This window comes from Plectropomus leopardus, chromosome 11 (genome assembly GCF_026936395.1).
Source record: "Plectropomus leopardus strain MGB_pleo_1.0 chromosome 11, ASM2693639v1, whole genome shotgun sequence".
NCBI lineage: Eukaryota > Metazoa > Chordata > Actinopteri > Perciformes > Serranidae > Plectropomus > Plectropomus leopardus.
In genome coordinates this window covers 749,802-808,008 of record NC_142186.1, presented here as the reverse complement: position 1 = coordinate 808,008, position 58,207 = coordinate 749,802, and the positions used below count along the sequence as shown (strand labels likewise).

At 42.3% G+C, this 58,207-nt stretch overlaps 2 protein-coding genes across 5 annotated transcripts; one reads left to right on the top strand and one right to left on the bottom strand.

Moving 5' to 3' along the window:
- Positions 1–5,808: 5,808 nt before the first annotated feature.
- On the bottom strand, positions 5,809–36,660 carry cnot10 (CCR4-NOT transcription complex, subunit 10). 4 transcript variants are annotated; one of them, XM_088084932.1, is made up of 19 exons: positions 36,528–36,660; positions 31,061–31,152; positions 27,618–27,779; positions 27,325–27,475; positions 23,883–24,022; positions 22,523–22,606; positions 20,629–20,712; positions 19,283–19,400; positions 18,906–19,055; positions 17,393–17,595; positions 16,862–16,983; positions 11,152–11,331; positions 8,927–9,007; positions 8,706–8,819; positions 8,483–8,613; positions 8,367–8,399; positions 7,984–8,111; positions 6,925–7,000; positions 5,809–6,224 (listed from the first exon to the last, which is right to left on the bottom strand). In XM_088084932.1, exons 2-19 carry the CDS (start codon positions 31,088–31,090, stop codon positions 6,082–6,084), a joined length of 2,130 nt encoding a protein of 709 aa, XP_087941058.1. In that variant the 5' UTR covers positions 31,091–31,152; positions 36,528–36,660; the 3' UTR covers positions 5,809–6,081. The 4 variants fall into 4 exon arrangements, with proteins under 4 accessions (XP_087941058.1, XP_087941057.1, XP_087941055.1 ...); XM_088084931.1 differs by lacking the exon at positions 36,528–36,660 and adding an exon at positions 33,904–34,136 and having other exon boundaries at positions 7,984–8,108; XM_088084929.1 differs by lacking the exon at positions 36,528–36,660 and adding an exon at positions 33,904–34,135.
- Positions 36,458–49,449, top strand: calhm6 (calcium homeostasis modulator family member 6). The gene is made up of 2 exons (XM_042489884.2): positions 36,458–37,028; positions 47,972–49,449. Exons 1-2 carry the CDS (start codon positions 36,480–36,482, stop codon positions 48,404–48,406), a joined length of 984 nt encoding a protein of 327 aa, XP_042345818.1. The 5' UTR covers positions 36,458–36,479; the 3' UTR covers positions 48,407–49,449.
- The last annotated feature ends 8,758 nt before the right edge of the window (positions 49,450–58,207 follow it).

Sequence of the window (58,207 nt, the reverse complement as noted above, 5' to 3'; positions counted from 1 at the left end):
TTCAGACTAATCCCCCCTCCTCCTCCCATTTCACCTCCTCTGTCCTCTATCATCTCTGTCATCTCATTGTGCTGAAGAAACCAATGGTTGAAGTGGTGTTTTTGCTCTACTAGCTGAATATCTTTAGAATGGCTGTGTTAGTCTGGTCATTAACACTTTTTCCCGCACTTTTCATAACTTTCTTTATGTATCAAATTATGCAGTATAAACATTAAAATTTAAGACCAAAGCCACATAGCTGCAATGTCATAAAACAACCAGCACTGTGCATAGGCATTTACAGGGGCTGCTGCTCAAGCAAATAAAAGCACCCCTCTCATAGGTTTATTAATAATAAAAAAAACTAAAAAAAAACAACCAGTAGCACATCTTTAACAGGGAACAAAAACTGCAGACACCTCAGGAAGAGCATCTGAGGAGGGATCCCTCTTCCAGACAGATGTGCAATAGATATCATAAAGATATTCAAGCATCAAACACTGAATTTCTTGCATTCCGCTGACATTTTCTACATCAATGGGTTTTTATTTATGTAAAGGAAAAAACAAAATTCAGGCAGCAGGTGATCATTTTAACAAAAAAAAAAACATATTATAATGCAGTGAGCCTTTCTGGTATTCTGCATTGCTTTCAGGTCTTTATTGTCCTGTAGATCAACTTTTCTCTGTTAATGCTGTTTCTGCTGTGTCAACACACGTTTTACTGTGAATGAATGAGGTACTGTGTTCTGCAGGAAGGTTTACATGCTTCTGGATGTACAGAGGACATGTAGGCCTAGATGCTGTTTGGACACACCAACACACTCTGATGACGAGTTTAACCTCAAAGTTCTTCAGTTCGATACGATGTGTCTGATGACATGTCTTTTCAGGGAGAGTTTGTTCATTTATATTAAATTCACCTCATGACAAAACAGTTTCTTTTCCACATGCCTTTAATGCAGGACTTTTGTATTTTTGCTTGTTGTTACTTTTTCATCAGAACCCTTTGAATCATCTGTGATCCAGTAAAATGTTTATTTTCCTATTGGTTCATAAATTCAATTAAATTTCATGTTTTTTACATTTAGTCCATCACCTTTGAATTATACCCTAAAATGTTTGTATATGAGAGAAAACTGCTGTGATTTAACCAACAAATATTTCTTAGAATCTTCTGATTAGCTTTTAATATTCTTAAAGAATCCCAGAGAATAAATTTGTGCAGCGGCTGACATAATGTGTGGACATGCACACATACACACACACACATATGCTCACACACACCTCATACTTATACCACACAGTCATTGTTAAATAATTTTGTCTCAATTCTTGTTTTGGTCTCTCACTTAGTCTTTGCTCTTATTTTTTTGTCAGGGTTTGGAGGTAACTGAATGCAAGTAACTAAGTTATTTACTTAAAACACAAAATTTGAGTAATTCTATTCAGTTCCAGCTATAGTTAAAATAAGTGGTACTCTGAATACAGCTCTGTCTTTAAAAATAGACTATGTGAGGGGATTACTTTTTTGTTTTTGTTACACTTGCTTTAACACTGTGTCCTAACTGAATGTGATGTTAGCAAGCGTCAGTTTGATTATATTATTTTCTTTTGGAATTCATTTGGAATGTCGTAATTGGCCACAAGCTTTTTTTATTTTATTTTATTTTTTTGTTTTGTTTTTTGAATTATGTACGTTTTAACATTGAATCCTGGTCACCATTTGCTTCAATTGGTTGGGAGGTAAGTGCAATGTCTTTCCCCTGTGAAACTCCAGCAGTGTTTTGCAGACAATAAAACTTTACCCAACTTTCCAACCATGAGGGTGAGTAGATACTGACTGAATTTTCATTTATGGGTGAACTATCCCTTTAATCTCTCTGCTGTGTTCTCACAGTCTTCCTTTTTAAAATCTTACCTTATCTTACAAGATTCCCTCACCTCTTCAGTCTGGCCTGTATCATCAGTGGTCTGGAAGGAGCAGAAAAATCAAAATATGCTTGATGATGTCATATATTTGTTATGAGAGATGTCTGTTGTATCTGAAAACAGAATGTCACCTGATGGTAATATTGCAATTCACCGAGTTATGAGCAAAGGACATAACGTAACACTGACATAACGAAACACTGACATTACATAACGAACACTGGCATTAGGAAATGTGTTTCTACAGACTTCCCTGTCAATCACATACTTCATAAGCCTAATTACCATGGCAACAGACATGTAATTTGACCTTACTAACACCAAAATTACCTCCTGTAATTCTCTTGTCTTTCTTCTGAACATCATTTGTGGCCCTGCCCGTGGTCCCTCTTTCATCCTCGTGGTGTTTTGATTCCACAGTATGGGTCACAACCTGGCATGACTTGACTTCCTTTAAAACTAACATGTGCTAAAGGTGGAGATGGGTACGCCCACTCCCTGTGTACACACAGATGTACAAACTAATCCACTTTGAGACATTTCTCTAGAAGAGTATGAGCTGGCTATCATGTATATATCACATGGATGAGTGGATGATGGCCCTGCTGTCATAACTGCACAAACATATTTGCCACATCAGCCCAGACCTGCCCAGAAGAGGTGCTGTCACCGTGTCATGACCTGGCCTCTGAGCTATGACAGCGACAAAAAACACACCACTTCAATGTTTTGAGTGAAAGTGAATTATTTAACAAAAGCAAATTAACTTAATGTAAAACTGAAAAATAGTTAGGCTTGGAATGTGAGTATCACTCAGATCATAAGCGTGTGAATGACTGTCAGCTTCTTAGGGATTGAATGGCTCATCCAAATGTGGAGCAGGAAGGATCAGAACAGCACACAGAGCGAGTTTTCACATTAACAGAGGTGCTCTGAGAGGAACACAGAAATTCTGCCCTACCCTTCATCCAGTTTGTCCGGGATACAACTACATTTAAGAAGTTAATGTAAAATGCAGGGAAGTAACCAACAACTAGGGATAGGCCTGATTTCTCAATTCTTCTTTTTTTTGTGAGTACTTGAATATCTTTACAATAATTTCAAGTACTTGAATGCAGAAATTGCTTAAAATTCCCATCCCTACCACCACCCCCCAAAAATGCATAATGTTTCATGCAATGCAAACACCAGTCCTGCATGACATCCCTGACCTGACCTGGGACCCCTGTCCAACCACATATGCCACAGATCCCTCAGTAAACTTATACTAAACTGTGTATTTTGACCAAACTTGCTAATTTATAGGAAAAATGTATATCTCAGTCTCACAAGGCTGTTAGATAAATAGGTTAAATAGATAATAGATTAAAAATAGAAAAAAGTTCTGTTCATTTAACTTTTTTTTTCATTTATTCGTCAATTTTCATGTGTGTATTTGGGACCAGCTAGCTAAGCAAGGTATTCCAGACAACTCGCTCACCTGCAACACTTTCTAGCTCCTCCTGGGAGATCCTGAACCGTTCCCAGGCCAGATGAGATACATAGATATATATGTAAAATCCCTCCAGTGTGTTCTGGATCTATTCAGGGTTTCCTATCAGTTGAATGCACCTCTAATGTGAAGCAACTAGTTGCCTGAAGCACCTCAATTGGCCCCTTGCAGCAACAATTAAAGCATACCATCGAGTGGAACCACCATCCTGCTCTGCCAAGGTGGGACTTAAACAGTCTGTAACTCTTAAAATGCTTCATAAATTGTAATGATGAAACAAGTGACTGCTCTGACTCCTTCATACAAAATTAAACCCGTTTAAGTGACTTTGTTTTGATTTTGGTTGCTGTTTCAGCTGCTTCTTCTGTTGAAAGGGTGTGGACCTGGGACTGCTGTGTGCAGATGTTTATATTTCTATATATTCAAAGGGAAAAAAGTGGCTCGCACGCTGCAGGGCTCCTCTTAAAAGATGGCTCTGTGGAAGTGCAGGAAAGATGAGACTGAGACAAGTCGAGTCCTTCACTCTCACTTCCAGCAACTACAATCAGATTCAGGACCAGTTACCTATCGGCAAAGCTAACCTGCCTACCCACAATAATACCAAACTCTATAAACCAGAATCCCCCTCTCTCAGCTCTGCTTCTTAAAGGAGCTGCAGTCTCTGGTGAATGTTTCTACAATGTGGCTCACCTCAGCTCCTTTTGACTAATGACTTAACTTTAGTCAAGCGTGTGCTCCAAGTTTGGATAGGATGTGCATGAATACATTTGCTTTTTTATTTCTATACATTGTAATTTTATGAAGCCACATTATTGATACCTTGAATTGCTTCTCTCTCCTGTTCTGGGGGTGACAGTGGTGGGGAGGGAGAAAGAAGATTATTAATTGTATTTGTATGCTGCATTAGTTTGCGTTCATTGTTTACACACTGAAAAGGTCCTAAAAAAACAGAGAAAAGCACGAAATAAGGATTAATGTATATTCTGAAATTAACGTATCTCAGCCTCTACACGTGATCTGCTTAATCACAGATTACTGCTTGAGATTCTCTGGCAAAAAGGTTACTAATTCCACAGTCTTGAATGGGGAGAGCCTTTTCTCCGAGGCCTTTTTGGGACTCCAGAATCCTCTATTTGTCTTTTATTAAACTTGCTGAACTTATCGCAGATGTTTCCAGTCACCTCTCAGTTAGCTTCACTAAATTTCTGTTTGTGTCTTTTTTTTGCAAGTGTTGGTGGTACTCTTTGTTGTTGGTGTTTGGACTGTAGTGGCGAGCTAGTCCGTTTTTACACATTTCAATCACTCACACACTGGTGCAACAGCCATCACGAGCAATGTGGGGTTCAGTATCTTGCCCAAAGATACTTTGACATGCGTAATGAAGGAAGCCGGATCAGACCACAAACCTTATGATCAGTGACTGATCCCCTCTACTACCTGAGCTACAACAGCACACATAGGTTTGCAACAGGATACGAGGAACTGCAATATCCTTTGTTTCACCTAAACTTGGCTAAATCCTGGAATACCTGATAGCGTCATTAAACCAGGTGACTCTTTATCTACACGTGTAGAGGACTCTGGGAGAGAATGAGAGGCATGTGCTTTATTGTACTGGTTTGACAGCAGGAATGTGAGCTGCCGTCCTGTTCCTGCATGCCCCGTGCCACAAGCACAGCTGCATTAGGGAGGAGCAGCCATCTTGTTGAGATGGCTGCATGGTCAGTGGTGTCCAAACTTTTTTTTTTTTTTTTTGAATTGGGGCGACATGATTATTATAAAATAATCACAAACAAACTAGACAAATGCAACAGTTAAAACCTTCAATTGAAGAAGTATTCAACTTTCCACAGCTTCTGAGCAGCAGCCCTCCTTGCTGACTTAATGCTTCTTTGCTGTGGCCATGTCTGCTACCTGGAATTTTTGTTGTGAGAGATGGGGCCAATCAGAGCCTGAAGCACGTTCTGGGACACCACCACCAGTGTGACAGATGACATTAAGTAATTCCCTGAGTCTGGTGTAGATTCAAGCTGTTGACAACAAAAGTAACTGTATCCAAAACTACACTTAAATCATCCCACAAACACCTTTTCATGTGACAAATTAATGACTGATTGACTGAACTGATGGTATTGGTTTTAAATGTTTAAATCATTCTATCTTTCATTTTTTATCTTCAGGATTTTATTTACTTTCATGTGCTCTTAATGTAAAGCATTTTGTAACTTTGTGTTTTTAGGTGCTATAGAAAGACACTTATCCTTGTTAGAAAAGAGGCTCAGTACTTCCTGTTTGTCATTTAGATCAAGTAGTATTATGCTGACTGCTGTCAAAATGTCCTTGGAACAGTCACTTTGACTATGTGTCCACTGTGGCTATGTAGTATCACACATGTCATCACACATCTTACAGTAAATAAAATTTAATTTCATTGCTCAGACAACACACAGATTTCTCATTCAGATGGAAGTATCAAGTCAGCTACTGTCAGTCCACAGTAACCGCTGCAGCTCACTATGTTCTCTCCTCAGCAGTCACGCCCGCATTTCATACGGCTCCTGATGCGGAGGCTTTATAAATATCAAGGCTGCTCAGGGGTGCGTGTGTTGTGTGGAGTGGAGTGGGGTGAGGTGGGGTGGGGTGGGGTGGGGTTGGGGGGTCAGAGGTGGTTGAGGATGCTCATTTGCGCTGAACTTGTGTGAAGGATGAGGGCAGCTGGATGGGCTGGACAGGTTTCTTGCGGGTGTCTGGGGAGACCCTCTGGACCGCCACAGGCAGCAGCTGGTTCCGTTTGATGATCTGCAGGGCCAGCTGGGTGTTTCCTGAGGAAGCACCACACAAATCCAGGGGATTACCTCCTGAGATTAACCCCTCCCTCACATACCACTGATAAAGCATATCATGCAGGTGAGACCGCTGTCAGTGGCTACGGTTACATGGACACCAATATTTCCCGATTTGATATAGTCATAAAAACAGCATATTCCATTTAAATATTCCAAATATGGCCACTGTCGAATTTCGCATTTACATACGTATACACACACACACACACACACACACAAACATATACAGTACACACACACACACACACACACACAAACATATACAGTATACACACACACACACACACACAAACATATATACACATACATAAATACATACATATATAGTCTCAACTGGGGCTATTTGGTTCTGTGTAAAACCAGCAGCTCTGTAGTGCCACCTTTATGTATAAAAGGCTTTGAAGTGTTTTCAACAGTCGACGGAAAGTGTTGACCAAGGTGCATCAGGCTGACGATACTTTGACTTAATTGTCTCTGAGTGATCTAGGACATAATGACCTGATGTCTTATTATGCTGTCACTCTTTTACTGTCTAAAACTGTGCTTAATGTGCTGCTGCCTGTCTGGGCTGTGAAAGAGACTTTTAATCTCTGCAGTTTTTTTCCTGTTAAATACATTAATAAACAAGATCAAATCAATAGAAATGAAGTGTGCTGGTGTCTGGTGGAGGTCTGACCGTTCTGTAGCTCTAAGTAGACTCCCAGCAGGATGGCTTCGGGTGGAATTTCCTTGGTGTTCACCATAGATGCAGCCTGATGAAGACAACACAAATTTGAATTTATTACCTGACTGTAAAAGGATTTGAACAAGAGAGAGAGAGAGAACTACTTTTCTAAGGTCAAGAATAAACTGCCATGCTGAAGAGAAGCCTTAGTTTCATGGGTTTGAATGCAGCTTGGTGTATTAACACATCACACACTTAACTACCTTCAAAGATATGAATAAAAACCAAGTATAACAGCAGACATGTATCATGTCTATGTTCTGATCTGACCAAATTGGCTGCCTTTATGAAGAAGAAACATGAATACCATAACTACCTCTATCAGCTGCCACAGCCACTGCCGCAGCTGCTGACTGGGACCATCAGCAGACCGAACTTAACCAACATGCACCTGTCCCTTTCACCTTATGCAAACACCTCCACACTTCTCCTGTTTGTCCACCAAATATGATGTGACCTGTGTTCTGTAAGTCTTGGTGACACTTGATGTGTGTGTCCCCCCATAAGTGCTCTGATATTTTATTCTATTTTTTATACATTTTTTATTACATTTTATTTTTTATTTTCTAATTTGTATACTACCTTTTTTGACATCTTGTTTATTTGGTTTCTCTTCACAAAAGCTATTATACAGTCTTAGTAGTCAGTATTATACAGAGTAAACCATTTTTCAATTTTTTAAACATTTTTAAAGCAACAACATAAAAAAATAAAATAAAATAAAAAAATAAGGAGAAAACAAAACAAACCAAAACAAACAAACAAAATATGTATACAACCTTAATGAAATGTTCTTTGTAATGTCTTGGTTTTTTTTTACCCCCATGAAGGCCACAAGCTGAAACATGCTAGTGTTGCTGGAGTTTTGACCACTTTCAGACTGTTTCCTTATCTATGCACTTTGTTAGTGTGTGATGCTGTATAAATGCTGTACAAATGTTGGATCTAATGAAAATATAATGAAGACATTTCCAAAATCTGCTGATGTCATGCAGCTGTTGTCATGGTTACCTGATGCAGGCACTTCCGGGCCTTGTCATATTCGCTCCTCAAACAGTAGGCGCTGCCCAGGTTGAAGAGCATCATGGCCCGAGCTGATGTCACACTGCTGGGGTAACACAAAGGAGTCTGCTTCCCTGCTGCAAAGACAGACACAGACACGTGCACACACACACACACGCACACACATGAAACTATTACAGTAATATTCCTGACACTAATTTGTCTTTGTATGCTGATCTGATAATATTCATTAAACTGTTTTTACATCAGAAATTCATTTGTACTGTTTATTCTATTCTACTCAGGTGCATTATGGAATTTAAATTTCCATTATGCCTACAGATACAGATAAGTAAAAGTCATGCATTAAGGTTAAAACAAGGTGGACTCACAGGACTCGACAGGCTCGTCTCCTTTGTCAGACCCTGTATACAAAAACAAAGCCAAGCATTGAGGAGGAGACACTAATATAGTGTGCTTGCTCGAGTCAGGTGTAAAAGCCACACACCTTGGTCTTGCTCGCTGCTCAGCACTCCCATTGACACGTCGCTGACATTCTCTGGGTTGAGGTGAGCAATAGCATCAGAGATCCTATCCAATGAGATGAGGGCTTCAGCAGCATAGAGGTGTCCCAGGAATCTGAACATACACAGACGGATAATACAGCTCAGAGGAGGACACCGCATGGGAAATCGTCACTGATCAGGGGGTCATCTGGAGCCAGCACTTACTTGAGGGATCCAGACACCTTAGTTTGATGGAGCAGCTTCTGAGAGTGGTTTAGAGCCATCAGGTTGTCTCCCAGTGCAAGCGCCACATAAGCACTGCAGGCCAGGATGGAGCACCTACACATCCAACACTGATTACTGCACAGCTTCTGGGTTCTTTACATTCTTGAATCATGACTCATCATGGCTCGGAGGTGAGAAGAGAGGATGGGAAGTGCCCTTACCTTAGGTTTTCTACCTCCTGTTTTCTGAGAGGAGACGATGGAGCAGCAGACAGGAATTTATCAGCCTCCTGACCTTTCCCACTGCAACACATCATCACAACACTCAGAATGTTTCCATGCACAACTACAGTTATAAATGGTAAATGGGCTGTATTTCTATTGCACTTTTCTAGTCTTTTTGACCACTCGAAGCGCTTTTACACTACATGTCACATTCACACATTCACACACTGGTGGCCAAGGCTACGGTACAAGGTGCCACCTGCTACTCAGTAACCACACACTCCAATGACACAGCATCGGGAGCAATTTGGGGTTCATTATTTTGCCCAAGGATTCTTCAACATGTTGACTGGAGGAGCCGGAGATCGAACCACTGACCTTCTGATTAGAGGACGACGCACTCTATCACTTATACCATCATATACCGTATATCCTGTATACCCAGGTCAAATTACATATCCTTTATTTAACCAGGTAAAAGACTCATTGAGATTTAAAATCTCTTTTCCAAGAGAGACCTGGCCAGGAAGGCAGATTAAAACATTCATGAATGTATGAAGGTATGAAATATTATATAACACCTAAGGCTAATAAGTAACATAATACGCTTAAGTCTATGGGCCCTTTTAGTCTTTGAATTTACAAATGAGGGTCTGTAAACACAACAATCTCCATGTGATGCTCTCTGGTCAACAAACTCATGCGTGTAAGTCACTCCATGACTTACACTTGTATATAGTGTCATATATTACTCCCTAAAGGCCTTTACATGACGAATGAACAACACCAAAATGTGACTGCTATAGTGAAAGGTAAGAGCAGAAGGAGTGGATATGGTACGTGATACCTTTGTCAAGGCTGAATGGGAAAGATGTAAAAAAAAGTTTGTTGTCTGGGTTCAGACAGCAGAGTGTCCTTGATGTTGTTTTAGAATCCTCCTAATTGATTGGTTGATGCAAATTGTGAAAATTATGTCACTTTTTTTTTTAGATAATATTCTCATTCTGCGTGAAAGTAAAAAAATATACTGACATACAAATTAGTTTCACGAAATAAAAGCCCTTTGAGGTCTAACGTTCTTAAAGCAGAAATATCTTAAAAGCCTCAGTTAGGGGTGGGTGATATGGCAAAAATATATCACCATTTTTTTAGAGCAGGATCAACTGTGTTTTCATTTTCATCCATGACTTCCCACTTGTGAAATAAAAGGGGAGGGGGAAGAAAGCCGAGACCTGACGGTTTGCTATGATTGGTTTATCTGTGTATCGAAAGGGAAGACATGAAACGGACTAGCAAATAGTGAGCTGCAGCTGAGAAAAAACAAATCTAGGTTAATAAACATATTTTAGTACCCTGTTTACCTATAATAGCAATAGTTTGTGAACAGGATCCCTTCCCATCCTATCCTATCCCATCCTATCTCTTCCCATCCCATCCTCATCCCATCTCATACTATCCCTTCCCATCCTATCCCTTCCTATCCCTCCCCATCCCATCCCATCCCTCTCTCGTCTTATATATTTTCAGGGCCATGCTTCCCGTTTAACTGTAATACGTGATCCAGCTGGCCGCCCCTCTTTTACATGGACCAGTCCACATTATATTACCTTTTTGTTGGTGTGGTGTGGCACAGTGCATTCTGGTAGTTGTAGGTTTTCTACCTCTTGAGCAAAAGCATCCCTTTTCTCTGTTTTATCTGGTCATGTAGCACTAATTTCTACTTTTATTATTCCAAGTCTGCAATACTATGTAAAAAATTTATGGTAAAACTTTCTATGAAGACCACATCTACAATTCATTATGAGGGCATTCTAGGGTCTATGTGCATGTTTGTAGGTGTTACTTTCAGCTCCAAAGGTATTTTACCGAAAGCTTTTGGTGGACTATTGTCAACCCATAGTTGCTATCAGAGGATTACACTGGTTAGTAAGATTGCCTTTCTCTAATGAGTGCTCAGGTGACACCTTCACAATCCTAACAATTGCATTTAATTTTTTCATCGTACAAAAAGTAATATCTTACTGTTTCTCTGCTACAAAACAACCAGAACACAGAGGGGTTTCTCAGGTTAGTCTCTCTTTTGTTATCCAGCCACTGCTGGACATGTTGAGCTCTCTAATCAGAGAATATAACAAACATTTGCTAGCCTTTCCTCAGTACTACAGAGGATGCAATATCTACTTGTGTATTTGTGAGTGTTTGTGTATGTGTGTGTCTCTGACCTGCAGGCATCACTGTTCTCGCTGCCGCTCTCGGTGCTTCCTGACTGACTGGAGCTCTTCGAGCCATTCTCTGTCTTGGTGTCCTGCTGCTGGTGTTCAGGCAGTAGCAGCAGAGCGTTTCTCAGGCAGATGGCTGCAAACTCCATACTGGCTACTGGGATAGCTGCTGACTGGCCCTCGCTGTGTATACACACACACACACACGCGCACACACACACACACACACACGCAGACACAGACAGACAGACAGACAGACAGACAGACAGACAGACAGACACACACACACACACACACACACACACACACACACAGATCTATTCAGCTTAGGCTGATTCTAGTCAAGTTATGGATTAATTATCAGCAATTACGTGTTATCAGAAATAGAATATTGTGGTAAACATAGATTAGCATTTTCCTCCTGTTTCCAGTGGTTATGCTATGATAAAGTAATTGAAACCCAGCTCTGGTTTCATAATAAAAACCCCTCTTTCCTTTAATCACAGTGTTGAATAGTTGACAAGCAGCACTGCTGCCCTCTGCTGGACAGTGAAGTTAGCTGTCTCAGTCAGTAGATGAACTTGTGTAAAAATGAATAACAACTTATTTATTGCTTCTGATAAAGGTCTGGTCTCTGTTTTAATCCTATTAGATCTCAGTGCTGCATTTGACACTATTTACCATCAAATCTTATCGCAAAGACTGGAACACTTAATTGGCCTTGAAGGAATGGCACTAGCCTGGTTTAAGTCATGCTTATCAGAGCGTTCAACGATCAACCCTCCGCACATACTAAGGTCTGCTTCGGAGTGCCACAGGGTTCTATGCTTGGACCAATCCTTTTTACTTTCTATATGCTTCCTATAGGCAACATAAGTAGAAAACACTCGATAAACTTCCATTGTTATGCTGACGATACGCAATTATATCTATCTATGAAACCAGATGAAACTGATCAGCTATCTAGACTTCAAACATGGATTAAGGATGTAAAAGCCTGGATGAGCCGTAATTTCCTGATTCCTGAATTCAGACAGAACTGAAGTTATTGTTCTTGGCCCAAAACACCTCAGAAGCTCCTTTTCTAACGATGTAATATCTCTAGATGGCATTACCATGGCCTCTAGTACAACTGTAAGGAACCTCAGAGTTTTATTTGATCAAGATTTTTTTTTGCCTCCCATATAAAACAAACTTCAAGGACGGCTTTCTTTCACTTGCATAACATCGCAAAAATAGACATATCCTGTCCCAAACAGATGCTGAAAAATTAATACATGCATTTGTCACCTCTAGGCTGGATTACTGTAATTCCCTATAATTTGGTTGCCCCAACAAATCTCTTAGGTCTCTCCAACTGGTGCAGAACGCTGCTGCTCGTGTTCTAACGGGAAGCAAGAAAAGGGATCATATTTCTCTGTTTTAGCTTCTTTGCACTGGCTCCCTGTGAAATCCAGGATTGAATTTAAAATCCTCCTTACTTACAAAGCTCTAAATGGTCAGGCTCCATCCTATCTGTCACAGCTCATAGTTCCTTACCAACCCTCAAGATCACTGCGCTCTGAAAATGCAGGGTTACTTGTGGTTCCCAAAGTTTCCAAAAGTAGGATAGGAACCAGAGCCTTCAGCTACCATGCTCTTCTCCTATGGAACCATCTTCCATTTTCAGTCAGGGAGGCAGACACTGTTTCAACTTTTAAGGGTAGACTTAAGACCTTCCTCTTTGATAAAGCTTATAATTAGGGCCGGCTTAGGTTGCCTGGACCAGCCCATAGTTAGACTGACATAGGTTTAACCTGCCGGGGGACTTTCTGTGATACGCTGAGCTCCTTTTCCTTCTCTCAATGCCGCCATCTGAAAATCATGCATGTCTGTTAACTGCATTGCCATTTGCAAGCTTAGCTTAGCCTAAGTAGTTTAGCTTAGCCTTACATCTGTGATAGCCATGTGGTACTATCACTACCTGGGGCTTGCGATTATGGAGCCTGGGTTTGTTGAACTGCACTACACTAATCCCGTTGCCTCTCCAGAGCATTCATTCCTGCTCCCTCGTTTCCTAGTTTTCCCGGATCCTGGCCGTAACCTTGGCTGTGCCTGACCGTGGTGATAGCTGTGCTGATGCTGTGACTCTGGCTTTGGTTGTGCTCCTGCTGTGGCTGTACTGATACTGTACCCCCCGCTCACCCTGATCGTGGTCTGGTCCTGGTTGCGCCGATGCTGTGATCTTGCCTTTGGACACATCCCTATCAATATACGCATGAGACTCTTATCATCACCCTCAACATCATCATAGAGTGCAATTAATAATTTTACACCTATCGTTACTGTAATATGACATGCGTCTGTTTCTGTTGTTGCTGTGCCGCTCTCCCCTCTCTCTTTCTCCTGTCCTTTTTGCCATGATTGTATTTCATTTGTTATTTACGACATCTATTGCACATCTGTCCGTCCTGGAAGAGGGATCCCTCATCATCCTCTACCGCTCTTCCTGAGGTTTCTTCCTTTCTTTCCCCGTTACAGGGTTTTTTTTTCAGGAGTTTTTCCTTGGGTGATGTGAGGGTCTAAGGGCAGAGGGATGTCGTACACTGTAAAGCCCTCTGAGGCAAACCATGTTTTGCGATAATGGGCTCTAAAAATAAAATTGACTTGACTTGTTGTTTAGGACTTCAGGATAGACATGCACAAAATAATCCATTTTTGGATTCATTCTGAAAAAGACAATCTTACTATAAGCTGTTTACATGACTAATTATATCAACATATCCCACTTGGCCTGCGGCTTCGTGCCGATGACCGAATCACAGCTGTGCACAGCATCACTCCCTCTCGTGTGATATTGCTTTTATACAACAGTTCTACAAGCGTCTTTTATTTGTTGATAGTAACAAGCGACAACATATTATGATTTGTTTGTTTACTTAATGATTATTTGGCTCCACTGACACAAACAGTAGCGCAACCGCTGGACGTCACAGCTGTTGCCTAGTAACACAAAACCATTTTCCTCCACGCTGCTTGCTTACCTGTGTTAGCTTGGTCTTCAAGTTCTGCACAGAGCAGCTGCTTAGTATCATGAACATTTATCTCTGTGTTTTCAGTGAAATCAGAGTCTGTTTAGAAACGTTGTCTGCCTATGTGATTCAGATGAGTTAGTTTGATCAGACAGTTCGTCACTGCAGTGTGAGTCCGCTCACTGCCATGTCGCTCAGGCTGTGGATAGTGTCAGACGAGTGTGTCCTGTCTCACTGCACATCCTTGCAGTATCTGTTTAATAGCTGGTTTACTCCCAGTGAACAGCAGTTTACCAAAACCCGTCCGTCACAGTTGCCCCCTCCTGGGCTTCCTCATATCTTTTAGTAACTTCAATGCATGTACAGTCAGTTCAAGACACATAGTAAAATCCCCCTACTTTCTTGAATCTATGCTTACACCATACTCCTATCAACATATCCCACTTTCACTCTTACACTAATTAACAGATTTTGACCTCAACAGCTGTGTCCGAAACCATCCCCTTTCACGGATACACACTATATAGTGTGTTCGCCATTTTGTAGTGGTGTCCGAATTCTCTGCTGTTAATTTCATCCATTATATAGTGCACTATAAAATGCCCACAATACACAGAAAATTTGAGTGTACTTACGATGTACACTCCTCTGCTGCGGGCAGAGCTCTCCGCTGCTGCAGGCAGAGCTCTTCTCTGCTGCGGGCAGCACAGCGGGGCTACAGCACCAAGCTGACTCTACATTCCCATAGCTAGTATGCTAGGTGGCTATGTGTTAGCATTACTAACGTCACGTATTATGAATGAAATTATGAGATTTTAATATCTCTCTAAATTAAACATATCTGGCATTTGATTTTCAAATGAGTAAAAAGCCACATTAAGTTAAATCAATGCTCCGATATCCGCTCTGTGCCACCATTATGAAAATTATTTTTGAAGATCGCGGGCGCGCAAGGAATCTTGGGAAATGGAAGGCCGCGAAGGATAGTAGCGATGTGTCCACCAAAAAGAGGGAAAAGAAGGCTGCATTTGTGGGCTGCGTAAGGAGGAGCCTTCGAATTGTGACCAAATGGGACAGCCTTCGTGCAGCGCTGTGATGTAATCGGCCTTTGAATGCAGCCTCCGAAGGATGCAGACCCTGAATTGGGACACAGGTATTGCCCGGGGAAAAAAATTCCAACGTAGTGTCGTTTGGTTATTCCCGATATAGTGCACTATTTCGTTGTCTCTCAGGCTGTGGACAGTGTCAGACGAGTACATAGTACATACACACTACATAGTGAATAGTGAGGGAGTGAATGAGGGGACAGTTTCAAACATAGTTAATGAGTGCTAATATTGGAGTACAACATCACTGGGACTTTTAACTCTGCATGTATCACTCCACTTCACGGCCGTTCAAAATCAGCTAATTAGTGTAAGAGTGAAAGTGAATGTTTTAAAAATGGTATATGTTTATAGTATGGTGTAAGAATAGCTTCAAGCAGGTAGTTGGAGCTGTTCACGTAGCTGTCCGTTGGACAGGTTGAGGGAGGGGAGAAGAAGAGAGGAGAGAGAGGAGTTGGTGGTGAGCAAGAAAGGACTGGAATTTTGAAGTGTGTCTTGTGCTGACTCTACATGCATTGGAGTTACTAAAAGTTATGAGGAAGCCCAGCAGGGGGCAGCTGTGACGGACGGGTTTTGGTAAACTGCCGTTCACTGAGAGTAAACCAGATGTTACAGATGTTGCAAGGATGTGCAGCAAGACAGGGACACACTCGTCTGACACTGTCCACAGCCTGAGAGACAATGACACTCACACACACCGACACTCACACACCGACACTCTCTCTCTCACACACACACGCACACGCACACACGCTGTCTGATACGGGACTCGAGGTGACAGAGATCACGGCAGTGAGTGGACACACACTGCAGTGACGAACTGTCTGATCAAACTAACTCATCTGAATCACATAGGCAGCCAAAGTGTCTAAACAAATTCTGATTTCACGGAAAACATAGAGATAAAATGTTCATCAACTTTGCGGAACTATTTGTGTCGGCGGAACCAAAAAATCATTAAATAAACAAACAAATTATAAACTGTTGTCGCTTATTACTATTAACCAATAAAAGACACTCTTTACATCAAAATATGGAGAAGTAGCACAGCTGGAGCTGCTTGTCATTTTGCTTCTTTGCATCAAAATAGGCTCTTTTTACATTTTCACATTCCATCCTCCAGATGGTAGACTTGTTAGACCATGTGAGCTCAGGCTCCCTCTGTCCTCCCTTTAACCTCCTTCTTGAAAAGGTCAGTGCTGCTATTTGTGCATACCTAAAAATTTGTTGATATCCAAGTCTTTCACAAAATTTTAAAGTAGATGTGTTTCTCCTTCAGAAGGAAATGAGGGCCCTTCTGCATGAATCTCTACCCAACCTTTGCAAACTGCCGGTTGGTTTGTGTACAATTTATCCATGACAATGCACAGAGCCGTCAAGACACCGTGTGTTACAAACTGCAGTAAAAACCCCAATTGAGAGGCATACTCTGAATTGGCTGTATAAATGTCAAAATTTTGCCATTACAACAAGCATATACAAATCATACCAGCATATCCCACATGCTTTAATCTAAAAAGCTTAAATCAGAAAAAAGCCTGATTCTATCCAGAATAATAGAAGAATATAAGTGAGCATGTAACCGTAGCAACTTACCTGTAGATAGTATTCTGGGTAGACTGGGATGCCAGGACGATCTTGCGATGGTAGCCTTGACCAACAATAGACTGAACTATACCTTTTTTACAAGGTAACCCTTTGCTCTCCTGCTCTGACCCCTGGAAAAGAAACACAGAGACCATGAAAGAACTGCATGAACCTACAGCTGTACAGGGCGGTAGCATAAATTTAAAGTAATTTAAAACCATGTTCAAACACTACAGCTCTTTCAACTGGTAATGAAATCACTAAAGAAAACACTGAGCTGCCTATGGTTGTTTCTGAATAACTGCTGAAGCAAAACATTACTGTTATGAGATAATATGCTACTTCAAGTGACAGAGACATTTCATATGTAGCTTCATTGTTACCCAATCCATGACATAACCCACCTTTCAAAAATCAATTTAGGGAGTGCAAGGTTGTCGTCTTTAACAACATATACTGAGACTGTCAAACAAAATGCAAAAAATATGACAAACTCCAATAAGGCAAAATGCTCATAAACATAACCTCAGGATGTCTTACCCCCTTGTTAGCTGAGATGCAGCACTCTGCCAGTCGCAGCCACAGTCTGGGGTTGGAGTGGTAAACCTGCACTGCCTCCATCAGACACTCAAATGCGGCCAGAGGCCTGCCAATGTGCAGCAGCTGAATCCCACAGTTATACAGCAGCTCATAGCGCTTGTTGGCTAGTAAAGCACACATGGGGATACCTGTGAACTTCTTAGCTGAAGGTGAAAAATCAAAACAGAAGGAAGGTGCTTGTTAACACAGAGAAGCAACATGTATGTGCATATATTTTACTAGTTCAAACTGAAGCGTGCACCTTACACAACAGGATAGCACTTGTTTGGATAATTACCTTTTCTTAAAAGTTTGAAATAGTTAAAAAGATACAGTTTATCACACAAAAAAGGGAATAAGTACATGAATATTCTAAATGTCAAAGTGATACTCTTTCAAAAACAGTCCTGTGAGTTTTACACATGTAGACCACTGTACACCACTGTAGACTTTTTAAAGAGTAACTAAACCCTCAAATGACTTTTTTCAGCCTAGAAGCAATTATTATTCTAAGTACTGTTTATTGATTTAGGTCCAACTCTTGACATTTGTGTGCAAAGTAATAAATGTTACATCTTGTGTTATAAATATGCACATTGACTGCCCTCTAAAGGTTAAATTCTGGCTATTGCAACTGAACTTTGCCATTGGCTGATAGTTGTCCTGGCTGCAAAAACACCCCCAAGCTGCACTGCTCTCCCACAACTCTATAAATTCAGCTCCAGTGACATGCTTGGGTTTTATACATAAAAAGAACTTCCATAAAGATGAGGCTAGTAACAGGGACTTTCTATTTGCAAAGCTTTGATGCACAGAGACACAGAGTGCCGCCATCGCCAACTCTTAACTGTCCGCTGTCTCTCTCTTTTCCATACTGCTGATGAATAGCCTCGGCTGAGCCTGATTTCAGATGATTGTTATAGTCTCTGGCGTTTTCTATGGCGCATGGTGTTTCACCGCGGGCTGTGGAGAGTCAGACTGCAGTCTGAAACACTCACTAAGTGTAAAAAAAAGCCTTGTGAACAAACAGCCAAAAAGAGTCAGATATTAATGATGCCTAATTTGCGCAAAAGATGCACAGACGACTAAAATAAACATCAAAGGTCCTTTGTGATGAGAGACTGCAGTCAGTTTGGATTCAGTGATTTCACTGGCAGCCAAATATAACAGTTAAACATGGCAAGTATATTAAGCTATGTTTTGATGAGAATTTACAAAAACTTTGGAAAAATAATGACAGTGAAGACCATGCTGCAGTGTTGGACTGAGATGCTTCTTGGATGTTTAGATGTGAAGCTAGGTCAAGCAGAAATCACTGTAACCACACTGCTGTCCTTTGAAGGACCAAGCTACAAACTGCTAAGACCCAACGTCCAAGCCTATAGGAGGTGAATGCCTGATAAGCTGCGTTTCATGGAGTATCATTTGAAAGCTTAGCAGACTCAGTCAGGAGATGGTGCTCGCTGTGACTCACATTGCCCGCTGCTACCGTCTCCCAGCTGTGCGCAGGTGTGGTCGTTTTCCTGCAGTGCCTTCTTGAAGTAGAAAATGCCCAGGTTATGTTTCCCCATTGCAAAGTGAATGCAACCCAGATTGTTCCAGAACATACATCGAACACATTCACCTGAATGAGACAAGTCAGAACACATGCACAATCCATCAACAAGCACAGAAAAATTATCCACACAGACTGCTACAGACACTTCCAGCTCCAGTGAAGACATCTGGAAGCACCGTTTAGCCAGTAATACGACATTAACAGGGTGAGTCTAACCAAAACTAGAGGTATGGCTTTTTATCACTATGGTTATCAGAATAAACATCAATTTTGAGATGCACAGTAATTGTCACCCGTCTTGATGGGTCCAGGATGTTCTGCGATGTTGGAGCTGTTCAACAGCTTCACTGCTTTTCGGTAGTTTCCTCTCAGGTACTCAAAATTACTCTTGAGGAAGAGTGAGGGTGCAGACTGATGGAGGAGACAGGAAACACAGGTCAGATAGACACTTCTCCACTTTAACAATTTCATCATCACAACATTACCATTCTGTTAATGCCAGTGTTGTATTGGATGAGTGATCACTTCAGTTTGCTATATGGCAATATGATGATGATGTAGCACCTACACTACCCTGAACCATCAGGCACGTAACGGATGTCACCTGGTTAACGTTTGAGGGTGAGAGGCTGCAAAAGTTCATAATTCATAATAGTATAAATAGGAATGGGACAACAATTCATAGTGACCTATGTTACTTTGAAGACATCAAAACATGCAGCGTTTGGTGAAGTTGTGGGTTAGGGACTTTTTGTTTTATGTTTCTAACCTTCTACAGGGTCGACTCCTAATTTTAATGACTTTCAGGCTCTTCCTTTACAGAGAGGACAAGAGGTAACTGTCCAATGATTTATTTACTAAAGCAGCATCATTAACCATAATCAAAAGGAATGGTTGATGCATAAACTACAGACTGTATATAAAGATGAACACATTAATGCTCCCCAAAAGTTAAGCCAAAATCTGGATCCCCCCTGGATTCTGGCCATAAAGCCCACCCCTCTTTGCACTTTTAAGCTACAAGTCACATTCACCCATTCATACACACAATCACACACTGGTGGGCGGGGCTAAAATACATGTTACCACCAGTCACTCAGTTTTTAACATTTATACACTAATGGCACAGCCATCTGTAACAATTTGGGTTCAGTATCTTGCACAAGGATACTTTGATGTGTTAACTGGAGGAGGCGGGGATCAGTACGCCAACCTTCCAGTTAGCAGACAACCTGCTACAACTCCTGAGCATCTTCATATACAGTCTATTGCATAACCTATGTTTGTAATATAGCCTATGATGGCATTCCTCAATTTCATGTGCTGTTAATGGACCACCTTTATTTTACTTTGTAAATGTAAACACAGGTTCAACACCAATGTGTCATTCTGCCTTGGTAACGGTTTCTTTATTTATTGTCCTGGTAACCCTGTGTTTTAACATCACAACGCTATGAATTGTGAGTAATTCCCTCAGTCAAAGTATTATGAGCTTATGGAAAGTGTGTGTAAAGGGCTCTTTGTGTCTTTGGGAGAACACTGGTGTACAGAGGTACAGGCCTAAGCCCACACACTCCCCAACAGGAACATATCCAAAACTCTGTGAGTGTGTAGATTTGGGATTGGGCCTAAAACTCACATTCCCCGCTGTGTTCATCACTGATTTGATCTCCCGTTTACAGGCCTTGGAGGATTTCATCTGGATATAGGCTCTCACTTTGTACTGAAAAGGAAACAACAGTCAGTCACAGTCAGCAGGATGGAGAGACAGGAACAGTGGATGTCGAAGGTTCTGTATGTGATATTCAGAGCATTAATACAGCAGCAAACTGCTTGCTATGTAAAGATAAAGTGGAGCAATGGAGTCCTGAACAAAAAAAAATTTGGTTTTATAAATTATATGACATGGTAAATCATAAATCATCATATAACCCTAACCCTAAACTCACTCTTGTTTGTTTTGTGTGGTTCTTAATTTAAGTCAGACGGTTCAATTTGTCTCACAAATGAAACAATCTTTGCATAATGTTTTAAAATAAGTAGTTAGTGCTTTAATTATGGCATGTAGCATACACCATGTCAGTTAAGCCTAAAGGCTATATTTTCAAAACATTGACAGTACAAGTATCACTTGCAAGGTAAATGTAGAATATATTGCCTGCTACAGTTAGCAAATTATAATGTCAATCACTACTACTTATGTACAGTATATTAAAGTAGCTTTAGATTTAACAGAGAAACAACAATAAATCATTTCATTTATAATGCAAAACTTAAAAAAAAAAGCCTAGTCCTACTTAGATGCCTCATCTCTTTTACTAGCTGAGTGTGGCGACACATTTTAAGTTCTTTGGATGTATAGAACTGGGCTGTTGGCAACCTACTGGAGATAACATTAGTTAGTTGCTTAGATCACACACACAATATGTATACTGTATGTTCACACTGTATGTTTCACACTCCAAGGCCCTCTCCTTACCAACTTCTACTATGTTTCTGTGTTCCCGCTAAGTGTCCGCCACATTAAAGTGCCAAACCAACTGGCCAGTGGAAATGGGTTATTAACTGTTCCAGCTGCGAGCATGCATTTACGCCAACTTATAAACTGCTCTATGAACTATGTAAACTGCTCAAACTAAGATAGACTTTTAATATTGCATACAGATGTTAACATCCTACATGCTAAATTTTATTTAGGATCAAATACACCTTTCTCTAGTCTCTAAAAAGCAGTAGTCAAGTTAATTTTATCATAAGGGGTTTTATAATTACAGGAATGCTTATAAACATCAAAGAAAAAAGGAGAATATGTTTCAAGAAAAAGAACAGAAATGTCATTTATCAAGCTCAGGACTATATTTTATGCCTATTTAAGTATAACTTAACTTATTTAAAAACAATTCATTTATTTATTTTCATGGCAAAAGGATAACAAAGCCAAAGGAAATTATGATAAACAGCAGCAACTACATATGAGGAACATAAAATGGGAGTAAGTTTTATTTTTCTCGATGGTCATGAGAAGTTAAAGCAGGTCTTGCTTCTGTTGCAGAGAGGGAAGTTTGTCCCCAATCTTGCTGCTGCATTTACACCCTACACCTTGATGAAGGGTGCTTCATTCAGCTCTAAAGGGGACTGCAAATGGAGTTACACTCTGAAATGGAGTGGGAGTGGCTAGTGTCCAGTTTAGGAATGGCCCATATAGAGGTGTAATGGCACCCTGGGTAGAGACTGAAGTCATGCTGCCTCTGTGTGTATTGTAAGCTGAGCTTCTCTGTGGTTTGTTATGGTAAGCTGGTCAGGCCGTGCGTGCATGTTTGTGCATGTGTGTATCCAACTGGTTCTCTCACGGCGCTGATTTGCACTGTGCTTAAACAGCAGTTACCACTGATATCGGGACAGTGTCATCACAGAAGTGTAGCACCTATTAGTGGCAAGACGTTGGCTCAGCCACCTCCATGTTAAGAACCATCCAGACAACATATATGCCCTTAATTTCACACAAAGCCCCTTTATGATGTATGATGTTTTACCTGGTGCATCTTTGATTTGGCTGCCTCAATCATGGCTGTGAACTCTGCCTTCTGGTTGGCTCCATCTTTGTTTGAAGTGTAGTTCTGGAATCAAGAACAGCACCAACAGTTAACTCCAGGCTCTGCTTCATGTCACTGATGTAGTGAGTGGCCTCAGATACAGTGACAACTGCACCACTAAATACAGGTGTAGGTCTTCCCAGCTGTAAACAATCAGGACACAGCTCAGATATTTAGTCTGCTGATTTAAATAATGGAATCAAACACTTTAGTCTTGAAGAATAACTCTGAGTGTGTTCTCAAGACTTAACTGACAACTTTCGTCATACAAACAGTGACAGTAGGAGAAAGTAGTTTGCATTGGGGGCTGCAGATGATGCAGTGGAACATGGAAACTGTTTCTCCAAAGACATACTGCACTTAAGGTTTCTTTCATTTTAATCCTACAATGCAGTGACCACCACAAAATAAATTCCACTCATCTTAATTTGTCTATAACCACACACCTCTGCAACAAGGCCATCAAGTCACATGTTACAAGAAACCAAATGAAAACAGGAGCAGAGAAAGTGGGGGAAAAGAGGCAGGAATTAGGCTTTCTGAATAGGCTTGGGGGGGATATTTGCAATTTTCAGTGGTCATCACCATGGACGGGGGAGAGAGCATTGTCGGAAAAACAGAAGTTATTTTAAGATCTTGCACATGGAAAAATAAAAAAACACAAGTGTGATATGCTAACGACGATGTGGAAGTGAACCATTTTTAAATATTTTGGAACTGTCTTAAACTCAAATTGTACTAGGAGGGCATTCACAAAATCTAAACTTAGAGACCCTTTATCTGGGTTGTGTTGTGTGGCTAAACCCAGTATCACCCACTTTGGAAGACTGGTTAGGAATAATTCTGGAAAGATTCAAAATGGAAAAGCTGACCTTCTCTTTGAGGATCCAAAAGAATAAATTCTATCATATTTGGAAAAACTGATTGAATTTTTAACCCCATTACAAGCAGACTTTGTATGACCCCACTACTGTTGAACCTCCTCCCCTCTTCTTGATAGGACCTGTAGAAATGTACACTCTCTGAGGTCCAGTGCATATAGTTAAGTTTACTCACAGAGCTCAGGATGGACAGATATGCATGCATATGTGAATGCTTATGTGTACATACATATATGTGTAAGTATGTGAGCATATGAGGATATGGGTGTATTATATTTTATTTTATTTTTGACAAAAACAATAAGAAAAAAATAATTGTAAGTACTGTGAATATATTTTTAGCTGTTGTTGAAAGAACATTTTAAAAAAGAAAAATAGTAGCAGAGAGTGAAAAAGTGTTATATAGTGTGGTTGAGTACCTCTCCTTTGCCGTTTTTGTTGCTTCCTTGTACAGAGAGTTTGTCGAGCACAGCCAGCAGGTGAAGGGCCTTCTCAGGCTGGAAGGTGAGCAGGTACAGATCCACCAGCAGGAAGCATACAGCTTGAGCAAACTTCTCTTCTAGGACAAATAACACAATGACTACATGCCAAAGTCAAGGCTGACACATGGTCCCTTAAGAAATATCAATCTATCACAATCACATTAACTGGAATACTATAGTCCAACTCCTGTACACAAACAGGACTGTGCTCAATGCAACTGATCTCTGCCTCATTGTACTGACAATACCAATATTTCTCAAAATCAAGATCACATTCTCATAAACTCCATTAGATAAACTTAATGTGCAGAGGTGGATGATATGTCATAGATGTCATACATGACATTAAAACATTGTCGACCTATATGTTAATTAAATAATTCTTTTTTTTAACATTTTCTGAAGACACTGGGGGTGTGACATGAAAACAGCTGAAACATTTATTAATCATTTAGTCCATGATATGTCAAAAGAAATGAAAAATGCCTGTCACATGCCATCTAGGCACAAAGTCCTCTCGTCTTCAAAGTGCTAGTTACTAGTGCTGTACCAAATAGTTCAAAGCTTCGTTCATAATGTTGACATTCAAATTGTAAATCAACATTCAGATGCTACACCTATTTTTTTCTGCATGCCCATCTATTCTGTTTATATCCCCGTTTCTACACAGTTGCAGAATAAGATTAGGCAACACCAGTGATGATGCTAGGTACGCGTCAAACCTGAAAGGATGTAGTAATGTCACCCTCGCCACTTACAGGGGACACACTGTTATTAAACCTGCTGATGCTACACTGTGAAAAAATCTTTCTGGATATCACAGAAGCAGTGGCTTTTCTCATTTTGAAAGTCATAGAAACCTCTGAGAGTGGATCTTGTGTGTTGGATAGGATAACTATATTCTTGTTGATGTGTTGGGTGTTTTTGTTCAGGTGCTCTGTACTCGAATTCTTAAATATGAAAGATGTTACTACACACATTCCTGTAATCTTACATTGAGCAGATACTGTATTTACTTAGGTCAGTGACAATGATGCATTACTGGTCAGGGGACGCACCCTACCTTTTTAACCCAATAATACTATATTGAGATACTGTGATTGTGCAACTGATTGATGTTGTATTGACTCATGTTGCTGATGACCTGATGATGCTATACTGTGCAGGGTACAGGCCTTGTTTTTTTCCCTGAAAATGCTATATTATGATAATGTGAATGTGCAACTCAGTGATACTGTACTGACTCATATCGATGATGACCTTATGATGCTATATTGTCGAAATGACACACTGCGTTAAAAACTATATTTTCACCAACAGCGGCCATTTTCCCCCCTTCTGAACATATCCTATTCTTTTTCATGGTCATCATAAATAACAAAACAAACAAACAAGCAAATACAAAACAGATTTCTCAAAATGTTGAACTATCAGCTTCAGTTTACAACTATTCTTATACAACAGCATATTAAAAATTGTATGCTATCTCACATATCACCACCATATAACATTTGATTAACTTGATAGTGGGTTGATGATTTTGGTCATCTAAAGATGTGACACTTGTATGATGTTTTGCACAGACTGTATGTAAAGATACATATTCAGGATGTGGTTTGTAAATGAAGTTTTCAGATTTGGGATTTTGCTGGTTTCATTTTCATATACATTTCCAACCAACATGAAAATAACTAAATAGAATTTTGTTGTGCATAAGCAAACAGGCTACTCAACCTCACGCTTGTTTGAAAAACTGCTCTGCCTAGCTTTCTTTTCAAAAGCGTTGTGCAGTTCCAATCTATTTTCAAAGGAACAGAGGGCTCAACAGACTCCCTGAGTGTTGCCATCGCTCGTCGCTCCCTCGCTGTACGTTAGAAAGAAAGGTGACACTGAAGCTCTGTTTTGTCAGTAAATTTTTAAGTATTGAGCAGCCAAATGTTGTGTGCAGTGTGCAGTTTTTCCTTTAATATGTGGGAGTATTCCTTATCTATTTTTCTTCAACACTGATGCATATGAATGTTTTGTAAGAGTAATATGAGCTGAACTATTGTTGTACGCCCTGTTTCTATGTATTCTTGTCACTTGTGCTGAATGCGTCACACCGGACAAGGAACAGCTGATTCATCAGGTCGAAATGAGGAGTCCTCTACAACACCTCAATGAATGTCACACTATAAAACCTGTTTTTGTTTAAAAAGCACAATGAAAGTACTCGCTCTTCCTTAAGTGGTTATGTCTCCAGTCTGATCTTGACTGCACAGCTGATAGCTACGTACGTTGTTTGTTTACACCAAGTGCATATTTAAAGGATTCAGTGTGGACAGAGAGTGTCCAATTTGACATAATGTGACACCTAACAAGACACGGTGGACACTGCTGAGACGCAAACCTACATGCTCAAAAGTTTAGATACACTTGTGAGGAACATGTATGTCATGGCAGTCTTGAGTTTTCAATAATATCTACAACTCTTTATTTTTCTGTAATGGAATGATTAGCGCACATACTACTTTGTCACTTAAAAAAACATTCATCAATTTTGTTTCTTTCATGAATTTATTAAGGATTTAATAATCATGTCACTTATTATTATCTCAGAAAATGTGACTTGGTCACATTTTCTGAGATAATAAATTCATAAGAACCAAAACTGATGAATGTTTTTTTTAAGTGACAAAGTAGTATGTGCTCTAATCATTTCATCAGAGAAAAATAAAAGTTAAAATAAATAAATTATTGAAAACTCAAGGGCTGCTATGAAAAACATGTACTTTAAAAGTGTATGTAAACTTCTGACCGCAAGTGTATCTCTTACATAAGCGGTCTGTGTGGAAAAAACGCTGATACACTTGGGGTCTAGACACAAGGTGATAATCATTTGTAATCATTCCAAAAATGTACAACATGTTTTTATCTAATGCAACATTCTACTTCAGTCCATATCTGTCACCATTTAACCTTTCAAAAACAACATTTTCACTGCAGTCAAAAAGCTGTTTGCTCTGCCACTTACAGCACAATAAGAGGCATACATCTTGTCATAAATTACATACATTAAAACAAAGATGGAATTTATCTAATCCAATCAATCCTTTTTTTTTTATTACGAGAACAGACATTTGAAGTGTGATTTAGAAATCTCAGTAGAAGCTTTGAATGTTTGGTACAGCCCCAATCACTATAATAAGATGGCTTTAAAGGGCAGCAACTTCACATATTTAGGAGTGATCACTAAATATTTGGGATTTTTATGTTTCATAAATAATTTTTTAAAAAAATCAAAGAGGCAATGGATCAACTGTCTGCCAGTGAACCAATTGGTTATCTAATGGCATGAGCAGTACACTTTACCAAAACCACATAAAGCAGCACAACATACCAAATGGTTCCAGAAACTGGTAGAGCCTCTCTCCAATGGCGATGGCTTCGGAGTACTGGCGCATGTGATAGTGGATGATGGCTTGATTGTAGTACAGCAAGCTATTTTCAACATCATCTAATCCATCAATGTCCTCTGCTGATGTGTGAACCTGAAACACAGAGACAGTGCTCTTGATGAAACCTGAGACAGCATGAGGAAGCAAAGAGCTGTTCACCTCCAGCTGTCAATGAAAACACATTCACCATCAACTGGAAGCATGAGGAAAATATGAACCACATGTCAGCAGTTACCTGGTTCTTCATAGCCATTAGTGCTTGCTTCAGAGTCCCCGTGGTGGTCTGATTACTTTTGTAAAACTCAACGACAGCTTTATTCATGGAAATCTTGTAGTCTTCTTTGTTGAGCTCCTGCAGGGCTTCCAGGTGTTTGAGAGACTCGTCGTACTTCCCAGTCTGTGAGCAACAGAGGGGTTGTTTCACAAATCTGACAACATGCAATCTGGGAATTGTAACAACATGACAGAACTTCTTTCATTTTTAAAAACCGACACTTATCAAGGGCAGCTCCATACAAGCCCACAGCCCCGGGATACTGTTCATCACTTATCCACAGTCATCTCACTGTTATCAACAGCTGTCATTACAGCACTTGCAAATGGCTTTTATGAAAGGTCGGTACAGCATGGACCTATTCCTATGACCTAGATGTTTACTGAAGTGTCACTGAAACTACAGCCATGCTTTATTCTGAAACACATCTGTAAGCAGCTGCTCCATGTTGTCCTAACATCATGTCTGCCTCAGACACAATCATAATGGGCTTGTGTGTGACTATTCCTGTCATCTTGCCACGCACGCACGCACGCACGCACGCACACACGCACACACGCGCACACACACACACACACACACACACCCTCATTAGTCAAACCAACGTACAAACCATTGCTTTTTGTGTCACGTATACATTTGTTTCTGTACATTTCATGAGATTCTAATATATTATGCTGAACACAAACTGACAGACAAGGCCAAAGCAAAATCTGAAGCAAAATGATTTCAATATAATGATATTCAAAATAGCACATCACAACCTCAGCATATGAAGAAGTTCCCTGCGGTAAGCTGTGATGCAATGTGTATGTCTAGGGCTTTTATTGACAAAAGTGAAGCTGCTGCTGAAACATGGAAGGCAATAGAGTTTGTCATCTTGGTTCAAACTATGAGGCCTTTTTGTTTGTATTCCATTATCTTCATAAATACAGGCTGGGGTTTCCCTAACATTTGTTTATTTGTGGCGGGTTAGGGTTAGGCCACCACAACTAGATGTCTGGAGCTGGACTGGTAATTAGGAGCGCCATTGGAATATATATACAGTAGGGTTAATCATAGCACACTTCGGGCACAGACGGAGCAACAGAACATCTGCCGCATTTAAAGTGAATCTGCTGAGGAAAAAGGAACTCATGGAGGGCCAAACTAAAAACGGAAATACAACATGTCCCTCCCCCTCTTCAAGGTGGTATGTATGTATGTATTATGTTGTGACCACACTGCAGGAGATTTAAAAAGCAGCTGTAGCTATTAGCGGCTAAATCAAAGAAGAAGAACTGCGACCGTAAATGTCAACAAACTTGGAAAACGATGAAATTCAAGAGCTCCTTCCCCTTTGAGCAGATGACAAGATCAGCTTGGACAGAGACGGTAAAGGATTGTTATTGACATGTTTGCCTTTGTTATTTGTTTAGACAACACTGCTGACACATTTGTTAGATGTAACACTTGAGGCAGACGCTGTTGTGATACATGTCATGCCCATCATGCTTTGATTGTGGGATGTAGTGATACAGTATATAATCACATACTGGAGTGGAATGATGCCGCCGTTGTTTTTCCTTAGTCCATGTGAGGGTCTAAGTTCTAAGGTCACTAAGGTCAAACTTCGTTGCAGCTCTTTAGTGCCATCTCCATATAAAGCAGCTACAGAGAGCACAGGAACAGCTTAGGAGCAGCATGTCCCTAAATGACATCAAATTGCTGCAGACACTCTAAGCATAGTTTTTTAATGCATGACTATTTCGGTACCAACATTTCCCTGCCAGTGTGGCAGATTGTCTTCAGAGATTTACTCGCCAAGTGAAAAATCTTCCCGCATTTTGTGCTTGTTGGGTGTTTATTTTGGACCCTGCATGTGTGTATGTGTGAACTCAACACACATACACACAGTTAGAACTTTGCCAATACTTGTATTTTGCCAACCTGGACATCAGAAATCAGTGAGATCAAGGTACCCAAATTATTTTTCATGTTCACACTCTAATTTTCACCAGCATCTGTAGTGAAATGCTCACACTGTATCGTGGAGAGACTGGCAGGCTGAGATGGACTAAAAACAGCAGAGTTCAGTCGACATCAGTTCATTAACATATGGTGGCCCCAAAACTAATCATTAGAATCATCTTAGATCGCTATTTTAAACTGACCAAGTACACTAATTTTATTATCATTACTCAGAGAAGCAGGAAGCTTAGTCACACGGTGTATAAAATTTCCACTAAAGCATTAAAGCATAACATTTTTAAATAGAGACTGGTGTTATCTCTCTCCACAAAGGTGAACCAACGCTTCCTGCTCAGCTGTCATTCTCCAAGAGTTACATCTCCAGCAGCTGCGCCGAGCTGAAGCACAGACACTGGGCCTCAACCAAAATAGTTGAACTGGCTTTCTGACAGGGTCTCAAATTAACACCCGCCAAGCACCAACACAGGTAGATTTTCCATGTGGCTATCTGCCACACTGGTGGGTAAATGTTTGTACCAATATAGTCATGTAATAAAAAACAATGCTGAAGGTCTGTACCACGTTGGATTCTATTTATAGATGTGCTGCTCTTCTGCTCCTCTCCTGTCAGTGTGTCCAGGGGCTGCTGGCTGTCCAGGGGCTGCTGGCTGTCCAGGGGCTGCTGGCTGTCCAGGGGCTGCTGGCTGAATGCTCGAGACTGGCTGTCTCGAGCATTCATTGATTTGCAGCAATATTAACAAAACATGACATCAGCTGATGTGCTAAACTATCGCTCACCGCCAGTCTGCTGCTCGCTGTCATCAGGCTCATGTGTAGCAGAGGGTTATGAGTTACTCCCACACTCATGAAAGTCATACAACAATAACAAAGGCTTCGCAGTCTGAACTAAGACAACAAACGCTTTATTGCCTCCTGAAGCACATTACAGCTTCACTCCTTCTGTTCTTACCTTTCACAATAAAGATGTAGACCAGGGACACTGCACTTACTTGGCTTCGGGGCCATTTTTGCAAAATGACAAGAGGCCAGGGGCCAGTCACAGCAGCTCCATACATTGTTCTAGGATTTCGTTCAGGACATTTCTAGAATTTTAAGATCTGTTTAAGATTTTAGGATCTTTCTGGGATTTCAGAACTTTTCTAAGATTTGAGGGCAGTTCTAGGATTTTAGTATTTCTTTACATGCTGAGGCTGTGCTAATGTGCTGTTCAATATATTATACTGATTTTGCTTAAATTTTCTCTGGCCTCATCGTTATGTTTGTATTCAACATAATAACAATATAATCTCTATGAAATGTACTGAAACAAACACATGTGACACAAAAAGCAATTTCTTATTTTGGCTGGTAAAAACTATGCTAAGCAGGTGGATTTTTTCATTCACCAGCTCCTTGGCCAATGAGTCAAAAAGTTAATTTCTGAAAGGTTTTACCAAAAAGGCTTCATATGCACTGGCTGCCATTTCTTTCTCTTGGTCCGTTATTCCAGTGAATGATGCGCTGTCATGCTTCGCCTCGTTTTGTTCTGACAAAAGTGAAAAAGAAAGAAAAAAGTTAAATTTACGTTACAGATCACTACTAAACAGGCGCTATAGATGAGCAGCACTGCCAGCCTATACACTGAAGCTACACTCAGCTGCCACTTTATTTTTTACACCTTTACAATATTTAATATTGGCACCCTCTATCCCAAGACCAGCCTGATTTCTCACTGGCATGAACGCAACAATTAAATAGAAACATTTCTGACAGAATCTGCTCCATACTGTGCCTCTGGCACTGGCTGCACATATGTCGGCTGCACATTCATGAGCACCCCAAAGGTGCTCTATTGGACTGAGGTCAGGTGACTGCCTTTGGAGATCACTGAACAAATGATCAGCTTGGTGGAATGACCTGATGATGATGTGTGATTTGTAGGGATTTCATGATTTATCAGTCAAACATTGGTGTTATTATAATTATAACCTTTATTTAACTAGGTAAAAAAAACCCATTGAGATCAGGATCTCTTTCACAAGGGTGACCTGACCAAGAGGTCAGCAGCACATGTCATAAAGAGTAACATATAAGTGACAGTACAGATTAATACATACAGTTTTGGTTGTAGATGCAATACTGTTTTCAGTAAGAAGTGCGGGAGCTAAAACACAACAGCAAATAAAAAATAAAGATTTAAAACACAGGCACTGTTCAATGGTCTCACGCTGTCTGTCCCTCAGGATAGAACAGAAAGCTCCAAGTGGAATAAGTTCAAAGAGTTTCAATTTGGAGTTGTTGGCTGATATCTGCCAATAACATGACATTCACTGATGGCAGTGGACATGTTATCTGTTGTGTCTAATCAGTGTTACACTGGCTAAATTTTGAGTTGGTTACATGCAGTCATGTGGCTGTTTAGCTCTGTGTCTACCATCTTGGATGGAAAGAGAAACAGATTCAGCTGCATCAAGGTGATGTGCTTATCTTAAGTGCTTATCGGGAGTTTTTCCTTGGGTGATGTGAGGGTCTAAGGGCAGAGGGATGTCGTACACTGTAAAGCGCTCTGAGGCAAACCATGTTTTGTGATAATAGGCTCTATAAATAAAACTGACTTGACTACTGAAGTTAGTTTAACTATTGGTAGTTCAGGGCTGGGCGCTGGCTCTTGCCATGGTCAAGTAAACTCTGCTTTCGAGTAAGTGGAATGCCTCGTGCAGTTCTCCAATTAGGCAAGTGAAAAATAAATGTGAAGTTTAATCTATATATCTGAAAGTTAGCTGCAAACTGTATTGCTGAAGCAGAGCTTTTCTAGCTGAGCTGATCTACCAGACCCTAAATATAGGACCATTGTTTTTTTGGCTAGTAAGGAAACCAAATCTAGCAGCCACTTGTACATTTTACCAGCATTTGGCTGGTGGCTTGTGCCTAATTTCCAATGCTGGGTGGGATTACGCTGCACATGGTTGTGTGCTTAGACAACAGCACATGGAACCCAATGCTGGGACCTCAACAAACACACATGCTGACACAGATGGCAATGTTATATGGTAATAACTCAGATATAGGCCTACATTATGTCATTTAATAAAAGGTAAATCTTGAACTCACTGAGGTGAGGTTTTGCAATAATGTTTAAGGTGAGAAAAACACTACTTTTGATTCATTAGATTTACTGCTATTGTTTCTTTTGTTGCCATTAAATACATGTGTATTGACACATAATGTATAGTTATTGTAGCTGCCTCTGAGGAACAAGTGAGAGCCTCTACTGAGCAGACAGCTGATGGCCAGAGAGAGGGACTGTGGGGATGAGCAGAGTGCAGATCAGCAGGTTTTTACATGTAACTATGTGAATTAAAGGTGTTTTTTAACCAAACCATAGTTGCTCATTTCAGTATTGTTCTGTATGATAAGCTTTTCATATCAACTAAGCCTACATGAAAGAGGGTCATGTTAAAAGTTGTTTCCTACATTTGTATGGCTGAATTCTTGCTTATTCAAAGTCAGAGTAATGAATGGCTGAGTGACCATAACAGTTTCAATATTGACATTTTATGGCATCGGTCACAACAAGCTTAATCTAATATTTCATTATATTTAACCCTTTAAAACCTGATGAAATTGGTTTGATTTCTTTCTGAAAATAAGCCAAAAAAAAGAAAAAGTAAAAAAGAAAGACTAACAATAAAATGACATGGCAAAGTGCAGGAAATTAAATAATTAATGTATTGTTATTGATAGCATTTTTTAATATAATCATAAATATGGGTTTTTTTTCCTTTTTAAATTTTCTGTTAATTTTCTCCACGTTTTAAAAACTTATTTTCATGTCATTTTCTTCATTACCTTTTACTAGTTTTTTGCACTCGGTGAGACACCTTGCCGAGCTCCGTTTTTTCTTCCAGGTTTTTGAGTGATCACAACAATGTGCTCGGGTTTCAAGGGGTTAAAAAGTTAGTGAGAGGCATCTTAACGCAGCTCAAGAAAACGTCGTTCGTGTTTTGTCAGTATAGAACACACTTGAAGGTAGCACTTGTGTAAATTTAGCCTGAACGTGTCTTCAGACTACATGCATCCCGGCTCGGCTAACGTTCAATGGGACAGGCTTGACTTTGCGCTGGGCTCCAGAGCCCAGCAGAAGCTAACCAACAACTGAGCCTGACATGAGTGATTCCTTTCAAATATACTGCCAGTTATTTGACCAGCTGCATTCAAAGGACAGCTATACAAGCAATTACAGCTAGCTCACTTGACCACAACTAGCTCCCCAGCTAGCATTAGCTAACACACTTACCTGGATTTTCTGCCATTTCTCAGCCCTTTCCAAGGACAATTCTAAATGCTGAATTTATAGTTTAAATTAGATTAAATTAATTTCCGCTGGCTGTCGGAGAAAACGTTAGAATGATACGTGAATCCTTAATCTCCAGTGTTTAACACAGAGGATGTTAGCCAGGAGCTGTGCTGTGTGCTCCGCTCTAAACACACTCTTCTTCTTCGGCTGACAGGTTGCAAACAGCTAGTGAAATCCCCACAGCGCCCCCCGCTGCCATGGACCTCTACTGCTTCTACTGAGGTTCGGCAGGCTGTAACGCCACAAAAAGTTTTATTTCTCCTACATAAAGCCTTTAAAGCCAACAGTGACATCACTTTTGTTTTGCTTTATTGAGGCAAGAAATTATTAGATTTAGTAAATATTTTTTTTGAAAAAGCTTGGGAAAAATTTCCAGAGAACTAGGCTATATTTATTATCATCATAATTATATATTTAAAACTTTTAAAAAAAATTTAAGGAATTAAAATAATTTTCAAGCTAATTTTTAATTTATTTTATTTATTAATGTTTTTTTTTACTATCCCATTCGTTGTTTGTTTGTTTATTTGGGTTTGGGTTTTTATGTGCTAATTTTCAGGTAATTTGCTTGTACTGTTTACTAATGTCTTGCTTGTTTCTGGGTCCTTTCTTCCTATTTTGCTCATTACCTTCTTCCGATATTCTCTGAAAAAAGCCAATTTGCTTGTGTTTCAAAGGGTTTAATGTAGACCAGAGACATGGAGAGATTTTAAGACTGCTTTGCCAATATGTTGAAACTCCACCTCAGAAGCCAAAAAAAAAAAAAAAGATTTTTAGGGATAAGACCCAGATCTGACAGACCTGACAGCCTATTTCCTCAATCCAAAATGAGCTGCATGAGACCTCCGGGAGCACATGGGGGCAGGGCCTGACATTTCACCTGTCAGAGCCAGCAAAGCAGCAGCAGAATCTCAACAGATGACACTATTCGGGGGTGTGACCGACTCATAAAATTGCTGATAGCTACAGAACAACAGATATGTTGTCAGATGTACAGACACTCTGCTGGGCTTTTGTTCCCCCAGAACTTGGGCCTTAGACTGGTCAATAAACCAGTCTAACATGCAAACAACCTCTTAGGTCATGTATGAATGCCACTTCTTCAACACATATGCACTCCCAGTAATGGCAATCATATCAAATGGTTATTCACTGTATCCTTCAACAATTGTAAGAGACAGAGTCCAAACACTGGACTGTGCTCCCATAAATATTTCATTGAATTACCACCAGATCAAATATTTATGGGAGCACAGTCAGGTATACTCTGTTTGTTGATCTGATGCATGATCTCTTGTCCAGCATCTTGTGTGTGTGTGTGTGTGTGTGCTTTTCTAAACTTTTTGCTGCTATAATTGCAAACTTTGTATAACAATAGCAAAATATCTTGAAGATTGGTGTGTTTCATTTGATAAGCCACTTGCAGGCTGCAGCAGAGAGTAAACCCTCTTACAGGCTACGAAGTGGAAATTAATTACGCTCGGGACAAACTTTAATTTCAGATTTGTAGCCTACAGATTTGATTTTTAATTCTATTTTCTACATTCATTAATCATAATCTAGCCCTCATGAGAGGGTTAACATCAGTGGTTCAGTGTAGGACAGCATGCACATCACATTGTAAAATCTGACAAGTTGATGTACCTTTTTAAAAAAAAATCTAGGAAATCGATTTCCTTAAAAAATATAAGTAAACATAACAATTAGTCTAAAATGATGTCAACTCTATTCCTAATTGTTAAATTTACTTAAAATGTATACAAAAAAGTTATACATACTTGATTTTGCAAAGTTGCTGCAACTTAAAAATAACAAATTTAATTAAATCAATCTTATTTAGTTTTAGCAACTTCAGTAACCTATACCAAGTTTTCTGTGCTACATATTTGTATTCTACTGGTTGCAAACTAGTCAATCATATTAGCATTTTCTTTTTAACAAAACAGAACTCATAGATCTCCTAACATCATCTTTGGCCAAATCCTCTTTGAAATGTTAAGTCAGACCAACTTGGTTTAACAAGTTGATAGCACTTGGAAAGAACAAGGTGATTTCACATGTCAGTTTTAAGTTGGAAAAAATTGAAGTAAAGCATACAATTAAATATAAAGTACACATAAATTAAGATGCATTATTATTATTATTATTATTATTATTATTATTTTCAAGGCAATCAGTTTCCAAGATTGTTTTAGGCATGATCAACTTGTCAGATTTTGTAAGGCAAAAACTCTCCAAACATCTCAGTCAGAGACAGCCAATCATTTCCTCTCATCAGATGTGTGTTGTTGTTGTTGTTGTTGTGTGTGTGTGTGGGCATTGTGCCTGTCTCAGCATTAATATTGCACACACACAGTGATGTCACCTCCTTCATGTAGCGGAACTTAACATGACCCGCTCTGACACCTGTGGGTGCTGCTAGTTTGCGGAGGGTGCAGGGGGTGCGAGCTGACGACAACCATAAAAAGGTGGAAGTGAAAGTGCCAGTGTCAGTCTGTCACACAGCAGTCACAGACATGGATAAGTTTAAGACGGTTTTGAACATTGCAAACCACCAAACGAACCTGGGCTTCGGGCTGGTTGCCCTGCTGACAGCCGGGGGGGAACAGGTCTTCTCCTCTGCCGTCTTCAAGTGTCCCTGCAATGATCTCAACTTCGTCTACGGCATGGTGTTCCTGCTCGTGCCCGCCCTGGCCCTGCTGCTGCTGGGTTACATCCTCAGTAAGAAGACGTGGAAGCTACTGACGGGTGTGTGCCGGCCGCGGGGCGCGCTGTGCCGCTGGAGGAGGCTGGCCGCCGCCGGGACCGTACTCTTCCAGATCAGCTGCACCGCCGCGGTGGCGCCCTCCAGCTGGATCGCGGTGGCTCTGCTCAACGGGAACTACTACGAGTGCGCGATGACCGGGACCAATGTGAGCGCGTACAACAAGTATCTGTGTTGGAAAAAGGAATCCGGGGTGAAGTGTCAGGAGCAGCTATACAGGTTTCCCTGCGGGACAGGCATCACCAATGTCCCAAGGGAGGACAGAGAGGATGTCCTGCTCACAGTGAGAGCTCAGTCTCAGGTCAGTGCTCCTTCAATAGCAGCACACTGTGCTGACAAGGCCAGCTGCTTTTTTATCCTACACTACAGCCTGTAGTGTATAGTCTACAGGGGGAAGTCAGGTGATCTGACACACTTTTTGGTAGATTACCAAGAAAAATACCCAGAACTCTGAATAATACCTTAAGTGTTATTTTTAAAACTTGTCATGGTCCTTTGCTTTATTTTCATAAAGGAAATATGATGGCAAGTGGCTGCTAATATTTAAAAAGGCCCAGACCTTATTTGTCCCATTTTAGTCGATTTTTCAATTTACCTGACATTACCTTTCTACATAATCACACTGTAGGCCCTGGGATGGAAGACAGTTTTAGAAAAATATATTTGATGAAGTGAAATCAGTTCAAAATCATAAAAAATGTGCAGCTTTTAGATTTTGATAAAACAGTTTAAGTAATATAATGACTCAATGGGGCATCAAGTGGCCTAAATGATGTCAAATATTAAATGTGTGAATGTAAACATGGGCCAGAACTGCTAAGAGCTTGCAGAAATGGGAGACCTTGTGAACGTGAAAGTTGAAATTTGCACCAAAACTCTTGCCAGTTAAATACAAAAGAACAGAAGTTGAAACCAAAGAACTGACATCAATTATACAATACTGTGATGGTGGCTGTGGTGTGAGTTTTGTAATGTGAGTTCAGATTCACTTTTTGAGCTTGTTTCTGTGTGAACATTTTCATGTTCATTTGTTTGATTGATCTGACATGCCCTGGTGTTTGAGACATTTTCTGAACCTCTGCGATATGTTTACCTTCACAATGTGTGCACTTCTGTTTTGTGTGTAGAAGTCATGCTTCAAATTCAGGCCTGAAAAAAACAAACACTCGATGTAGTCATGGAAACTCACCACAAAGGACAGAGACACTCAGCATCATCATGTTGACATTTCCTGACAGTCCTGACTACTTCTTGTTTTGTTGTCAGTTGGAGACATTTAAGGGACAGCAAATACTTAGTGAGCCATATCACAAGGACTGCACCCAAAGAAAACATGTGCACTGCGTCTTCATCCAACAGCCATGGTACACATTGAAAAATGAAATAACCTCATTTACCAGTGTCTTCCCATATTTTTCCTTATATTTGTACCTAAGAAAAGTCTACGTCTACGTCACCACCCTGCAAATCCCCCAGAAAGGCCATGTGCTGTGTGTACAATCAGAGAGACTGGCGATGAAGAAAAGTTTTTAAAGAAATCTGCAGAAGCTGGAGTACTGGACTCAAAAAAAGTGGAGGTGCTTCTCCAGAATGTGAACGCCAAACTTCATTGCAGTGATACGACTGTCAGTACTGAGGACAGAGACGATGCTGCAGCGCTGTCTGAGGAGTGTGTGTGTGTGTGTGTGTGTGTGTGTGTGTGTGTGTGTGTGTGTGTGTGTGTGTGTATAGAGAGACAGAGGGGTAGAGAAGGTGGCGTTGGACTGTAATTTGTTCATAACTTAATCGGAATGTTGCTTTGTCACTTTTTGTCCCAACCGCCTGTACTACCAGTGATATTGTAACCTTAGTTACTGTATAGATTATATTTTACTTACTTAAGTCACCATACTTATTCAAGTGTAACAGAATACTGTGGAAAGTTGAACTATTATTTTATTTGTATATTTTTATGTGCACCTTTAAGTTTCTATTTAACATCCCTGTAGCATAAAGTGAGAGACAAAGTAACATTAGTTCCTACCTGCCATTGTTTGCAGGGACAGGTGAAAGTGTAACACACTGAGCTGATATGTGCTGTGAACAGAGAAGCTGGATGTCCACTGCCCTGCTCAGATGATGTAAATTAAAATAGATTAAAGCAAGAAAAAATAATAGCCTGCTTGTCACCCACACTTCAGAGGGACTGAGGAACGCTGACATTGGAAGTGAAGTGTGACATTGTAAAACAACAATAAAAAGTATGTGGCCTATCACAGGCAATAATAATAGATAAATCTCTTAAATGAGTTATGGACCACAAACAGCATCAGAGTTTCAGTTCTTCATTAAGTCTTGTGGTTGATTATTCACTTGGCTGATAAAGAGCACTCTATTGTAATAATGAACTGAACAGATATTGGTTTTTGATGGACTGTTGCTGACTCTGTTAAAGGTTTTTTTGGGGGGAGTTTTTCCTTATCTGCTGTGAGGGTCTGAAAACAGAGGGATGTTGTTTGCTGTAAAGCCCTCTGAGGCAAACTGTGATTTGTGATTATGGGCTTTATAAATAAAACTGACTTGACTAGAAAAAAATGATAACAACATTAGGTCCCAGCTGATAGACACTGGGCGGCTGTGGCTCAGACGTAGAGTGGGTCATGCTCAACATGTTGTTGGGCAAGATACTGAACCCTAAATTGCTCCTGATGGCTGTTCCATCAGTGTGTGAGTGTGTGTGAATGTAATAGTGAGAAAGCGCTTTGGGTCCCATGGAGGAATCTAAAGCTGAGACAGATAAGGTCTTGGAGGCAGGCCTCTCAGGACATTGGATCACAAAAACAGAAGAAGAATTTTCAACTGCTCCAAAAGTAAGAAAGTCACTGATCATCATATATCCATCATCTACTGTCTCACAGAACCCCTGTCACAGTATCTGGATTGTTTTCTCAAGAAATTTCTTCACAACATCCTCTCCTACCTTGGAGACACGACAGACATTTTAAAACAGTTGGACTCTGCAAAGAGTTGCAAAGATTACATTCCTGTAACATGTGATGTTATAAGCCTGTACACCTGTATTCCTCATGATGTAGGCACTGACCTGTTATATTATTTGGAAACACGCTCTGCTGCAGAGCTACCTCCTCATGAATTCTTGTTGACACTCACAGAAATGATCAAATAATGATTCCCAATATTCAGGAGCTTATAACCTTGGGATGCAAGGTGTGAGCATGGGGAGATGATTTGTGACGTCATATGCGTGCTTACTAATAAGATTTTGGGAGGATAAGTTCATTGAGGCGACTGTGACTCAGGGGTTGAGTGGGTTGTCCCCTAATCGGAAGGTCAGCGGTTCAATGCCTCCGGCAACATGTTGAAGTATCCTTGGGCAAGATACTGAAGCCCGAATTGCTCCCGATGCCGCATCATGTGAGTGCGTGTGAATGATTACTAAGTAGCAGGTGGCACCTTGTGCATTAACCTTGGCCACCAGTGTGTGAATGTGACAAGGTAGTTTGAGAGTGCTCAATAAAACTAGAAAAGTGCAATAGAAGTACAATCCATTTACTATTTACATCTCAGGGAATAAACCATTCCTCTCTAAGATTTCAGTATGGAAAAGATACACTGATGACATTCTGTTTTTTGCACTACTGATGAGCTGAACCAGTTTGTAGATAACATCAACTCCAACACACAGTATCTGCGCTTCACAGTTGTACAATCCAAAGACAGTCAAGTTTTTTGTCCTGACAATCTACAAAAACAAACATGGGGGGTTAGATACCACCATTTACCACAAACTATGAAGCAGCAGCGCTCTCCTGAGAGCTAACATTCTCTTTCCTCAACAACTTATCAAAATCATTCCTACAGGAATGTTTGTGCCACTGAAAACAAAATGCAGCACAGAGGAGAGTTTGAGCAGAAATGACTGAGCGCTTCCTGGACAGAGGCTATGATAACAGTGACATGGGGACAGCTTATCAGAGGACAGTGTGCACGGAAGGAACCCATCTCCTTGTCAAACTGGAGCGTGTATCTACACTAGAGCCTGACCAATATTCAGATTCAGAATGTTACGGTCAGTCACAAACGCCAGGACCCAGTTGCAGAGTATCAACAAACAAGTCTTTTATTACAAATCCGGAAGCAGTACACAGAAACAAAAATACGAGAAACGGATCAACAAAAAATCACCCGAAGGGAAAAGTAACAACAAAAGGAGTGAACTAAAAATCACCAACAAGATGGGAAAAAACAGCAGATCTAAAAACGACAAAGTAAACGGTGATGATGCACCCAAAACTCACGATCACTAACAAAGGGCAGGAGCGGAACACAAGGCAAGAGGCAGGAGATCGCAGGAAGCACGAGCGAGACGCTGAAACACTGGGGAATCATCTGGCACAGGAGACAAAGGGAGCGTGGCTTATAAAGCCAGCCAATTTGGGCGGAACAAGCTGCAGGTGTGCCGGGCGCCCTGTGCTCCAGGAGATTGCCCCGCCCCTCGGTGCTCACTCTGCAAGACAGGGAGAGGAAAGTCAGACACTCGCAGAACAAAACACAGTCAAATATCAGACCACAACAGTACCCCCCCCTCAAGGGACGCCACCCGACGTCCTACCAGGCTTACCCAGAAACCTCCTGTAGAAATCCCACAGCAGCTGTGGGTCCAGGATGAGGGAGCGCCTGATCCAGGAGCGCTACTCGGGTCCGTACCCCTCCCAGTCGACCAGATACTGGTAGCCCCTACCGCATCTGCGCACATCCAGAACACCGGGTGGACATTCAGGGAGGCAGGGAGGCAGGGAGGCGGAGACGGACAGCACTGGGGTTTATGATCTTCTCCACTGGAAATGGACCGATGTACCTGGGGGATAGTTTCCGGGAGTCGGTCTAGAGGGGAAGGTCCCGTGAGGAGAGCCACACTTGCTGTCCCACTTGGTAGTTGGGTGCAGGAATCCGATGGCGGTTGGCTAAGCGCCGGTTGCGCTCGGCCGTTCTCCCCAAGGCGGCCCGGGTCTCGCGCCACACTCGTCTGACCCGGCAGAACTGGGCGTGAACAAAGGGCACTGCTGCGTCGGACTCCTGGTTGGGAAACAGGGGGGCTGGTAGTCGGTGTTGATCATGAATGGAGATAGGCTGGTGGCGGAGCTGATGAGGGAGTTGTGAGTGTATTCTACCCAAGGCAGGTGTGTTGCCCAGGAGGATGGAAGGCGCAAGGCGACACAGCGAAGAGAGGATTCCAGACTCTGATTGGCCCGTTCAGTTTGCCCGTTCGACTGGGGATGATAGCCTGAGGAGAGACTGGAGGTGGTTCCCAAGGCCCGACAGAAGGCCTTCCACACTTTAGAGGTGAACTGGGGTCCGCGGTCCGACACAATGTTTTGGGGGATTCCATGCAACCTGAAGACATGTGTAACCAATAGGTTAGCAGTCTCCAAGGCAGTGGGGAGTTTAGGGAGGGGGACAAAATGAACTGCCTTGGAGAATCGGTCTACCACAGTGAGGATAGTGTCGTTACCCTCGGAGGGGGGCAGTCCAGTGACGAAATCCACTGCGATATGTGACCAGGGTCGTGGAGGGATGGGTAAGGGTTGCAGGAGCCCAGCCGGGGGTCGGTGTGAAGATTTGTTGCGTGCGCACTCTGTGCACGCAGCGACGAAACCTCGAATGTCTGCTGCCATGGACGGCCACCAGAAGCGTTGCTGGATGAAAACCAGTTTGCGGTGGACCCCAGGTGGCAGGCTATCCTTGAAGTTTGCCCCCAGGTGAGCACTGATGACCTGGCGGACTGTGGCATGAACAACCGACCCGGCGGACACCCGTGTGGAACTGCCTGCCCCCGCAGAGCTTCCTGAACCTCCTGCTCTACCTGCCAGTGGACTGCCCCAGAACACACTCAGGGTCCAAGATGGTCTCCACAACGGGCTCCCCTCCCTCCAAGGCGAACTGACGGGAGAGTGCATCTGGCTTGACATTCCAAGACCCGGGATGGTAGGTGATGGTGAACCGGAAGCGGCCCAGGAAGAGGGCCCAGCGGGCCTGCCGGGAGTTCAGGCAGCGGGCCGTGCGGAGGTAAGCAAGGTTTTTATGATCGGTCCACACGATGAAAGGTTGAGCAGCCCCCTCCAGCCAGTGTTTCCACTCCTGCAACGCGAGGACCACCGCCAGGAGCTCCCGATTTCCCACATCGTAGTTGCTCTCTGCGGAAGTGAGGCGACGTGAGAAGAAGGCGCAGGGGTGGAGCTTGTTGTCTGAGAGTTGGTGCTGGGAGAGGACGGCCCCAACCCCGGAATCCGAGGCATCAACCTCGACCACAAACTGCTGGTCAGGATCTGGGTGCACAAGAACGGGAGCGTTAACAAACATGTTTTTCAACTTCTCAAACGCTGATTGTTCAACAGGAGACCAGGCAAATCTGATTTTTGATGAAGTGAGGCGAGTGAGAGGGGCCACCAGGCGGCTGTAGTTTTTAATGAACCTACGGTAGAAGTTGGCAAAGCCCAAGAAACGCTGCAACTGCTTGCGGGTGGTGGGGGTTGGCCATCCTTTGACAGCCTCCACCTTGGAGGGATCTGCCCGTAATTGCCCCTTCTCTACCACAAAACCCAGGAAACTTACAGATGAGACATGAAATACACACTTTTCGGCTTTGACATACAGTTTGTTTTCCATCAACCTGTTGAGGACATCTCTAACATGGGTCACATGTTCCTCCATTGAGCTAGAGAAAATCAGAATATCGTCCAAATAGACAAAAACAGTTTTGTTAAGCAGATCTCTCAACACATCATTCACCAGGCATTGAAAAACAGTGGGGGCATTCGTGAGTCCAAAGGGCATCACCAGGTATTCAAAATGGCCTAAGTGGGTGTTGAAAGCAGTCTTCCACTCATCCCCCTCCTTAATCCTGATGAGGTGGTAGGCGTTCCTGAGGTCTAGCTTTGAGAAGACGCAGGTGGAGTGTAAGGGGCTGAAGGCGGAGTCAATCAGGGGGAGTGGGTATTTATTCTTTACGGTTATCTCATTTAACTCAGTGTAGTCAATGCATGGTCGCAGGGATTTATCTTTTTTCTCTACGAAGAAGAAGCCGGCCCCCACAGGAGAGGAGGAGGGACGAATGAGGCCGGCTGCCACAGACTCATTAATCTATTTTTCCATGGCCTCGCGCTCGGGTTTGGACAAATTATACAGTCTCTTAGTGGGAAGAGGGGCCCCTGTAAGGAGGTCAGTGGCACAGTCATATGGTCTATGGGGGGGTAGTGAGGTGGCTGAGGTTTTACTAAAAACCTGTTGGGGGTCATGGTAGCCGGGGGGTACACCAGTCAGATCTATTACCTCAGCTGCTGGGGAGGAATCTGCCGACCTGGCGGGCAGAGCAGAGTGGAGGCAGTGGGCGTGGCAGTGGAGACTCCAGTTGCGGATGGTAGCAGTGGACCAATCGATGTGGGGATTGTGAAGCTTGTGCCATGGGATACCCAGAATGACAGAGTTCAGAGGTGAAGAGATTACATACAGTTCTAAGTGCTTGTGATGGTTACTGGAGAGCACTAGTTTTAATGGTTCAGTTTTGTGTGTAACCAGTTCTATGAGCTTGCCATCTACTGCGTGTACCTCCTTGGGAGAGGTCAGTTCATAAATGGGGATGTCGTTAGCATTGACAAAATCCCTATCAATAAAATTATCATCGGCACCGGAGTCAACCAACACCTGGGCTGGGACTGAGTGTTCGAGTCCGTGAATCATACCTTGTACTTGAATTCTTGAAGCAGAAGAGGAAGAGATGTGGCTCACCAGAGTCCTCTTTTCTACCGGTGAGCCCTGTCTTTTGGCACCTCTGAGCAACGGGAAACAAAGTGGCCCCCCTGTCCGCTGTAGAGGCACTACTGGTCCCGCATCCGGCGTTGTCGTTCAGCTGGAGTGAGACGGGCCCAACCCAGTTGCATGGGCTCATCCGCGGGTGGTGGTCGTGGCTCGTGTGTGTACTGGGAGGTGCCAGGCAATCCCGGAATGGAGTCGGTGGAGCTGGGTTGGGAGCCGGTGGCGAGCCGTCTCCCCCTCATCCCCTGCCGTTCCCTAGCTCTTTCCCTCATCCTGTTGTCAAGACGGATAGCCAGATCGATAAGGGAGTTGAGTGAATTACACTCCTCCCGAACGGCCAATTCGTCCTTTATTTCCCTGGACAACCCCTTAAGAAAAACGGCCTGAAGCGCTGAATCGTTCCACCCACTCTCTGCCGCTAAAATGGGGAACTTGATTGCAAACTCTGACACTGTAAGGCTACCTTGTTGCAAATCGAGTAGTCGATTTGTGGCCTGTCTGCCCTTAACCGGGTGGTTGAAAATTCGTCTCATTTCGGCTGTGAACTGGTGGTAATCATTCAATAACTCATGGTTTTGAGAGGAAATAGCTAAGGACCAGGCTGCCGCCTGGCCGGTGAGCAAGCTCATTACAAAAGCTATTTTGGCTTGAGGAGTGGCGTACGTGTGGGGTTACTGACTGAAAACCAATTGGCACTGATGTAAAAATTGAGCACATGTCCCTAAATCTCCGGAATACCTGGCAGGGATGGGGATGTACGGCTCGCGTGCTTGTGGTGCTGGGTCCGGCGGATGGTTTTCAGCTGGATGTTGAGCAGTGGCTGCAGGAGAGGGAGCGAGCTGGTCCTTCAGGGCGGCCATCTGACTGCCTAGTTGGCCGATGTTGGAGCCGAGCTGCTGCATGTGTTCCATCATCCGCGCCAGGGAGGTCTCGTTGTGGTTTACCTTAGCGGCTTGCGTGGCGAGTGCGCGCTTGAAATTGTCTATCTCTGCCGGGTCCATTTTTCTGGCTGCATGATTCTGTTACGGTCAGTCACAAACGCCAGGACCCAGTTGCAGAGTATCAACAAACAAGTCTTTTATTACAAATCCGGAAGCGGCACACAGAAACAAATATACGAGAAACGGATCAACAAAAAATCACCCGAAGGGAAAAGTAACAACAAAAGGAGCGAACTAAAAATCAACAACGAGATGGGAGAAAACAGCAGATCTAAAAACGACAAAGTAAACGGTGATGATGCACCCAAAACTTACGATCACTAACAAAGGGCAGGAGCGGAACACAAGGCAAGAGGCAGGAGATCGCAGGAAGCACGAGCGAGACGCTGAAACACCGGGGAATCATCCGGCACAGGAGACAAAGGGAGCGTGGCTTATAAAGCCAGCCAATTTGGGCAGAACAAGCTGCAGGTGTGCCGGGCGCCCTGTGCTCCAGGAGATCGCCCCGCCCCTCAGTGCTCACTCTGTGAAGACAGGGAGAGAAAAGTCAGACACCCGCATAACAAAACACAGCCAAATATCAGACCACAACACAGAATACTTTATTAGTCACAGAAGGGCAATTCATTAATGCAGTCAACCCATCAATAGTAAAATAAATAAATACAAATAAATAGTAAAAAAATACATGAATACAGCAACAGCCTTATCACAACAATGTCAACGCCAGCCAGTGACAGTACAGTAAAACAACGCGATGCTGGGAACCAAGATCTATATGAAGGGTGTAAGATTTATGTCTGAGCATGAAGCAGCCTGATGGAAGAAGGAATAAAAGAATTTTTGTAACTGTTTGTTTTCTGAGCCGGGACATAAGAACCCCTGCCTGAGGGCATAACTACAAATTCTTTTTTGAGCATGTGGTCTGGTTGGCTTTTATTATTGGTTGATATGAGCCTTTCACAGACATATTGGAGCATATAAGCATAAGCATATATATTTTCTGATAAGAAAACTTTTTTTACAGACCATAGAAAGCAGAAAAATGAATGGTCAGAGAAGACTGATGCTGAACACATACAGTACTGATGTTTATTTTGTCTTTTATTTATTCTTTATTTTTCTTTGTATGTAATGTTAAATAAGTAAATTGTTCAATAAAAGTTGTTTGTTTAAGAAAGCAGCCTGTTGAGTACTTTTGCATAGTCATATCGGTGCAAAATCAGTGCACACTCCACATAGTAATGATCTATTTTATTCCAGCTCAAAAATTCACTATATCAGTTGCCATATCACTAATGGCAAATTTTTTCACTATACAATTGGGCTCTAATGTACACCACACTTCTGTCTCTCCACTGAGCTCTCAACCATCAGAGGACAAATTAAGAACATGATAAAAAACACTGGCACAGTTTACGGAGCGACGCTGCCCTGAAAATCAGTCTGTGCTGAATTCTCACTCAAGGACAGACTGGTTCACACAGTGAGCAGTCCCCCCACCAAAATTACCGTGTGGCTTCCCGCTCCCCCCTCAGGTTTCTATCTGTGCGGTCACTGCACTTTCAGAGTAATTTTCAGAATTAAACATGAAAAATCATGATTCAAAATTATTATAATTTTTTTAATTTTATGTTTCTTTTTTAAAATCTAATTTTCTCAGGTTTCAAAGGGTTAAACTGAGTTTAGCCACAAAGATTCAATGAAGAACTGAGCCTCTCATGCTGTATGTGATCCATAACTCATTTCAGGTGATTCTGTATTATTATAGCCTGTGATTGGCTGCGTATATTTGATTGTTTTTTTTGTTTTTTTTTTACAATGTAACACTTCCTTTTTGATTGAGTGCTGTCATTGTATTGGTCTATGGACTGAGTACTTCCCACTCTGATTATACAATGAGAGACTGGTCTCTTTATGTAGGAGGTTATTTAAATGTTTCAGACTGTTTGACTGATGAATATGCAGTGCGCGTCCAAATGTTAGTTGTTTGCCACTTATTAAACATTTAAGTGAATGATGTGCTCACTGTGCTGTAGTATGTTCCTTGGTTGCAGTACTTGTAAAGCGGCTCATTAAATTGTTGGCTGTGATTGGTCCATCCTGTGAGCCCCAACCAAAATCTGTGGAGGAGCTAAATCGCTAGAGATTCCTTCAACTCTGACATTAAAGGGATGGTTGGGATTTTCTGAAGTGGGGTTGTAGGGGTTAGTTATCTATAGTTAATGTATAACACTCAGTAGATGTCAGTCAACACACCTCTAGTTTAGAGAAGCAGCCTGGAGTCCGACATGGAAACTCAGAAATGTACTATGTCAGCAACTACATGTACTGTATTTTAGCCCCCTAAAAAAAATCAATATCTGTCAAAGTGTATACTTTTTTTATACATTATTTCATAAACATAATCATATGTCATTAATGTGTGACAGGTATCTCTGTGATATCTCTGTTCTATCTGACTGGAGGTCTATGTTGTGTGTGGGCACAGATCCTGGGCTGGCTGATCATCGCCTCTGTCATGTTGTCCAACCTGCTGCTGACCTGTGTGGCTCGCTGCACCTCCCCCATCAGCTACCTGCAGCTCAAGTTCTGGAGAGCATATGTTCAGGAGGAGAGCAGCCTGTTTGATTCATACAGCACTAAACACGCCAGAGAGCTCGCCGAGAGGAACCTCAAGAGCTTCTTTACCCAGAAATCACCTGAAAACATCATTACCCCTTCCAACAAGGCCTGGGAAAAGATCTCCTCCCTCTACAAGTTCAGCACCAAAGACCACTACTACAGCATGCTGCACCGCTACGTGGAGGACCATCACGAGACCGACAACGAAATGATGAGGATGGCTTCAGTCAGGTCAAGTGAGCCTGCTGACGACACCCCTCCTGTTCTATGTTTTGTAGATGATGGCAGGATTGCTCTGTGATGAGGATTCTCAGCATTGCAGGATTGTCTGTGTGAGGGTTGGACCAGTTTGTGGATCCTACAGGGATTGCACTGGTAATGTCAGCAGGGGCGGACTGGGATACTAAAATCAGCCCTGGCATTTTGTCCCAGAGTGGCCCACCACAATCCATCACACAAATATAAGTTACATACATATTATATTATAAGTGAGTGTACGCTTTTTTCTCAACATTTTGAAGCAGCAGGTCTGGGGCCCTCTGCTAAGAAATCTTGGGCATCAAACTCTTAGGACCAGATCCACAAAAAATGGACCGCGCTGCTAATAGCACCATAATTTGTGAAGAATTAATACCGGCAATCTGCCCCACTTTAGCTCCCTATCTACAAAACAATTTGCACTGATTATATGCCGGGGCTAACAGGCCCACAAAGTCTGGCAGCTGTGCACAATTTGCCCTCCTTTTGCGATTGAGTAAGTGGATCTTTTCCCAGTTTTTTGGGTTTCTCCATATTTCAGAACACAGATTGGTTCATAATGAAAACTGCAGATCACATATGCTGCAGAAAGCATCATTTTAGTTTGTTGCCCACAGCTGGCTACGTGTTGCAGTTGGCTGCAGCGTCTCACAGCAAACACTGTACATCCGTCTCCAAAATTAGACACAGGCCGTGCGCTTACACACAGTGCCGCGTTTGCTTGTGGATATGGCTCTTAATTTCCCATATTCATTTTTATGGGTAAACCCTAACCTCAATATGTGCTTTTTCTGCATCAATTTATAATGTATATGTGTGTGTGTGTGTGTGTGTGTGTGTGTGTGTGTGTGCGTGCATACATGCTTGCAATCATGTGTGCATATGTGTCTAATAAGTCCGCAGGCACCTCGAACTATTATTATAGTTGGCTTTTTTGAAATTCCTTCTTCAAAAAACGCTGAGTTGTTTCCACTATCACTTATTATTTTGTGTTCTGAATGTTTCATCTGTATGAGAATGATGCTGATGTTTTCTTTTGATACTGTGTATGTTGACAATTTGAAATAAAGACTTTTGCTGACAAGACGACAGTAGATCAGGAGTTGTATTCACAAAGCTTCGTAGTACAGAGAGATACTCCCAGTGACAAAATTCCCCCAAAAATTCTTAGAATTACGACGTTTTCTAAGATTTTCCCCTTGAGACCCTGGCAAAGTTATTCACAAAGCATCTTAGCCCTTAAGAGAGCTCCTTGGGTGAAAAACTGTTAGGGGTAGGGAGGAGGGCTTCTGAGAGGTTTAATTTAAGTTTAGTTTAGTTTAGTTTAGTTTAGTTTAGTTTAGTTTAGTTTAGTTTAGTTTAGTTTAAGTTTCTTATACAGATGAGAAAGTGGCAGGAAGACAAAGAGTGAATGACAGTGTGGTGCAGGAAAATGTTTGTGGTCAGTCAGATTAGAGATGCACTCACATCTCTCACCCAGCGCAGTAACAATATAACACCAGAAATAAATCGATTACAACACTAAGATATTTGGCAAATGTAAAAATGTAACAGTACAGCAGTGTGATCACACAAATGCAGCTTTCACAATTCATTTAATTTCCACTGGCTGTCCACACCTTGCAGGCTCACACAAGAGCATGTCTATGACAACCAATCACGCCTGTTAAAAGAATGCATCATACCTAGCAACAGGGTCAACCACACCTCCTCACTAAGGATAAGTGTCTGTCTCTTCCTTGCCCAGAGTTGCTCTGAGAATTTTCCTAAATCACTCTTAGGCTAGGACTCCTTTTTAGAAATGTTTAGGCTGAGTTAGGAGCTCTCTGAGAGGATTTATGTAATGTTTGTGACTATGGCTCCAGGAAACAAGTACTCCTCAAATTATGTAATGAAACAAACAGAAATATCATAGTTGGCATGCTCGCTCATTGGGATGTCACAACAGCTCATTTCTAGATAAATGTGGATTAATGTCAATGTCTTATTTTTTTATACCTGTGTTTTTTCTTTTGTCAGTTTGTCATTTTTCTCTGACTCAGAGGTCTTGCCTGTTTTCTGTGTTTATTGTTTTTGATGTTCTTCGTCCTCTGATGGATTTGTTGTCTGCCAGTTTTTTGACTCTTGCATTAAGTCTACTTTCTTTGTAATTTTTTTTTTAAATCACTCATCACCCAGCTGCCTCCTCTTTTCATTCTGCGTTAAGGATCCCAACTTGCTATTTCTGAACGGTGACATGGCGCCTCTAGCTTAGTTTGAGCCCTGATGCCTGGCGCTGCTCGGCAATTGCCAGCCTCAACCCAGGACTTGTTTTAAATCTTGTGATTTTGAAGACAAAATTATATTTTTGTAGGCCACTCAGTGGTGTGATTGTCATCCTTCAGCCACGTACCTCGATTTAACAGGTTTAACGTTATGTTACTGATAGGCCTGCTACTCCTGGTAAAAACACTCCTGACCAAACTTTAAGACATTACGCCAGCATTTCACAGGGAATTGTGCAAAGCAGCATAATGATTACTAAAACAAACTATACTGAAATGATTTGCATATGTTGCAGGCAAGCAACTCCACTGGAATGAATAGGTGCCATCTTGCCATCCGGTATCTAGTTTTTATTATAAACTCCCAATGAGCTTTAAAAAGGCTCTACAGATACACATGCATGATGTCATGGAGACTACGCACATTATTTTTACAATTTATGGTGCTGCAGGCCTATCAGCTCACTGGGCAAATGCCCATTATGCCTGGCCCTTTCTCATTCCAAAGTGTTCAAAAACTGCCGCTTTGACGGTGATTCCGGTGTAATATCCTGATGCCAAAAGCCACGCAGCCATCATAAATCAGCCATCGTAAATGGACTGTACTTGTATAGCACTTTTCTAGTCTTATGAACCACTCAAAGTGCTTGTCATATTACATTGTCACATTCTGGGGACCTTCCAATTCGAAGACGACCCGTACTACCTCTGAGCCACAGCCGCATGGATTGTACCTATCAAGGAATGGGTTGGAAAGCATTTAAGGACAGTTCAGGCAAAATCAGAGAAATAATAGTGTAATTGACGCGGAGGGGACACTGCTCAGGACCACAACAGGAGAAGTGCGAGAAATGCATAGAAGTGATTGTTTTGTTCAAGCCAATTCAGTTGCCCTGAAGTGGCAATCTCTGAAACTAAGAAATGCAGCCATCAAAAAAAACACCAAAACCTGCTGTTCCTCTGATGGCCACATGAGACTGGCTCCAAAACAGTCAATCCCCCGAGACCCTCATGTTCAAATGCTCAACTTTACAGCAGAAATAAACATGCTTACAGCCTGGTACAAAAATGCTTTTGGTCTCAATAATGGTCTCTAATTTTAACATTCATTACAAACGTTGTTTTTTTCTTTTTATAAGTTATTTTTGACACTTAAAGTTGAACACATTAAAGGCCAGAGTGACGGTCTCTTGTTGTCTCTACCAGTCGCTACAGTCTGTGACTCAGATCCTCTTCTTGCTCCTTCACAGCTCCTCGTTTGCCTCCTAATGTGGTCACTTCTGGCTCCATAAAACCAAGGTGGCAATGGCCTAAATGTCCAGAATTACAATACTAACACTTTCTAATCAGGAAGTATAACCAATGGCTTGATCCCTTTATGACAGGCATGTCCAAAGGCCTGCAGACTGATTTTTACCGCTCCACAGATTTTTGTTTAAAATATACTATGTGTAGCCCACCACACAGTACTGGTAAATCCAGCATTTTTTCGGTTCACTTCACTATGGCAGGGCTGTCATGCAGCTGTAGTCATGCACCAAGTAGGAACTACGCAGGTGGAAGTGATGGCAAACAAGCAAAGAAACGGCAAACAGTCGACATTTCCTGCTGGGTAGCAGACATGGCCACAACAAAGAAGAGAAAGTTAACAGTGAGGGCCTTCGCTTTCAGGGGTGGTGGAAAGTGGAATACTTTTTGAGTGGCAGATGAAACTGTTGTGCTTATCTAATTTGGATGGCTATTTTTGAAAAATTATTTATTGAAGAATTTATCTTATAAACTCACATGATGGGAGTAGCAGCTGGCCCCCATGTATTTTCGTATGATCTAATCTGGCCCCCATTCAAAAAAGTTTGGACGCCCCCGCTTTAAGTTCAACTGTGGGCTAAGGCCCATGAATTTGATCATAATCCAAAGTACTGTACAAAGTTAAATTCTGACCTGATGATGATAGTGGATGGAGAAGTTAAGAGATCACCAAAGCTGTGAAGATTCATCATAGTGGGAACACGAATGTTTGATCCATATTTACATAAAACCAGATTTTTTTAATACAATAAGTCCACCTGCTGTATAAAGGGAAACTCGTGAAAACCTTTGAATGAATTAAAGATATAAAGTATGACACAGGAGGACAGCTGGCAAACAACACAACTAAAAGCAACAACAGTGAGTGGCAAGTCATAGATTTATGTGGGTCTTAAGTGCCTCAATTGACTTGTTTTCCTCGTTTGTGTGGGCTGAAACAGGAAATGTGTCACCCTCATCACTTGACCACTGTGTGCTGCTGTTAGACTGCACACACTGTGCATGCACTAATGCAGCATATGAGCATCATTAAATGAGTGTATGTGTTGTATCACCTAGTTCTGTCATTAGACACTCAAAGCGGCACAAAGCTGACTTTACTAATGATGTTACTGCTGTATAGCTGCACATAATGATGTGTGCATGTGTGTTATTATATTATCACTCACAGTGGTTACGTCTGAGTAGTGGAACAGAAAAACCACCAGAGGATGTGATCACTTCCTCAGTCAACTCTTCGCTGCTGATGTTGACTGTATCTCCGTCTCTGCAACAATGGTATGTTCACCATACAAGCATTTCAGAGCATTAATGATGCTTTTGCTCTATATAATTTCCTGCATGTATGTTTTCCTCTTTGAATATTTTCTCATGGCAGATGAAAAAGACTCATTTCATTCTTAGTGAATACACGCTGCTGACATGCTGAATTGAGCATTTTTATGATGTTTGGTGAATGTGTAATATAAAAAAAAAATCAGCATTTCGTATTTTTTGTTTCATATGAATAAATGATTTCCTCATACAAAACGGAACAGGAGTGATGCATGACACAGTTTCACTTCCTTTGGTGTTGTTTTTTAACCAGCATGACATTGTTTCAGACTGCATTGACATCACTGTTAAAGGAATACCTCACATTAGATGTGTTATCCTTTATTGTCCTTGATGGAGAAAATTAGTTTTTACCATCTGTGACAAGACGGAACTGGAATTGAACCCAAATGCACGACACCAGGTATCAAAAAGTCAAAAAACACTTTATTTTTAAAGGCAGCAGCAAAGTCTTCACAAAGGCAGAAGCAAAACTCAAAATCACTCCGAAGAGGAAAAGTAACAACAAAAAAAATCTCTCAGAAGAGGACACAAAGTATCAACAGAAATTCTCTAGAGTTCAACAAAGTATCAAATGAAAATAGGTTTCAAACCTGAACAATGCAATAGAGCGAGGAACAACAAAAACTTGACTTGGGCATAAGTATGACGCTGGTTGTCTGACAGACGAGACAAGACGAACTGGCACAGGACAAAGAGAGACGCAGACTATATACACACAAGGTAAGGGGAAACAGGTGGAGACAATCACACTGGCGGGAAAACACACAAAGGGAGGAAGTAGGTGACCTGAAACGAGAGGAGAGTTAGGATTTCAAAATAAAACAGGAAATCACAAGACAACATAGGCACAAGACAAAAAAAACAACTGAACATAATTTCCTTGACATGACAATCTGTTCAAATAAATGCAAAGAACTTTTTCTGTTTTTTATTATTATCATTATTATTATTATTATTATTATTATAAATCGTAGTAGTAGTAGTAGTAGTAGTAGTGGTATTAGTAGTAGTCATCACAGCAGTAGTAGTAGCATTACACTCATTGATAAGTATATACAGTATTATGACTCATTATTTATATTCTGTATAAATAAGAATAGTTCTAATAATCATTAATTAAATAACTCTCTGGTGTGAACTCTCCTTTCTCTTCTTTATCAGCTGCAGGCAGGTGTGCACCTAAACACATGCACCTTCATGTCCTCAATACACACCCATTCTTTTAGAGGAGATGCTTGGGAATGTCAGGAGCTTGATTATGTTGGTGACAGTGAGTGAGGTGAAATAGCAGTTGGCACAGAACAGGAAGATGGATTCAATGATGCTTAGATACAGAAAGAGCAGGAGATGGGGTCTGATGAGAGCGCACTGAGTTGGCAGATGGCAGAGTCTTTATTGGTGGTGTTTCTGGATGTCTGTGGTGTAATGATAAAAGCTCAGTTTATTGTCCAGACTGATGCTGAGGTACCTGAAGCTTACTTCACCCATAGAATGCCATCCATCCATTTTCTTCCGCTTATCCGGAGTCGGGTCACGGGGGCAACGGTCTAAGCAGGGAAGCACAGACTTCCCTTTCCTCGGCCACTTCGTCCAGCTCTTCCCCGGGGTCTCCTACCAGTGGGACGTGCCCTGAACACCTCACCAGGGAGGTGTCCCGGAGGCATCCTAATTAGATGACCAGGCCACCTCACCCTGGCTCTTCACAATGCGGAGGAGCAGTGGCTCTACTCTGAGCTCCTCCCGGATGACCGAGCTTCTCACCCAATCTCTAAGGGAAAGCCCAGCCACCCTACGGCGGAAGCTCATTTTGGCCGCTTGTACCCATGATCTTGTTCTTTTGGTCACTACCCAAAGCCCGCGACCATAGGTGAGGGTAGGAAAGAAGATCGACCGGTAAATCGAGAGCTTTGCCTTTCGGCTCAGCTCCGTCTTCACCACGACAGATCAGTGCAGAGTCCGCATTAATGCAGGCGCTGCACCGATCCACCTGTCAATCTCCCGTTCCATCCTTCCCTCACTCGTGAACAAGACCCCGAGGTACTTAAACTCCTCCACTTGGGGCAGGATCTCATCCCCGCTCTGGAAGGGGCACTCCACCCTTTTCTGGCTGAGAACCTGGCCTCGGATTTGGAGGTGCTGATTCTCATCCCGGCCGCTTCACACTCGTGTGCGAACTGATCCAGTGAGAGCTGGAGGTCACGGCCTGATGAAGCCAACAGGACCACATCATCTGCTAAAAGCAGGGACCCAATCCTGAGGTCACCAAACTGGACCCCCTCAACACCCTGGCTGCGCCTAGATATTCTGTCCATAAAAATTATGAACAGAATTGGTGACAAAGGGCAGCCCTGGCAGTGTCCAACCCTCACCGGAAATGAGTCTGACTTCCCGCCGGCAATGCATACCAAGCTCTGGCACCAGTCATACAGGGAATGGACAGCCTGTGTCAGGGGGTCCGAAACCCCATATTTCCGGAGAACCCCCCACAGGACTCCCCAAGGGACACAGTCGAATGCCTTCTCCAAGTCCACAAAGCACATGTGAACTCCCATGGTCCAGAGCTGGTCCACAGTTCCACCAGACTGGGGCGAAAACTGCATTGCCCTTGCTGAATCCGGGGTTCGACTGTCTGGCAGACCCTCCTCTCTAGTACCCCCAAAAGACCTTACCAGGGAGGCTGAGGAGTGTGATCACCTGTAGTTGGAACACACCCTCCGGTCCCCCTTCTTAAAAAGAGGGACCACCAGCCCGGTCTGCCAGTCCAGAGGCACTGCCCCCAATGTCCACGCAATGTTGCAGAGTCCAGCCACGATAGCCCCACAACATCCAGGGCCTTAAGGAACTCAGGGCGGACCTCATCCACCCCCGGGGCCCTGCCACCGAGGAGCTTTTTGACCACCTCAGCAACCTCAGCCCCAGAGATGGAGGAGCCCACCCCTGAGTCCCCAGGCCCTGCTTCCTCACCGGAAGGCGTGTCGTGGGATTGAGGAGGTCTTCGAAGTATTCCTTCCACCAATCCACAACGTCCCGAGTCTAGGTCAGCAGCACCACGTCCCCACAATACACAGTGTTGACAGAGCACTGCTTTCCCCTCCTGAGATGCCGAATGGTGGTCCAGAACATCTTCGAAGTTGTCCAGAAGTCGTTCTTCCATGGCCTCACCGAACTCCTCCCATGCCCGTGTTTTCGCCTCGGCGACTGCCATAGCTGCATTCCACTTGGCCTGTCGGAGTCCCACAGGTCAAGAAGGCCCGATAGGACTCCTTCAGCTTGACGGCATCCCTTACCACCGGTGTCCACCAGCTGGTTCGGGTGTTGCCGCCCCAACAGGCACCGACCACCTTACGGCCACAGCACCAGTTGACCACCTCAGCAATGGAGGCACGGAACATGGCCCACTCGGACTCAATGTCCCCCGCCTCCCCTGGTCCCACAAGTCTGACGATACAACTACAAAGTTGATCATTAAACTGCGGCCAAGGGTGTCCTGATGCCAAGTGCGCGTATGGACACCCTTATGCTTGAACATGGTGTTTGTTATGGACAATCTGTGGTGAGCACAGAAGTCCAATAACAAAACACTACTCGGGTTCAGATCGGGGGGGCCATTCCTCCCTATCACGCCCCTCCAGGTCTCACTGTCAATGCCAACATGAGCGTTGAAGTCCCCTAACAGAATGAGGGTGTCCCCAGAAGCAGCACTCTCCAGCACCCCCTCTAAGGACTCCAAAAAGGGCGGATACTCTGAACTGCTGTTTGGACCGTAGGCACAAACAACGGTCAGGATCCGTCCCCCCACCCGAAGGCGGAGGGAGGCTACCCTCTCATTCACCAAGGTAAACTCCAACGTACAGGCACCGAGCCAGGGTGCAATAAGTATTGCCACCCCTGTCTGGCGCCTCTCACCAATGGCAACTCCAGAGTGGAAGAGAGTCCAACCCATCTTGAGAAGACTGGTTCCAGAGCCCATGCTATGTGTCGAGGTGAGGTCGACTATATCTAGTCGGAACTTCTTAACCTCGCGCACCAGCTCAGGCTTCTTCCCCACCAGAGAGGTGACATTCCACGTCCCCAGAGCTAGCTTCTACAGCTGAGGATCGGACCACCAAGGTCCCCGCCCTCGGCTGCCGCCCAACTCACACAGCACCTGACCCCTTTGGCCCCTCCTACGGGTGTTGAGCCCATGGGAAGGAGGTCCCACATCGCCTCTTTGGGCTGTGCCCATGGGTAAAGGCCCGGCCACCAACCAGCACTCGCCATTGAGCCCCACCTCCAGGGCTGGCACCGGGGGGGGGGGGCTGGTGACCCGCGTCCAGGCGAGGGAAACTCTGAACCATTCTTCTTTTTCATCGTAAGGGGTCTGTTGAGCTACACTTTGTCTGGTCCCTCCCCTAGGACCTGTTTGCCATGGGTGACCCTACCAGGGGCATAAAGCCCCCGACAACTGAGCTCCTAAGATCACTGGGACACGCAAACCCCTCCACCACAATAAGGTGGTAGCTCAGGGAGGGGACCCACAGAATGACCATTTATAAATCAATTAGTCATGCTGTGTTACTAGTATAGAGAGCTGATTTTCTTCCCATGCTTCCGTAGAAAATGCCAAACATATTGATTTCTTTACAGAGTGTAAAGAAAGAGGTCCACGTTTCAAGCTGCATTTTGTAGCAATTTGGTTTCTAGCGCTTTGGCGTCCACTGAAGGTCTCTGAATGCAACACCACTGTGGTAAAACACACATTTTTAGCTGCATCTGTAAATTTCCATATGGTTTGTGTGCAGACATCTTAATTTATACAGTAGTTATCTAATAATAGTAGAGGAGTAAAAAGTCAAATATTTTCCTCTGAAGTGTAGTGGAATACAAGTGGACAGTGGCATGAGATTAAAATACTCGAGTAACATTAAAGTTTCTCAGATTTGTATTTAAGTACA

Bases quoted from the DNA above. Each gene is read 5' to 3' on its own strand.
- cnot10 (XM_088084929.1), bottom strand. The intron at 22,607-23,882 runs GTACTCAACCAC...TCTTGATTCCAG, and splicing joins ACAAAAACGGCAAAGGAGAG to AACTACACTTCAAACAAAGA. The intron at 8,400-8,482 runs GTGTGTGGCTTT...TTTTGTATACAG, and splicing joins GAGCAGCGAGCAAGACCAAG to GGTCTGACAAAGGAGACGAG.
- calhm6 (XM_042489884.2), top strand. From the start codon at position 36,480: ATGGATAAGTTTAAGACGGTTTTGAACATTGCAAACCACCAAACGAAC. The intron at 37,029-47,971 runs GTCAGTGCTCCT...GTGTGGGCACAG, and splicing joins CAGTGAGAGCTCAGTCTCAG to ATCCTGGGCTGGCTGATCAT.